Source organism: Bos indicus x Bos taurus, chromosome 10 (genome assembly GCF_003369695.1).
Source record: "Bos indicus x Bos taurus breed Angus x Brahman F1 hybrid chromosome 10, Bos_hybrid_MaternalHap_v2.0, whole genome shotgun sequence".
Taxonomy (NCBI): Eukaryota; Metazoa; Chordata; class Mammalia; order Artiodactyla; family Bovidae; genus Bos; species Bos indicus x Bos taurus.
In genome coordinates this window covers 99459328-99531416 of record NC_040085.1, presented here as the reverse complement: position 1 = coordinate 99531416, position 72089 = coordinate 99459328, and positions in this window count along the sequence as shown.

Below are 72089 nucleotides of genomic sequence, written 5' to 3'. Positions count from 1 at the left end.
GACTACAGTCCACAGGGTTGCAAAGAGTTGGATACATCTGAGCGTGCTCGCTGCCAGCAGCCAGCCCATAATTATGGAGGCTGAGAAATCCTGTGGCCTGTTGTCTGCAAGATGGAGATTTAGTCAAGGTCGGAAGGCCTAAGAACCAGGAGCAGCAAAGGCAGAAGTCCAGTGTCCCAGCTCAAACAGGCTGAGTGAATTCAAACCACCTTCCTCCACGTTTTTGTTCTGTTCAGACCCTCAACAGAGTGGGTGATGCCCACCCACCACTGGGGAGGGCCGTCTGCCTCAGGCAGTCCATCAGTTCAAACGCTAAGCTCTGAGAAACCCCTCACAGACACACCCCCAGATAATGCTTATCGGGGTTTCTGGGCATCTTGTGACCTCGTCAGCTTGCCACAAACAGTGTGTTCCTGGTGTGCCTGCTGGTAAGGAGCTCAAAGGAGGAGGCAACAAGTGGCCAGTATCACGGGGCTGGATGTTAGGAGCAGAGCTCTCCCACCTCCCAGTTTGTTGGCATCTTCAGTGAAGTATATGGTGCACACAAATGTGTGCCTTTTTAAAAGCGTTTGCATTTACTGACTTGTTTTTGGCTGTGCTGGGTCTTGGTTTCTGGGAGGGCTCTTTCTTTAGTTGTGATGAGTGTAGCTGTGGTGTGTGGGCCGGTGGGATCTTCTGGACCAGGGATCAAACCTGCGTCCCCTGCCTTGGTGGGCAGATTCCTTACCACTGAGCCACCAGGGAAGCCCCGTGACTTTTCTTAAGTGATGAGCTTGTGTGACTGTACGTGTGCATGTATTCACATGTGGACTGTATGTGTGCATGTATTCACACGTGTGCATGGTTGTGCGTATGCATGTATGATATATGTAAGCATGTGTGTGAGTAGGGTGTGTGTGTGTGAGAGAGAGAGAAACCGAGAGAGACAGGGACAGATTGGTTTGTGCAGATGGAGGAAACTGACGTGCCCCCAGGGAGGGTTCGTGCAGAGCAGAACCAGGACTAGATGAGAAGATAACTCAGAAATGTAGCAAATGCAGCAGAAGCAGTACCCTACTTCATCAGCAGAAAGGCATGAATCCCCAGACATCTCGTGGACTGTTGAAATGAAGTGGGAGTTACAGCCAATCTTGTCTGGATGAGAAGGGGCATGGTGATGCCAGTGATGAGTTCTCCATGTGTTATGAAAGTTCCATTAGCTTTTGGTAGAATATAAAGTGCCCACCTGGAGACCTCGATTTGATTCCTGGTCTGGAAGATCCACTGGAGAAGAGATAGGCTACCCATTCCAGTGTTCTTGGGCTTCCCTCATAGCTCAGCTGGTAAAGAATCCGCCTGCAATGCAGGAGACCTGGGTTTCGATCCATGAGTTGGGCAGATCCCCTGGAGAAGGGAAAGGCTGCCCACTCCAGTGTTCTGGCCTGGAGAATTCCATGGAGTGCATAGTCCTTGGAGCCACAAAGACTCAGACACGACTGAGCGGCTTTCACTTTGACAAAGTGCTCACTCACTCAGTTGTGTCCGACTCTGTGGCCTCATGGACTGCAGCTTGCCAGGTTCCTTCATCCATGGAATTTTCCAAAAAAGAATAATGGAGTTTTCCAAGCAAGAATAATTTCCTCCTCCAGGATATCTTCCCGACCCAGGGATCTAATTTGTATCTCTTGTGTCCTTCACTGGCAGGTGGCTTCTTTACCATTAGGGCCACCTGGGAAGCCCAGAATGTAACAGCCAGGGATTAAAAGACTGATAATCTAACCATAATTTCCCTCCGCTGTCAACAAAGCACATCATCTGGATTGTTTCTCTCTGCTTATCATCTTTATGACAACTTTCTGTCTCTTCCCTTATCAAAGGCATGTGTGCGTGTTCAGTCATGTCTGACTCTTTGCAACCCCATGGACTGTAGCCCGCCAGTCTCCTCTGTTCAAGGGATTCTTCAGATAAGAATACTGGGGTGGGTTGCCATTTCCTTCTCCAGGCTTGTCAAATGTACTTTAACCTAACTTTAGCAGACAGAATTGTTGGAAATGAGCGTATGGTCTTCGGTAGTGGCTTTCAATGCAGGGCCTTTCAATAGGATTTTTATTCAAGGGCTAAAAGATATAATTCAATAAAAGTAACTTGTTTTACTTGGAACATCTAGGGCACCAGTTGTGTGAGATGAATTATAATTTCATGCAAGGTTCTAAGTGGCTAACTGACAAAATATGAGTAGAGTGTTTTCTTGAAGTCTTCAGTGGCTCTGCAGATGGCTCTTTTCTCGTGGGTCACACTTCCCCTTCCCAACTCCACTGTTCTAGACAGAATCATTAGCTTGTGTCAGCTGCTGAACTTGAGTCATCAAGTACTAATCACATAAGAAATGGATTAGCAAGGAATCATATAAACTGCATTTTCAGAGTGGAAATAAAGGCAGTGCACATTCAAAATTCACAGCGAAGCTGTCACAGCTATTTAGGATGCAGTGAAAGTCCATTTTGATCTGAATCACATAGTTTACCTGTAGTCAGTTTGAGACAGTTTAGAGACAAGTGAAAAGTGAAATCTGCTTTTAAGCATTTTCCACTAATATAAATTACCCAAATGAAGTATTGGGGCATGTTCGCACTGCTAACCAGGGCAGAAAACTTGACCAAACTTTCATGTTAATATCTGTAGGTGCTTGGCCGTGTTAGGAATGGATCATGTGATGTTAGTGAACCTACCCCGCCCTTCCCCTACGCCAGGTTGGAAGGCAAACAAGTCTGACCTTGTGCATACCACTTCCCTTCTTGGGGCTGCAAGTCCCATATGTGTGAAACTGGGTTAATTAATCCTGTGAGTGTTGTTATCAGGTCAAATGAGAAGATGCTTGCACCACTGAGTTAGGCCTGGCATGTACTGAGTGCTTTGGAAATATAAATATTTTTGTGTCCGACTCTTTGTGACCTCATGGAGTAGCCCGCCAGGCTCCACTGTCCGTGGAATTCTCCAGGCCAGAAGAGTGCGGTGGGTAGCCTTTTCTTTCTCCAGGGGATCTTCCCGACACAGGGATGGAACCCCGGTCTCCCGCAGTGCATGCAGATTCTTTACCATCCGAGCCACCAGGGAAGCCCCAGAAACTTGTAGTATGTATATTTAATTCAACACTATTATTTTTAATGTTCTATTTACTTTAACCATTTAGGATGGAAATTTTAAATAAATTCTGCTCTTCCTGCCTGTTAGGTTAAATTTTATTTGATACAAGAACACATAACAATGAAAAGAACATTTTAAAAATTTAAAATAATTTACTCATCATACTTACATACTAAGAACAAAGCAATTTCCTCTTTCTGGATTCCCTTGCCCATGCACATTTTGAGCTCATCATAAGCAGTCTTCAAAGCGTTATTCTATGGTTTGCATTTTTGTTAAATGCACTGCGAATATTTTTTATAGGGCTTCATAAGGATAACGTTTTAATGGCCAAGTAGCATTCAGTTGAGGTTGCGGACCCTGATTTAACGGTTCCTGTTTTGGCGCCTTTTTACTGCCTCTGGTTTTCATATACACGGCAGAGGTAAGGATCTTCAGTCTAATGCTCTCCCAGCTGAGCTGTTTTTGCCCCTAAGATGAACACCTTCTGCAGAAGGGGTCTAGGGGTTGTAGATCTGGAGAACTGAGGCTCTGGGTCCTTCCGCTTGGGGCCAGACGGAGGCTTTGGAGAAGGCGGGTGGGGCTCCTGAGCTCTCCTGGACACAAGGGCTGGGGTGGGAAGCCCCGCGGAGCGGACCCCAGCAGGGCCACGCGAGGCTGCGCGGACTATGGAGGCGGGCAGGGGGCCTGGGGGCTGCCTCGGGGTGGGCCTACTCATCCCGGCGGGGAAGGGGAGGGCCCCAGGAACGGGGTGGAAGTCCCCTCCAGTGGGGAGAAGAGGGCTTGGCCTCTTGGAGACAGCCCCTGTTTCCACTCCGTTCTCATGGTGAGCGCGTTTAACCCTGGAAAGTTCTACCTGGAAAGGATGATACAGAGACGGCGCCAGCGTCCCCGGTCAAGGAGCTGGGGGCTTCCCTGCTGGCCCGTTGGTTAAGAATCCACCTGCCCACGCAGGGGACACGGGTTCAGGCCCGGGTCCAGGAAGATTTCACATGCCGTGGGGCATCTAAGCCCGCCCACCCGACTACAGAATCCTGCGCCCTAAAGCCCGTGCTCCGCACCAAGAAACGTCACCCCAACGAGAAGCCTCGGCTTCCGCAACTAGAGAAAGTCTGTGGGCAGCACCCAAGACCCAGCGCGGCAAAAATAAACAAACAAAACAAAACAAAAGAGACTAGCATCTTGGGGTGGTGGGAGGGGTGGGAGCTGGGAGCTGGGGACCCTCAGGGGCACACACCTGGGTGCCTCCGGGAGTCCTGCTAACCGCTTTAGACCATATCAGGGTCAGTTCCATATTGCAGTTAAAACCAAAAGCTCGCCCTTCCTGCCCAGTGAATGGGGACACAGAGCGGGGACAAGGTGGCCGCCAGCAGTTCAGCAGCAGCTGATCGTGTCCTCGAGAGCGGGGCCCTGGAAGGTGGGGCGTCTCCGAACGGAGCACCCCGAGGTGTGCAGTGCTTCCTCTGAAGCCTGCAGGAGGCACGGAGGACGGTCTTTGCAGCGGTTTGCGCTGAGCCAGCCACTGAGCCGCCGCTGCCAAGCAGGCATGGAGTCAACCACACTGCCTTGATGGTCACCACGTTGCGTTGCCGTTGTGCACAGGAGGTATCACGAAAATGTAGATTAATTAACATAATAAAAGAACGGCATTTTTTGGCTTATCGTTTCAGCAAATGCATGTGCATGCGTGCTCATTTGTGTCTGACTTTTTGCAACCGCGTGGACTGTAGCCCTCCAGGCTCTTCTGTCCACGGGATTCTCCAGGCAAGAAGACTGGACTGGGTTGCTGGTTTCCTCCTCCAGGGGATCTTCCCCACCCAGGTATCGAACCTGGGTCTCTTACATCTCCTGCATTGGCAAGCACATTCCTTACCACTGAGCTACCTGGGAAGCCAAAAGATCTATACATTATATGTTATTTTATGTACCGCAGGTAATACATAAAATAATACATTGTGTATGTTATGTATTTACTCATATTATACGTTTATATATATATGTTTGTAACCCTGGCACAGTACTTGCTTTGCTCATAGAGCAGTTAAGCCTACAGATGTAGATGTGCTTTTGAGAGAGCAGTTACTTGCATCATTTAATGCCCTTGCTTTTGGGGCAGAGGGAGAAACAGGCTTGGAGAGATGGAATGGCTCCTTCATCCGGCACAGCTGAGGAAGGAGCCCGCCTCTTTCCCGTTCACGTCCTCCTCCTCCCTGGGGTGACCTCAGCACTGCAGTCATGCCGGTAAAGGGGCTCCAGTGAAATGTCTTTCCAAACAGTAGCATGCTTGTCACACAGCAGTGTTCATCAATGTCTCAGGACAACAGCAAAAGGGGAAAGAAAAGAGGAAGTACTGGTGGCAGTTTTGGTTTGAGATCTAGTTCCTCAAAGACACGCCTTGGAGCTAAACCAAGGGCAGGCGATTGCCCCTCTAATGGCACTTCTTTCCAATGGACATATTTCCTCTTGTGAGAAGCATCTCATTTTTAGACAAAAACATAAACAGAAATTCTATTCTGGCTCACCAAGTGTCACTGGCATATTTCAAAATATCTTTCCACCAAGACAGGAGGTAGAAATAGTGTAAAAATTTTCTGATATACGCGGAAAGAAATCTATCAAGGAATTCTACAAATTAGCCTCCTAAAGGAAAAGAGGTATGTGACATGACCCTTAGGTCTTCAAATCCTTGCGTGCCAATTTCTAGGAGATGGAAGTTCTCAGTTCTAAGGGTTGTCCACTAGATGGCAGCATGACTATGGTTAAAGTCTCATATTTGCTTTCTCTGGCACAGAAGAGTGGATTTATTTCTTTGATCAGAGGTTGGAACCCAAAGGTTTTATGGATACGAATATTCTGTTAAAATATTATAAATGAAACTACATATTTAATATATAATTCTTACTGTTATTGTGTGAAGTATCATATTGGCTTTCTTTCCATAATTCTTCCTTTCATTACTCAGATCCATGTGTGATTTAGAGTGTGTGTTAGTCACGCAGTCGTCCGACTGTTTGCTCAGAAACCATGGCTTCTCTGTCCGTGGAATTTTCCAGGTTAAGAATTCTGGAGTAGTTAGTCATTCCCTTCTCCAGGGGATCTTCCTGACCCAGGGGTTGAACCCAAGTCTCCTGCATTGCAGGTGGATCCTTTCCCATCTGCGCCACCAGGAAAGCCCAAGTCCTTTGCTAGCTACCACCAGTCTTAGTTGACTAATCCCAACACTTGCTGTGGTTCTTCAAAGGGCAGGGAGTATGTACTTATTAAGTGGCTCAGTCTACATTAGCCTCACAGCTGTGATCCTGGTAATTACTGGTTGATCATGATTTTCACTCAGTTCTGTGAGGTAGTCAATCACTTCGTTTCCTACCAGATTAAACATGAACTACAATCTGATTTTTGATATTTCAATGACGCAATATGTTAGATCATTATGTTTTCACTGAGTGCCAGGCCATGTGTGAGCTGTTGGCGATGCTCACTGAGGTTTTCATGATGGTTACATGCTAATGAAATATACCACAAGTCATAGGGAAGAACATCCTTCAGGACTAAGTAAATTCCTTTTGATAAGTCCTCTTAAGATTTAGATACTGTGTTGGTTACGAAAAGTTCTTTCGGAAAGAGCTGGGTGATCAGGAAAGGAGTTAGGACCTGAGGGGATCAGAGGTGAGTTTCCAAATCTGGGGATTGTTGGGAGGAGGCTGAAGCCAGGCACGTTCTTTAGGACCGCGCCGCGGCCGTCTGCTGTCGTCACCGTCTGTCATCTTTAGGAGACAGCCACACGGACAAGGCAAAATGTTAGAAGTCTGTGGACAGTCTGGTTGGCGCAGTCGTCTAGATAAATGGACGCGCACACAGACTGTGGGGAGCAGAAGTCACTGTGCCAGGCGAAATGACTCTTCCCTGTCTTACAGCGCCTGATGGTTGACCAAGTGCGCTCAGATATATTACATGTGAGGCTACCAACGCGAGGCCCGGGACGTGCAGCGGTCAGCCCCCGTTGCCGCAGCTAGGCAGTGGCGAGAGAATTCAGAGGCGGGGGGATAAGACCTGTCACGTGCCCATCGGAGGTCCCCCATCATCACTGTTTTACTGTGGCCACTGTTTACTAGGAGTCAGGTCATTGGTTTCCAGGCACTGCACCCTGACATCAGGCTCTTTGTGGTCTAAGACTTAATGGTGAGATCTCCAGGTGATTCGCTAAGTTCCAGCGTTGACTCTGTGTGCATGAGTGTGTGTGTGTGTCTGATCGTCACACTCCATTTCTGGGGTCTCTGTGCCTTGGCTCCACTTGTGCTTTGGTGGGCTGTGGGAGGAGACGGTGCGGCTCGTGCTTCAGGGGCCGGCAGGACTGTAAACCCGAGCAGCACTGTTGCTGGGCAGAGGGTAAATTAAGCAACAGGCTTTTCCAGAGAAGAAATGTGGAAAGACTACCCTGCATGTGATTAGCAGGCTGAAAAAGGCTTTTTTATTTTTTTTTGCTGCCGCCAAGTGGGACTTGAGAGTGAAGCTTATTTATAACTCGGGGTAACGGGAGGGCTCAGCGGTGCAGTGGCTATTAAAGAATGCTGAAATGTTAGCGGGAAAAGCTGTTTGCCATAACCTTATAAAACGGGCTTTCTATTTCCAACAACAACAGGAACGAGCAAACAGAAAGAGAAAACTGCGAAAAAGTAGAAACAGCAAGATGACGGGAGAGTGAGAGTGAGGACTGAGAAAAGGCGCCAGGGTTTCCATAAAGAAACAAATATATTTAGAAAGCAGCAGCTCCGTGTGACATTTGCTAAGTGATTTTGATGATTGACTTTTCAATTGAGTTTCTGTAGTAAGAAGTGAAGGAGGGTGGGGGGTGAGGAAAAAGCAATTTTCCCAATGGGGGTATAAAACCCTTCAGCCTAATGAAATGTTTTCTCTGGTTTAGAGATAACAACCCACTTCTTTTGGGTTTTATGCCTAATATTGATTCTTTGTGTATTTTTTATGGAAGCCTTGATGAAATTCAGTTAATTGTATTTTATTGGAATGGGAGAGTGTCCTGTTTAATATTCTCCAATCTCCTCACCCATGGTTCTTCCTACCTTCCCCCCTTCTCCCTATCAATAGTTTAGCTTTGATGGATGGTTTGTGGTGATTTAAAAAAAAAACAACAAACTCTCGCTCTACCTTTCTTGATCCGCTTCCAGTTTGCACAGTTGCAAAAGCACTGAAAAAGCCAAGTTCTTTTAAGCGGTAAGATGCTGAAATATGGTCATTAAATCCTGATGGGTTTTTTTATTTTGCCTCTCATAATTTTAAGGAAAACCACTTTCTGAGATGGTTGGGTAAATGCAGGAAATATCATACGGGGGAAAGTGAGGTCCCAGGGCAGCTTTTAAACCTGCAGGGTGTTGAGTTTATTTACAAACACCAGCAGAACTAGCGAGTTACCAGGGTAGCTTCACCAAGCGGCCGGGACTCTGGAACACGAGACAGCAGGTACAGGGGCGTCAGCCGTTCAGGGGCTGGCTTGTGGGGGGCTGCCCTGTCTTCCATCTTTTTACATCTCGGTGTTTTATCTAGAGAAGGCCTTGTCTTGAGAGAACTGCTTTGCCACTGGGCAATAAGATGACTTACTTCTTGGGATGTCTCATAAAAGGATCAAGCAAGAACACTTAGTTGTTGAGAGAAACTGTAATCTTTCTTGACTGAATGGGGTGGACATGGGAAGCAGAATTAGATTTAGAATTGCTCAAAGGATAAAAGGGTTCGGATTTATTTAAGGCCCCAAAATAATGAAAACGAAAGGTAATAGAGACACAGGATATTATGCTACAAAGAGTCCTGCCTTAGTATTTAGAAGCCTTGGATTTTTTTTGAGTCCTGGTTTTGTGACTTAGAAGTCAAATGTCCTTAGGGAAATCACTTCTCTGAGCTTTGAGTTTTCCTAGATGTATGAAAGGGTTTTCTGGGGGCTTATTTTGGGCTGGAGGAAGAACTCCACAGGAGTTCTGCAATTTAATCGTCTCAAGAACCACATGAGGCAGGAACAATTATGGTCATTTATATCGCACGGATGAAGACACAGAGGAAGCAATATCAAAGGTGGGTAACTTTCCCGAGTCAGTGACTGGGCGGCGTTTGCACAGTCTAAGGCTCGTGTCTGAAACACAGAAGCTGCTATGGTAAAGCCACGCTGGACACATGGTCCTTGACTTGCTTACGTAAGTATGGGATGATCAGGAAAGTCTTTACTGGGGAGACGTGTGTATAAACTAAAAGCTGCATGTGCGCATAAGGTGGTATTGTTTTCAGTTTGTTAAGAATAATCTCCTTAGTGCTGGCTGTGGGGGGTGCGTCTCACTCAGACTGCAGGCTCAAGTGCTGTGAGGTTGCTGTTCATCAGGAGTGCGCTCTTTGCCTAGGGCTTTGAAACCAAGTACCATAAGCCAGGCGGCTTACAACACTTCCGTTTTAATGTCTCACAGTTCAGGAGGCTGGAAGCTCAAAACCACGGTGCTGGCAGGGCCATTTTCCCTCTGGAGGTGGCAGGACCATTCCGTCTCTGCCAGCTTCTGGAAGCCTCGGGCATCCCTTGGCTTGTAAACGGCTGTCTTCTTCCTGTGTCTCTTCTTCTCACGCTCCCTCGGTGCACATCTGTGGTCTGATTTCCTGCTTTTATAAGGACGTCAGTCCCTGGGATGAGTGCCCACCCTAATGACCTCAACTTAACTGGATCGTCTGCAAAGACTTTATTTGTAATTAAGGTCACATTGACAGACACTGAGGGTTAGGATTTCAACTTTTTATTCCCAGGGTGGGGAGGGTGGGGGACACTCAGCTAACAACAGTGAGAAAGCTCAGGGCTGTGGAGGCCAGCACACCAGGGCTCAAGTCCAGCCTCCATCATTTACTAATGTGTGCTGACTGTATTAGCTTCCCATTGCTGCTTAAACCAACACAATTTTTCTGTCTTAGAGTTCTGGAGGTCAGAGCTCCAAAAAGGGTCCACTGGGCTAATATCAAGGTGTCAGTAGGGCTGTGTTCCTGCTGGAGAGCCCACTTCCTGCCTTTTCCAGCCTCCAGGGGCTGCCTGGACGCCGTGGCTTGTGGCCCCTTCCTCCATCTTCAAAGCCGGCAATCTAATACCTTCAAATCTCTCTTTGAATTTGACTTTACCTTCTGTCTCCCTCTTCCATGCTTTAAGCATCCTTGTGATTCCATTGTGACTTCACGGATCCTTGTGATTACCACTTGGATCGTCTAGTATCATCTCCCCTTGTCAACACCCCAAGCTGAAGCTCATCAGGGGTCTTTTCGCCATGTCAGGTAGCTTACCCCTGGGTTCCGTACAGGGATGTGGGCATCTCCTGCGGGCGGGGGTGGGGGTGGTTTCTGCCTGCTCTGATCACTATCCTAAGCCCTCTCTGTAACTTGGGAACCCGAGTTTGCTCCAGAGTGTTGTTGAGAAGGTTTCTTGTGAAGCACTCAGGTCAGTGCCCAGCAAAGAGCAGCAGTGACTCATTCGCCACTAGCGGCTGACGCTGTTAACCTTTGCACCTATGCAATGGTTTAATTTCTTTTTAAATCCTTTCAAGGGGAGGGGAAACCTGTGCAAACATTTCTGATGCTTGTAAGAGTCCAAAGCAAAGCACAGGCCTTCCGTTTTCTGAGCAATTGGTGAGGCTCTGTGTACCTAATGGTGCATGTGTGTGTGGGGGGGGCATGTGACCATCATTTCTGTTGCTTACACGTCAGTTCGTTAGGGTCACTGTTCTATCAAGTGGCAATTACCAGAGCTCATGCTTGGGAAAGCAGCCAGTTTAACTTGGCGATGTTAATGTAGCTAAATATCCCATTTTTTGGAACCTTAATGTTTAAGACATTTTAATGGCCACTGTAACACTTACTGTATCACCTCCCAATCCCCAGCCTCAGTTTAAATTGCTTTGGAGTGTTGAATGTGCTTTATATTAGCAGCCCAAAGCCATACCAAATAGAATGGAATAATAAAAAGTATTGTTTTTCATAACTACAATAACAATATAAATAACTGAAGAATACTTGATCGTTTTACAGAAGGCTTTCTCATAGACTATCAAGTAAATGATGGATGTCACGGTTACACAAGCCTTCTAGTGTCTGACGAGGAGTCCGTTTGGGGCCCCGGCCTCAGAATCAGACTCCACAGCTTTGGAGTCCAACCGTCGTGCTTTATGGACTCTGTGATCCCAGTCAGGTCACCTGGTCCTCCCCGAGCCTCCGTTTCCTCATCTGTCAAGTGAGACGAGCATCACAGCTTCCTCATGGGTGGTGGTGAGGATTCAACGAGAGAGTACTCAGAATGCACTTGGCTCAGTGCCCAGCACTTTTTGAGGGAAGTGCTCAGTTGCTCACTCGTGTCCGATTCTAGGTGAACTCATGGATTATAGCCCGCCAGGCTCCTCTGTCCATGAAATTTTCCAGGCAAGAATAATGGAATGGGTGGCTCCTCCTGGGGATCTTCCTGACCCAGGGATCACACCCACGTCTCTTGCGTCTCCTGCAGTGGCGGCGGATTGTTTACCCCTGTACCATCTGGGAAGCCCATCCAGCACTTCCTAGTGACTTATCAGTGTTGGTGGCCTTTATTACTATTATTGTTAATAGAGGCTACCGTCCAAGGTGAGGTGCGAAACCACGGGCAAGACTGTGAACAAAACGTGGGTTCTGACTGCCTCCTGACCACTCACCTCCAGCCCCAAAGAAGTTGGAAAGATGGGCAGGAGGGTGGGAGATGAGGAAGAGAATCGAAGATGGAGTTGTTGGTGGGATGAGTTGGTCCCGAGAGGGGGCAGTGCAGGGTCTACCCAGGGAATGTACTGTGTCTCTGGCAGTTTGGTGGGAACCACAAACTGGTACCCGACTCATTTCTAGAATTCCCGAGAGCAAGAGAGACTCTCTGGCTGTGGAGAGGATGGTGTGATGGAGAGGCTGCTGCTGTCTCAGGGGTGGCTGTGCTCCACGTGTTTCTCTGGGCAGAGGAGGTGTGTCCTGGGAGCAGCCAGGGTCGGGCTTGGGGGCAGCGGGGCTGAATTAGATCCTGACCAGGGTGGCTGGCAGCAAGGGCGAGGTGGAACCCACCAGAGGGGAGTTGGAGGGCTTTCCTGGATTTCCAGGGGCTAAAGTAGGATGCGTAAGTGTCAGCTGGGAGAGAGGCATCCATCCAAGTGAACAGAACTGCAAGATACTAACCCCCAGCAGTGGGCGAGGGAGGGCATGTGTTAGAGGTTCGGGGGTTGGGGAGTCTTGGAGGGAAGCTGGGGACCACACGGGTCATCCTGGGATGATCTTCCTTTCTCCCTCCCCCATGCTCTGATCCACAAGGGTCAAGAACCAGGATTAACAGGTTTGAGGAGAAGGGCTGGATGTGCAGGATGGGAAAGAGAAGACAGACACCACCTCCTCCCAGGCGGGCAACCCACCTGCTTGCCCGCTGTGTACACGGAAAGGCTGTAAGAGAACAAAGCAGTGGGAAGTTTTATTTATTCATTCAGACCTGAAGATGTGAATTACCCAACCGAGACTTGTTAGATTAAAGTGTCTGGAAGAATCATGAGACTTGCCTTCAGTCTGACACAGGGGTAAGGAAAAGCCAGTTCTGGGAGAGGAACCCATAGCGCTGTCGAGAGCTGAAGCTGCCCCGTGACCCACCCCGTGAGTGACGCTCCTTGAACGCGGTACTTCCCTCGTTGTCTCTCACAACAGCCCGGGAGGCAGGTGTTGCTGCAGGAAGTAACATGACTCCACAGACAAGGTCATCAAACCTCAGGAGCCTGAGGGGTTTGTGCAAAAATCCCAGAATGAAAACAAGCAGAGGTGGGACTTGAACCTTGCAATCACAATTCTTTTTTTTTGTTTGTTTGTTTTTAGTTTTCTTTTTTTTTTTTTTATTTTATTTTATTTTTAAACTTTACAATATTGAATTAGTTTTGCCAAACATCGAAATGAATCCGCCACAGGTATACCCGCGTTCCCCATCCTGAACCCTCCTCCCTCCTCCCTCCCCTACCCTCCCTCTGGATCGTCCCAGTGCACCAGCCCCAAGCATCCAGTACCGTGCATTGAACCTGGACTGGCAACTCGTTTCATACATGATATTATACATGTTTCAATGCTATTCTCCCAAATGTCCCCACCCTCTCCCTCTCCCACAGAGTCCATAAGACTGATCTATACATCGGTGTCTCTTTTGCTGTCTCGTACACAGGGTTATTGTTATCATCTTTCTAAATTCCATATATATGCGTTAGTATACTGTATTGGTGTTTTTCTTTCTGGCTTACTTCACTCTGTATAATAGGCTCCAGTTTCATCCACCTCATTAGAACTGGTTCAAATGTATTCTTTTTAATGGCTGGGTAATACTCCATTGTGTATATGTACCACAGCTTTCTTATCCATTCATCTGCTGATGGACATCTAGGTTGCTTCCATGTCCTGGCTATTATAAACAGTGCCGCAATGAACATTGGGGTACACCTGTCTCTTTCCCTTCTGGTTTCCTCAGTGTGTATGCCCAGCAGTGGGATTGCTGGATCATAAGGCAGTTCTATTTCCAGTTTTTTAAGGAATCTCCACACTGTTCTCCATAGTGGCTGTCCTAGTTTGCATTCCCACCAAGAGTGTAAGAGAGTTCCCTTTTCTCCACACCCTCTCCAGCATTTATTGCTTGTAGACTTATGGGCAATCACAATTCTTGACCCACAGACCACAGGGCTCCCACATCCTGGTGGAAATGGTATTGGAACCCAAGTCGGAGCCCAAAGTGCATGGTCGGGAAGTCAGGATGGAGCCTTGTCTGGTTTGCAATGCGGGAGCATCACCCTAGGTTAATATATGGTTTAAACAGGTTGTTTTGCTGTAGAATCCAGATCAAGTCCACACTCTTTATTTTAGTACAAACACGTTTAGGGGATTTTGGCTGATAGGAGGTGGTGAGGTCTTTCTGCTGTGCCATCTTTCTTAGAGAAGAATGCTCCTTCAGCCATTTGTGGTAAACCCCAATGAACTTTCTGGCCAATCAGATAGCTCTTAAACACCTCCATTTCTTGGTGAATGAATCACCCTAAATGGAATTATCTACAGGAAATCCAAGACGGTGAAAGTGGAAACTGCCACAAGATATCATGGGTCAGACTCCCTCCAGGGGGGCCTGGAGGCCCCAGCGAGGCTCAGCTGGAAGGAAGAAGGTGCCTTTTTCATGAGAACAGCTCGGTGTAACCAAGGGTGGCCCCGTCCCTGTGCTCAGGGCCCTTTCCCTGGGGTACTTACGGCGTCTCCTGGGACAAGAAGCTCTGTCTCTGGAAGCTGTGCTTGCTTGTGCTTTGGCCATGGAGAGGGACGTCTGCCTTGGATGAGACCAGAACATTTCTGGCCTGGGGGCAAACCAAAGGGACCCCCACCCCAGCCGCTGGAACAGGCTGCTGATCGTGCTTGGGGTTGGCGGCAGGGTGTGGGCCAGCCTGGGGCCCGCCCCGCGTGTTTCCGTGTGCAGTGCCAGCTTGGGGGGCCATAGCTGCCCTTCACTCGAGTCATCACTCCCTTGGCCAAGGGCTGGAAGCAGCGAAAGAAGTGCTGAATGTTGTGTTGCGCTGTCTTGAGTAGTAACTGAAGGAAAAGAAACACAAACTCCCAGTCCGTGACCAGTCTCTCTGTGTGTGTCCTGAGGGGTCTGTGTTGCTGAGATGACAGGATGCAAGTCAAGGGAGCAGTCAGCTGGGGAGTCACCTCTGAGTCTGACAGATCCTAACACAGAAAACCTGCTCTCATCAAGGGAGGATGAAGAAGAGGAATGTGTCTAGCTCAGAGACAAATAAAAACAGGAGACGAGCTTCATCAGCCAGAGGGGAACGTAGGCTTATTCTCTGGGGTCCCAGAGGTGAGATAGAGGGAAGGGGCTGAGGTCTCCTGCAAACAGACTTGGGTTCGAGAGACGAATGCTTTCCCAGCGCCGGGGGTTTCATACCTAGAAGCTACCATGTTCTTTGCAGAGCAGCGCAGAGCGATGCGCTGAGCAGTTCTCGCTGAGCCTCCGGTTCCCACCCCTTCTCCTCACCAGAGTTAGCTGTTACACGGCCCCCAGATTGAGTCATAAGGGGTCGAAGATGGGCTTAGGTGCTCTTCCAGATGATGCTTTTTGAGGGGAAGGCAGATACAGTCTGATAGTTTTCTCCGCTCTCAGTGGGTTTGCAGAGAAGAACGTGGATTTTGGAAGTAGACTGCCGTTGGTTCCAGTCTGGCTTGTCACTCACATGCTGGGCAACTTTAGGCAAGTTACTTAAGCTCTGCAAGCCTTAGTTTCACCATTTGTAAAATGAGGAAAATAAAAGTCTCCAGTATAATAGTGTAGTTGTTACAACTAAATTTTTATCATGGCCTGGTGCCTTCTATACACACGAAAGTGGCAACCTTAAAAAACACCCTGTATTTTTTAAAATTTGGTTTTAGAAAATTTTATTGACGTACAGTTGATTGAATGTTATGTTAATTTCTGCTATGTAGCAAAACGATTCAATTATACATGTGTGTATTCTTTTCCCTATTCCTTTCCAATATGGTTCACCACAGGATATTGAGTATTGTGCCCTGTGCCGTACAGGGGGCCCTGCTGTCTGCCCATCCTCTGTACGGTAGCTCGTCTCTGCTCATCCCGCACATCCAGTCCTGCCCCCATCTTCCTCCTCTTTAGCAGCCACGAGTCTGTTCTCTGTGTCTGGGAGTCTGTTTCTCTGTTATAGAGAAGTTCATTTGTGTTGCATTTTATATGTCACATATAAATTACTTCACATGGTATTTTTCTTTCTCTTTCTGAATTACTACACTTATATGATAATCTCTAGGTTCATCCGTGTTGCTGCAAATGCCATTATTTTCCTTTTTTATGGCTGAGTAGTATTCCATTGCATATGTATATATGTCTGTGTGTGTATATATGTATGTGTGTATATGTATGTGTGTTTGTGTATGTGTGTGTGTGTGTGTGTGTGTGTGTGTATTTCGCATCTTCTTTTTCCATCCATTTGTTGATGGACATTTAGGTTGTTTTCATGTCTCGGCTATTGTAAATAGTGCTGTTATGAACATAGGGGTTCATATATGTCTTCAAATTACCAATTAGAGTTTGTCTGCATTTATGTTCAGTAATGGGATTGTAGACTAATATGGTAGTTCTATTTTTAGTTTTTGAGGACCCTCCATACTGTTTTCTATAATGGCCACACCAATTTCAGGTCAGTTCAGTTGCTCTGTCGTGTCTGACTCTTTGTGACCCCATGGACAGCAGCATGCCAGGCCTCCCTGTCCATCACCAACTCCCAGAACTTGCTCAAAGTCATGTCCATCGAGTCAGTGATGCCATCCAACCATCTTATCTTCTGTCATTTCCTTCACCTCCTGCCCTCAATCTCTCCCAGCATCAGGGTCTTTTCCAGTGAGTCACTTCTTTGCATCAGGTGGCCAAAGTATTGGAATTTCAGCTTCAGGATCAGTCCTTCCAATGAACACCTGGGACTGATCTCCTTTAGGATGGACTGGTTGGATCTCCTTGCAGTCCAAGGGACTCTCAAGAGTCTTCTCCAACACCACAGTTCAAAAGCATCAATTCTTTGGTGCTCAGCTTTCTTTATGGTCCAATTCTCACATCCACACATGACTACTGGAAAAACCATAGCTTTGACTAGATGGACCTTTGTTGGCAAAGTAATGTCTCTGCTTTTTCATATGCTGTCTAGGTTTGTCATAGCTTTTCTTCCAAGGAGCAAGTGTCTTTTAACCTCATGGCTGCAGTCACCATCTGCAGTGATTTTGGAGCCCAGGAAAATAAAATCTGTCACTGTTTCCACGGTTTCCCCATCTATTTGCTATTTGCCATGAAGTGACTGGACCAGATGCCATGATCTTAGTTTTCTGAATGTCGAATTTTAAGCCAACTTTTTCAGTCTTTCACTTTCATCAAGAGGCTCTTTAGTTCTTCACTTTCTGCCATAAGGATGGTGTCATCTGCATATCTGAGGTTATTGATATTCCTCCCAGCAATCTTGATTCCATCTTGTGCTTCTTCCAGCCCAGCGTTTCTCATGATGTACTCTGCATAGAAGTTAAATAAGCAGGGCGACAGTATACAGCCTTGATGTACTCCTTTCCCAATATTGAACCAGACTGTTGTTCCATGTCTGGTTGTAACTGTTGCTTCTTGACCTGCATATAGGTTTCTCGAGGCATGTAAGGTGGTCTGGTATTCCCATCTCTTAAAGAATTTTCCACAATTTGTTGTGATCCACACAGTGAAAGGCTTTAATGTAGTCAATGAAGCAGAAGCGGATGTTTTTCTGGAATTCTCTAGCTTTTTTTTTTTGGCAATTTGACCTCTGGTTCCTCTGCCTTTTGTAAATCCAGATTGAACATTTCGAAGTTCTCAGTTCATGTACTGTTGAAGCCTGGCTTGGAGAATTTTGAGCATTACTTTGCTAGTGTGTAAGATGAGTGCAGTTGTGTGGTAATTTGAACATTCTTTGACACTGCCTTTCTTTTGGATTGGAATGAAAACTGACCTTTTCCAGTCCTGTGGCCACTGCTGAGTTTTCCAAATTCGCTGGCATATTGAGTGCAGCACTTTAGCAGCATCATCTTTTAGGATTTGAAATCGCTAAATTGGAATTCCATCACTGGAGACTCCTGGACACTCCAGTATGCAACCATTTATAATCCCACCAATGGTGTAAAAAGGTTCCACTTTCTCACGTCATCTTCAGCATTTATTATTCATAGACTTTTTAGTGACAGCCATTCTGACTGTTTGAGGTGGTACCTCATTGGAGTTTTGATTTGTTGTTATTTATTCGCTAAATTGTTTCTGACTCTTTGCAACTCCATGAACTGCAGCATCCCAGGCTTCCCTGTCCTTCACTATCCCTTGGATTTAGCTCAGACTTGTGTCCATTGAGTCAGTGATGCCATCCAACCATCCCATCCTCTGCATTTCTCTAATAATTAGCCATGATGAGCATGTAAGACACCCCTTATTTGTTTTCTGTTTGCAATGCTTCAGTTCAGTTCAGTTCAGTTGGTCAGTCGTGTCCGACTCTTTGCGACCCCATGAATCGCAGCACCCCAGGCCTCCCTGTCCATCACCAACTCCCGAAGTTCACTCAGACTCACGTCCATTGAGTCAGTGATGCCATCCTGCCATCTCATCCTCTGTCGTCCCCTTCTCCTCCTGCCCCCAATCCCTCCCAGCATCAGTCTTTTCCAATGAGTCAACTCTTCACATCAGGTGGCCAAAGTACTAGAGTTTCAGCTTTAGCATCATTCCTTCCAAAGAAATCCCAGGGCTGATCTCCTTCAGAATGGACTGGTTGGATCTCCTTGGTCCAAGGGACTCTCAAGAGTCTTCTCCAACACCACAGTTCAAAAGCATCAATTCTTCAGCGCTCACCTTTCTTTATAGTCCATCTCTCACATCCATACATGACTACTGGAAAAACCATAGCTTTGACTAGACGGACTTTGTTGGCAAAGTAATGTCTCTGCTTTTTAATATGCTGTCTGTGTTGGTCATAGCTTTTCTTCAAATGAGCAAGTGTCTTGGCTGCAGTAACAACCTGCAGTGATTTTGGAGCCCAAGAAAATAAAGTCAGCCACTGTTTCCTTTATTTCCCCATCTATTTTCCATGAAGTGATGGGACCAGATGCCATGATCTTAGTTTTCTGAATGTTGAATTTTAAGCCACCTTTTCACTCTCCTCTTTCACTTTCATCAAGAGTCTCTTTAGTTCTTCTTCACTTTCTGCCATAAGGGTGATGTCATCTGCATATCTGAGGTTATTGATATTTCTCCTGGCAATCTTGATTCCAATTTGTGTTACATCCAGCCCAGCGTTTCGCATGAGGTACTCTGCATATGAGTTAAATAAGCAGGGTGACAATATATAGCCTTGATGTATTTCTTTCCCTATTTGGAATCAGTCAGTTGTTCCATGTCCAGTTCTAACTGTTGCTTCTTGATCTGCATACAGATTTCTCAGGAAGCAGGTCAGGTGGTCTGGTATTCCTATCTCTAAGAATTTTCCACAGTTTGTTGTGATCCACACAGTCAAAGGCTTTGGCATAGTCAATAAAGCAGAAGTAGATGTTTTTCTCGAACTCTCTTGCTTTTTCTATGATCCAGTGGATGTTGGCAATTTGATCTCTGGTTTCTCTGCCTTTTCTCAATCCAGCCTGAACATCTGGGAGTTCTCAGTTCATGTACTATTGAAGCCTGACTTGGAGAATTTTGAGCATTACTTTGTTAGTGTGTGAGATGAGTGCAATTGTGGTAGTTTGAACATTCTTTGGCATTGCCTTTCCCTGGGATTGGAATGAAAACTGACCTTTTCCAGTCTTGTGGCCATTGTTGAGTTTTCCAAATTTGCTGGCATATTGAGTACAGCACTTTCATAGCATAATTTTTTAGAATTTGAAATAGCTCAACTATTCAACCATCACCTCCATTAGCTTTGTTTGTAGTGATACTTCCTAAGGCCCACTTGACTTCACATTCCAGGATGTCTGGCTCTAGGTGAGTGATCACATCCTCGTGGTTATCTGGGTCATGAAGATTTTTTTTTCTGTATAGTTCTTTTGTGTATTCTTGCCACTTCTTCTTAATATCTTCTGCTTCTGTTAGGTCCATACCATTTCTGTCCTTTATTGAGCCCATCTTTGCATGAAATGTTCCCTTGGTATCTCTAATTTTCTTGAAGAGATCTCTAGTCTTTCCCATTCTATTGTTTTCCTCTGTTTCTTTGCATTGATCACTGAGGAAGGCTTTCTTATCTCTCCTTGCTATTCTTTGGAACTCTGCATTCAGATGGGTATAACTTTCTTTTTCTCCTTTGCCTTTAGCTTCTGTTCTTTTCTCAGCTATTTGTAAGGCCTCCTCAGACAGCCATTTTGCCTTTTTGCATTTCTTTTTCTTGGATATGTTCTTGATCACTGCCTCCTGTACAATGTCACAAACCTCTGCCTATAGTTCTTCAGGCATTCTGTCTATCACATGTAGTCCCTTAAATCTATTTCTCACTGCCACTGAATAATCGTAAGGGATTTGATTTAGGTCATACCTGAATGGTCTAGGGGTTTTCCCTACCTTTTTTCAATTTACATCTGAATTTGGCAATAAAGAGTTTGTGATCTGAACCACAGTCAGCTCCCAGTCTTGTTTTTGCTGACTGTATAGAGATTCTCCAATTTTGGCTGCAAAGAATATAATCAATCTGATTTCGCTGTTGGCCATCTGGTGATGTCCATATGTAGACTCTTCTCTTGTGTTGTTGGAAGAGGGTGTTTGCTATGACCAGTGCGTTCTCTTGGCAAAACTCTCTTAGCCTTTGCTCTGCTTCATTCTGTACTCCAAGGCCAAATTGGCCTGTTACTCCAAGTATCTCTTGACTTCCTACTTTTGCATTCCAGTCCCCTATAATGAAAAAGATATCTTCTTTGGGTGTTAGTTCTAGAAGGTCTTGTAGGTCTTCATAGAACCATTCAACTTCAGCTTCTTCAGCATTACTTGTCAGGGAATAGACTTGGTTACTATAATATTGAATGGTTTGCCTTCAGATGAACAGAGATCATTCTGTCATTTTTAAGATTGCATCCAAGTACCGCATTTCGGACTCTTTTGTTGACCATGATGGCTACTCCGTTTCTTCTAACGGATTCCTGCCCACAGTAGTAGATATAATGTTCGTCTGAGTTAAATTCACCCATTCCAGTCCATTTTAGTTCTCTGATTCCTAAAATGTCCATGTTTACTCTTGCCATCTCCTGTTCGACCACTTCTAATTTGCCTTGATTCATGGACCTAACATTCCAGGTTCCTATTTTGCAATATTGCTCTTTACAGCATTGGACTTTACTTTTATCACCAGTCACATCCACAACTGGGTATTGTTTTTTCTTTGGCTCTGTCTCTTCATTCTTTCTGGAGTTATTTCTCCACTGATCTCCAGTAGCATACTGGGCACCTACCAACCTGGGGAGTTTGTGTAGTTCTCAAGGCAAGAATACTGAAGTGATTTGCCATTCCCTTCTCCAGTGGACCACATTTTGTCAGAACTCTCCGCTATGACCCGTCCCTCTTGGGTGGCCCTACATGGCATGACTTATAGTTTCATTGAGTTAGACAAGGCTGTGGTCCATGTGATCAGATTGGTTAGTTTTCTGGGATTGTGGTTTTCAGTCTGTTTGCCCTCTGATGGAGAAGGATAAGAGGCTTATGGAAGCTTCGTGATGGGAGAGCCTGACTGAGGGGACACTGGGCCTTGTTCTGATGGGTGGGGCCATGCTCAGTAAATCTTTAATCCAACTTTCTGTTGATGGGCGGGGCTGTGTTCCCTCCCTGTTGTTTGACCTGAGACCAAACTATGGTGGAGGTGATGAAGATAATGGCATGCCTGGCCCCACTCAGTGCCCCCAGCCCTGCAGCAGCCACCACCCACCCACACCTCTGCTGGAGACTGCTGACACTCCCGGGGAGGTCTGGGTCAGTCTCTGGTGGGGTCGCTGCTCCTTTCTCCTGGTCCTGGTGCACACAGGTTGTCTGTGCCTCCAAGAGCCTGTTTCCCAGTCCTGTGTCAGCTCTGGTGGCTCTCTGGTGGGGCTAATGGTGACCTCCTCCTAGAGGGCTTATGCCATACCCAAGTCTGCTGCACCCAGAGCCCTGTCCCTGCGGCAGTCCACTGCTGACCCGGACCTCCGCAGGAGATGCTCAAACACGGTTCTGTCTCAGCCTCTGTGGGGTCTCTGGGTCCTGGTGCGCACAAGGTTTGTTTGAATCTTCCGAGGGTCTCTGGTGAGTATGCGGTTTGATTCTAAATGTGATTTTTCCCCTCCTCCCATCTTGCTGGGGCTTCTCTTTTGCCCTTGGACGTGGGGTATCTCTTTTTGGTGGGAGCCAACATTCTCCTGTTGCTGGCTATTCAGCAGCGAGTTGTAATAATTCTCTCCAAAAGGCCCACCTCCGAATATTAATACTCTCAAACTGAGAGTTTAGGGTTTCAACATAAACATTTGGGAGACCTCTAACATTCAGTCCACACTATTAACAAACAGAAAATTTAAGAGATAGTTTCAGAGTGTGGTCAATGTCAGGAAGAGAATGGTTCATAAGAATGGGTTTGTGCCTGGGATTGGGTGGGACAGAGACCTACTCCAGCTGGGTGAGCAGGGGTGGGCTCTCCGGACTGGGATCTGAGTCAGAGCAGGGATCTGGGAGGAGGATTCAGGCTGTGGGAGTGGGAGCGTGAAGACCCTGAGGTGGGGAATAGCCTGGGGCATTGGGGAAGCAACAGATAAAGAGCCCATTGTGACCCCAGGAAATGCACAGAGAAGGGAGAGGGGATAGAGGGGAGGGGAAGGAGAGGGTGTTTGGGGCAGGGGCTGGAAGGGAGTGAGTGGGTTTCACCCTGAGTGCCACGAGAGTCCGCTGTAGGTTTTAGCCAAGTGGGGATTGGCCAGTGTGTCCCGACTGTGTTTCACACCTGGTGTTATTGTGCTTTTCATGTGCTGTGAGGTATGATTTGCATTATTACTATGGATAGGTGCATGTATTAAGTACTGTATGCTAAGCATCTGCTAACAACTCTGCACACATGTGGTAGGAAGTAGACTAAAAATTACAACAAAGGACTCAGGACACTGTAGATGTGTAATTACATTATAGATGTGTAATTCCAAAGTGAGATGCCAGACAAGATGCATATTTTCAAGGCAGCAGGGGCTGTGTGGTATGAACACCTGCCTGTAGGATGTAAAAAGCAGGAAGAGTGGATTTGTGAAGAGGATTTCTTTGGAGACAGCTGATGCCAAAGTCTGTCCCCTCCTCCCTGATAACGGGGGGCTTCAGTGGGGTTACTTGGAGAGTGGATTGTCAGTGCTGACAGTTTGGGGACAACCTGCCTGCAATACAGAAGACCCTGGTTCGATTCCTGGGTTGGGAAGATCCGCTGGATAAGGGAAAGGCTACCCACTCCAGTATTCTTGGGCTTCCCTTGTAGCTCAGCTGGTAAAGAATCCACCTGCAATGTGGGAGACTTGGGTTCCATCCCCGGGTTGAGAAGATCCCCTGGAGAAGGGAAAGACCACCCACTCCAGTATTCTGGCCTGGAGAATTCCATGGACCATGGGGTTGCAAATTGGGTGGGTCTCATATGAGAGGAGGTAGACGAAGGGCAGGGAGAGGGGATGGAGGAAGAAATAAGGAAGCAGGTCAAAGGGACGTGAAAGGTTGGCCAGAGGCGCAGATGGTGGGAATACTGAGCCAAGATCATTTGGAATGAGACAGCCCAAGAGGCCCCCCTAGAGGTCTGAGTTCCCTGCAGAATAGACCCTTTGAGGGAGGAGAAGATTTGAAGCCAAGTCACGTGTGACAATTGCCTTGAGTTGGACTTTCCCGTCTGAATTAAGACTGTGTTTGAAAGTGACTGGAGGTTTTTTTTTTTTTAATCATCTAAGTTTCATTGGTTGTGGGCAGGGTTCAGACAGACTTCCACCAACTGCAAAGAAAAAGCCTGCCTGACCAAATACATTCGAAAGAGAAATGTCGAGTTTGGATTATAACCCTTGAGCTACTCTTGTTCCAACAATACTGGTTCTAAATGGTATTTCCTTTAACCTTCTCTGAGGTGGGTGATCTTATCTGCACTGAAAGATGAAGTTAAGGCTTAGAGTTTCTGCTAAACAGCGTGAGGTCACAAAACTGGCTGGGAGGCTCACGGGTTTGAAGCCCGAGCTTCAGTGACCACACTGCCATGCTGCTGAGGAAGCAAAGAGCCCACCAGTTGGACAGAAAACTGCTGGGAATAGCTCACGGGTGGTGGGTTTTGGATTGTTTAAGAAGGGTGTCAGCCAATGTACCAAGCCTGATCTACCACCTCGCAGCTGAGGATAGCCTGAAAGGTTCCCTGGAATGAAGTGGGACTTTGTCGCCGTGGGTGGCATTTTCTCTTGCACACTCCATGAGAGCAGAGCTGGGTCTTTAGGGAGATGGGGAAGAAGGGGTGCTGCCTTCTGCCCCCATCCTGGGCCCTCTTCCCCTGCTGTGTATGCTCCTCACTGGTAGCTTAGGGAGGATCCAGAACTGTAAGTGCAGGGCTAGGGCCGTGACTGTTCACCCGGTCTTCATCTCGTGTCCAGTTTGCTGAGCTTTGGGGGGCTCGGGCAGCTCTAAAGTCACAGAGCCCTCATGCTGGAGACACGAGGAATTATGTTTTTCAAAGGGGCTCTCAAGGACCCCTCTCTGCTGCTGTTACCTTTCTCAGGGAGCAGCCTGGAACCAGCTGGTGTGTGCCACCATTCCTGGTACAAAGCCATTGTTGAACACCCATTGTTAGGATCATGGCTAACAGATAAATAAAATACTGCTGTATATTCAAGCATGGCCTTTACAGCATTATATTAAAACAATAAATCAAGTATCACAGGCTCAGCGTTTGAGCCAGCTTTTATTGCATTATTCCATCCTCTCCATTATCCAGCTTTAAAAATCCCTCCTTCTGCATTTATGATTTTGAAACATTACATCAGTTACGTTCCCCTGGCACTTTAATCTAATCCAACACTTTAAAGGGGTAGGTAAGTGTTTCGGACACTGGGCCAGGTTCTGATCATTTTATGAAACTGTTGTTTTATCGAAGAACATTACCTTTATTACCAGATTCTACGGCGTACTTGTGGGGGACTATCTGGTTACAATTACAAATAGCATTTCTTAGGAGCTGCAGTAGAAAGCTGAGCCGTTTGAAGATGAGCTGTGGCGTCCACGATGGGCTGGAGCATGTTGCTGTGAGATGTCAAAGGGAAGCATGTCAGTGGCTTGGCCTGGTGCTTCTCCCGGGGGTGTTAGGTTAGCCATTGGTGCAGGCCGTTCCGGTGGAAAACCTTGACCCTGGGCCCTAAAGTGATATTAGTTATTCTTAGGGCAGTTGTCACCTCTAGGAAGGGAGGGCCTTTATGTAGTGGCTAATGCAGTTCGTTAAACTCACCCCAAGTGAAGTGGATGCCGTTAAACTTTGAGTGACAGGGCTCTTTCTTACAAGGTGGAGGTCAGACTCCTGGAGGAGGGATCACCATCTACAGGGCTGCCTCTCCATCTCTCGGGAAGAAATGGGTGTCTGTCCCCATCGGCCTTTAAGCAGCTGCCAGTATCTGTCTGTGTCATTCCTCAATACTCGTTTATTTCGCTTATACTTGGGGGAGAGTCCGTAGATAAGCCATTTTTCAACAATAATCCAAATGATGTCACTAAGATACTGTTTAACATTCAAGGGGCCCATCTTTCATATCCCATGAGCCTCTGGGAAGCCAGTAAATGTCAAAGAAATGTCAAATTATGTGTGCATTAGCTGGGGCCGCCGTGCATTTCTGAGGAAGCCTTGTGATGTTTGGCCATCTCATTCTGTGAAGGCAACGAGCAGAATAGGAGCCACGAATACATCAAATTTCAGCATCTTGTTCTTTAGTTGCTGAGTCATGTCTGATTCTTTTGCAACCCCATGGACTGTCACCTGCCAGGCTCCTCTGTCCATGGGATTTTCCAGGCAAAGGATACTGGAGTGGGTATCCTCCAGGGGATCTTCCTGACCCAGGGAACGAACCCGCGTCTCCTGTGTCTCCTGCACTGGCAGGGGGGGATCTTACTGCTGAGCCACCAGGAAAGCCCATTTCATCATCTGCTCCTGCAATCGGTTGTCTAGCATTGGGAGCATGCAGGGCTCTTCCCTCTGGGGAGTTGCCTTTGCTGGATGATTCTTTTAGCTCTGCTGTTGAAGGTAAGTGGGCAGACATGTCCTGACCATCAGTGAGGAAGGTCCAAGTTAGGATCGCCTTTGATGTTCTGAGCCCTTATGGCAGACGCTTTTAAATGTTCCATGGAATTAGGCTTCCCAGGCGACTTGAGCAGTCACCTGCTGGGTCAGAGGAAGGTGGTGCCATGAAGAAAAGTGGGCTGAGCGTGGCGTTGGCGCAAGTGTCAGCAAGGTCTTCTCCGAGACCACGGTGGCATAGCCGTCTGAGGACACGGGCATCTTCCTCTCTGCTCACTGTACAGAAAGACGTCTCAGGTGCTGGGTCTTTCTGAATCAGATGGTCTTCAGGGACAGAGCTGAGTTGAGCTGAACCCCAGGAGCCAGTTTAATGTCTTTCTTCTCTTTGTTAAGACCAAAAGTGAATTTGTCAAACTTCTTGTAAAAATGCTTGCATCAATATAAAGAATAAATTACTTATTTTCTTTTTGGTGTATCTCTTCCCACAGTCATTCCCTCAAACTACTTGAATTCTATAGCCAAATTTTTCCTTTTCGATGACTGAGGATTCAATGTTTATGGAGTACCTACTTCCTGCCAGGCACTGGACTCCAGCGTTTATGTTTATATTAGCTCTAGTTAAGTCTGCAAGACATGAGGGATTGTCATTTTAGAAGGGATAAAACAGGCTCTGATTTACCAACTTCACCTAACCTCTCAGTGCCCAAGCAAGTGTTTGGATCAAGGTTTTCCTGGCCCCCAGTCTAATTTCTGGGAGGTACCCAGGAAACCCCTACTTCTGAACAGGTGTGTGTGGGGGGGTTTGAAAAAATATATTCAAAGCTGTTCAGCTCTGAACTGTGTCCAGAAGCAGACTCATTGCAGAGGGCCTCAAACCACACCCGTGCTTACTCGGCAATTTTTCATAGGAAATGGAATCTCAGTCCTTTGCCAACATGCTATGGGGAAGATGTGAGGTTTATCATCATCAGTCAGTGCAGTTTAAGGCAACAAGGATGAAGAATGGGATAAACTGGAATCAAGAAACGTGTGGCCAACTCTAGTGACTATGTTATTTATTTGAAGCTTTAAAATAATAGAGTCTTGAATAGACAGTGATTGGCTGTCAAGGAAAAGCATGAAGTGTCGTGATGCAAAGGCATAAGACTGGACACGTCCTGTACATACAGTGTGCTAAGAGATTTCAAAGAGTTTTTCATTTGACTCAGTTCAGTTCAGTTCAGTCGCTCAGTCGTGTCCGACTCTTTGCAACCCCATGAATCGCAGCTCGCCAGGCCTCCCTGTCCATCACCAACTCCCGGAGTTCACTCAGACTCACGTCCATCGAGTCAGTGATGCCATCCAGCCATCTCATCCTCTGTCGTCCCCTTCTCCTCCTGCCCCCAATCCCTCCCAGCATCAGTCTTTTCCAATGAGTCAGCTGTTCACATGAGGTGGCCAAAGTACTGGAGTTTCAGCTTCAGCATCATTCCTTCCAAAGAAATCCCAGGGCTGATCTTCTTCAGAATGGACTGGTTGGATCTCCTTGCAGTCCAAGGGACTCTCAAGAGTCTTCTCCAACACCACAGTTCAAAAGCATCAATTCTTCAGCACTCAGCCTTCTTCACAGTCCAACTCTCACATCCATACATGACCACAGGAAAAACCACAGCCTTGACTAGATGGACCTTTGTTGGCAAAGTAATGTCTCTGCTTTTGAATATGCTATCTAGGTTGGTCATAACTTTCCTTCCAAGGAGTAAGCGTCTTTTAATTTCATTGCTGCAGTCACCATCTGCAGTGATTTTGGAGCCCCCCAAAATAAAGTCTGACACTGTTTCCACTGTTTCCCCATCTATTTCCCATGAAGTGATGGGATCGGATGCCATAATCTTCGTTTTCTGAATGTTGAGCTTTAAGCCAACTTTTTCACCCTCCACTTTGACTACTTCTTTGCTATTAGAATGAGGACCACAGACTCCATGTGAACAAAGTCACATTTGTGAAAGAGCTTTGGAATTTTAGAAAGAAAACTTCTTTGGAGAAGACTCCATCAATCTAGTTTTATTGTTAGAATAACCCTTCACTCCTGATTTGATAAACTGCCTTAATTTACTCTGTCTCCCTTGAACCTATCATGAAACCATTTTCCACTTGAATCAATCTGCAAATGATTCCTCAGCCTTGTCGGAGACTCAGGTTCTGATCCGGCAGGCACTTATTCAGGTCCGGCATGAAACTTTTGCTCCTGTGTCCTTTTGAGAGATTCCTCCCCGCAAGAATTTCAGGACTTCCCTGGTGGTTAAGAATCTGCCTACCGATGGACATGGGTTCAATCCCTGGTATGGGAAGTAAGACCTCACATGCTGAGGGGCAACTAAGCCCAAGCACCTCAGCTACTGAGCCCAGCACCCTAAAGCCTGGGCTCTGCAATAAGAGACGCCACCACAGTGAGAAGACCGAGCGCTGCAACTAGAGAAAGCCAGCTCGAAGCAGTGAAGACCCAGAGCGACCAAACGTAAATAAATAAATAGAAACTCCACTGACCACACCAGCAGGAGCATCCCTCTCAGTGGAAGACAAGGGGCATTTTCTGGCTGTTTCTCTGCATTTGCACTAAGGGAAAGGATTATGTCTTTAAAAAACGTTCAGATACCCAGTGAAATTGTTAGACAAACCCTACTTGTTCTCTGCTTAAAAGAAACACGAACAATTTGGACTTCACTGATGTAGAACTTATTTCAAGTTAGACATAAGCTTGAAAAATTGCATTTATTAATAACCAAAACTAAGCTGCAGGGCATGTGGTTCACCTCTGCTAAGAATACTTTATTTGAAAGTCCATTCAGCACCTATTTCCATATCAGTAATTGATGTGCTATTTACTGATCATTTAAATCTGATTATTAAAGCAGATCCTGGAAGAAAATTGACTTGCTAATTTGTAGCAATCTTGTTTAGGCTAAAATATATAGTCATACTTAATAAGCCTGCATATCTTTGAATATCCAATATTCAGGATTATTTTCGCTGATGATCTTATGCAGAATCAATCTAATTAATGAGATTGCTCTATGCTTCATTGTTGACAACTTTCTTTTCATATGTTTAAATTTTATTTTCAAGAATTTTCATTCTTAGAAATATAAACAGATGACACAGGAGTTTTGAAAATATTAATAAATGGCAACAATAGAAGAGTTTTGTAAGGAAGGGGAGTTGGAGATGCTTTGACACTCATTTCTGAACATTGGCTGCCATCATCGGTGTGATGGTTGGTTCTGACTTTACTGGGCCACAGTGCCAGGCAGTTGGTCAAACATTGTGGAGTTCCTGAGATTAACATTAGTTGGAAGACTGTGGGTAAAGCAGATTACCATCCATGATGGCAGGGGTAGGGATAGGGAGGCTCATCAAATCAGCGGGAGACACAAACAGGGTAAAGGCTGGTCTCCCCTGGGCAAGAAGGAGTTCTGCAGCAAAAGGCCTCTGGACTGGACTGTAACTCTTCCCTGCGTTTCCAGCCTGCTGGCCTACTCTGCAGACTTCGGACTTGTACCTCCACACTTGTCTGAGCCAATTTCTTAAATTCAATCCCCACCCCCCTCTCTTTCTTTCTCTCTCAACTTATCCATACATCTTCTTGGTCCTGTTTTTCTGGAGGACCCTGACGAGTACAACAGGCTTCTCGGAATACTAACATTCTGAGGAAGTACCTAGTCCCGCTCTCGGCACATTTAAGAAAATGACTGTTCAAAGCTTTCTGAATGTGGGGCGTTGCTGGCTTTTAGGTCTGATGCCAAATGGCATTGAATATAGTTTCCTTGTCTCTATTATCAGTGTGATGTTTGTATAGTATTTAGCACGACCGTAATGGTTGGCAAACACACGCAAGAATTTTGTAGAACACCTGGACAAAAGAGGGCAAAGTAGTCCAATGGCAGAAAACCAGAGAGAAAATAAACTTTTATTTTTTTGGCAGGATTCCACTCCAGAAATGGTTTCAAGCAGTTTCTAAATGTCAGGGTTAAACTAGCACATGTGAATAGTGGAAGAGAATAGGTTGCTGAATTTAAATAGAAGAAAATGTTAATTTTAAGTGTGTTTAAGGGAACTTTGAAGTATTTAAACAAGCGCAATTGGCCTCCTCTATACAGTTCAGTGACCACAGCCACAAAATTAAAAGACGCTTGCTCCTTGGAAGAAAAGCTATGACCAACCTAGACAGTGTATTAAAAAGCATAGACAATACTTTGCTGACAAAAGTCTGTATAGTCAAAGCTATACTTTTTTCAGTAGTCATGTATGGATGTGAGATTTGAACCATAAAGAAGGCTGGGTGCTGAAGAATTGATGCTTTCAAACTGTGGTGCTGGAGAAGACTCTTGAGAGTCCCTTGGACTGCAAGGAGATCCAACCAGTCCATCCTAAAGGAGATCAGTCCTAAGTATTCATTGCAAGGACTGATCCTGAAGCTGAAACTCCAATACTTTGGCCACCTGACATGAAGAATTGACTGATTGGAAAAGACACTGATGCTGGGAAAGATTGAAGGCGGCAGGAGAAGGGGACAACAGAGGATGAGATGGCTGGATGGCATCACTGACTTGATGGATGTGAGTCTGAGTGGACTCCGGGAGTTGGTGATGGACAGGGAGGCCTGGCGTGCTGCGATTCATGGGGTCTCAGAGAGTCGGACACGACTTACTGACTGAACAACAACAATATAGTTCATGAGAGAAATGCTGGTTTTGTGCAATGAACTGGTAAAATGCATGATATTCATTTTATGAAATAATGTTTTTTCTTCATAAAAGTGCTGCATAGGAATGTATAGACAACTTGGAAAATATGGAAAGATAGAAATTAGGCATCTTTTAGAAGATGACCATTGTTAACATTTTGGAGTGTTTCTTTCCATCTTTTTATCCATGCTATTTTTATTTTAGAGTTTGGGTTTTTCATGGTTGTATTATATTTTATTTTATTAAAAAAAAACTTAAATATATTTATTTTAATTGGAGGCTAATTACTTTACAATATTGTATTGGTTTTGCCATACATCAACATGAATCCACCACGGGTGTACACGTGTTCCCCGTCCTGAACCCCCCTCTTACCTCCCTCCCTGTACCATTCCTCCAGGTCATCCCAGTGCACCAGCCCCAAGCATCCTGTATCCTGCATTGAACCTGGACTGGATGATTTGGGAGAATGGCATTGAAACATGTATAATATCCTATAAGAAACGGATCGCCAGTCCAGGTTCAATGCAGGTTGTATTACATTTTAATGTACACATTACTTTAGGAAGTGTGTGCCCAAAGAGTGGGCTCACCTTTCTGAAAATCAGAACCAATGACTATAAAAAATTTAAAAAGAAGACATGCTGTTGCTGTCAGAACATTTTTTCTCTGTCCTGTTGGTAGTCCGTGTCTCTATGAGTCTCTCTGGACTATAACCCACAGTGGTGTTTCCAAGGTGAGCAATCCAGACCGGTGCTCAAGCGCAGTTCTTGTTCAAACGCCAGCACTCACTTATGGATAAACTCAGCCAAGTTTCCTCCTCTGTAAAGTGGGGCTTATAAAACTGTCTGTTGTATGTTGCAAGGATAACATAAAAACATGGAAAAACTCCTAGAACTGTGCTTACAACATAGCGCCAGACTCTGTCTTTCCTGGACACTGCAGTTTTCATCAGCCAAGGGTCTGTGGCAGAGCCTGTGTTGACCAAGTCTTTCAGCGCCGTTTTCCCATAGTAGCTGCTCAGTTCATGTCTCTGTGTCATGGTTTGGTACTTCTTTGCAGTATTTCAAATCCTCCACCATCAGATGGTGGTTGGCAATCTTTGGCAATAAAGTATTTTTAAATGAAGGTATGTACATTTTTTTTTAGATAGTAAGTGTGTAAGTTATTACACACTTAATAGACTATAGTATAGTGTAAACATAATTTTTATATGCATTGGGAAACAAAAAATTCATGAGACTCACTTTTTAAAAAAAAGTTTATTTGCGTATTTATTTGAGTGCCGGGGCCTTAGCTGTGGCCTCAGGATCTTCCATCTTCGTTGTGACACGTGGGTTCTTTATTTGTGGCGTGTGGAGTCGTTTAGCTGCAGCAGGAGCACTCTCAATTGCAGCATAAGGGATCTAGGTCCCTGACCAGGGAGTGATCCCTGGGCCCCCGGCATTGGGAGAGTGGAATCTTAGCCACTGGACCACCAGGGAAGACCCCCATGTGACTCACTTTATTTTGATATTCCCTTTTTTGCAGTTGTCTGGAACTGAATGCACAATATCTCTGAGGTCTGCCGGTAGTAATCTCTCAATTGGTGAACACTATTGGGCTTCCCTTATAGCTTGGTTTGTAAAGAATCCGCCTGCAATGCAGGAGACCCCAGTTCAATTCCTGGGTCAGGAAGATCTGCTGGAGAAGGGATGGGCTACCCACTCAGTATTCTTCGGCTTCCCTTGTGGCTTGGCTGGTAAAGAATCTGCCTGCAATTCGGGAGACCTGGGTTCCATCCCTGGGTTGGGAAGACCCCCTGGGGAAGGGAATGGCTACGACTCCAGTATTCTGGCCTGGAGAATTCCATGGGCTGTGTATAGTCCATGGGGTTGCAGAGAGTCAGTACACAACTGAGCAACCTTCACTTTCACTTTCATTATTAGATAACAAGAAATTGCTTCAAATCACACCATTAACATAATTTTTAAACACAATAATAAGCCCCTAGTTAGTGAGTGCAATTTGTTAGCACTTCACACGTATACCTCATCAGCCTATCTGTTCATCATGACAGTTTGTGATATAGACACCAGTATGCCCATTTTGCAGATGAGAAAATGGGATTTACATAGCTGGGCTAGTTACATAGCTATCCCAAGGTCTCCCAGCTGGTAAGTGGGAAGACAGAGAGTTGAAAGTGAAAGTTGCTCAGTTGTGTCCGACTCTTTGCGACCCCATGTTCTATACAGTCCATGGAATTCTCCAGGCCAGAATACTGGAGTGGGTAGCTGTTCCCTTCTCCAGGGGATCTTCCCAACCCAGGGATCGAACTGGGAGTCTCTTGCATTGCACATGGATTCGTTACCAGCTGACCTACCAGGGAAGTGGGAAGATAAGCCACTAATTTTTCAGGTCCTCCCTTTAACCTCTAGAACTTGGGTACCTCTGGTCTTATCTGTACAGACGTGGGAGCAGCTGCAATTGGAGAAGGAACCGGAAAGGAGAAGGAAAGGCGGGTTTGCAGGAAGTTAGCTGTGATCTACAAGGGCTCTGGAAACTCACACAGAGAGTGGGAGCCACTGTGAAATATCCTTTAGTGCCTGAACTCATTCTTTCAGCCCTGCTCCTCTGAGACCAGACCATGCGAGTTACAAGTGTTTGATCATTGTGCTCAGAATCTTTCTGGTTGAAAGTAAAAAACACCACCAGAAAAGGAGAATGTCTGTTCTTTATGAGGAATTGCAGAAAAGGAAGGCACACTTTTCTTTCTTCAATTTTCCCTGGGAAGTAAGTCATTGCATCTGAGAAAGGTAGCGCAGAGCGCGAGTCAGTTCTCATGCATGCTTATGCCATCAGCAAACAGCTTTTGAAAGAAACACCCAGGGTAATTTATCAAGGAAACAGCTTTTGACTCTATTCTTCTCCCTGGGGTTTCTAAAACTTCAGCAGGTGGCATTTCGGTGTTTAGCATGACGAGCTTGTGGAACCGCGACAGCCTGCAAGGAGAGGGGCAAGTTGATTTGGCTCCTTTCAAATACCAAGGATAAGGGGGGAAAGAAACTAATATGGATTGAGCATCTTGAATAGGCTGAGCTCTAGACTAGGGGCTGTAACGTACATCTAATTTTTGTTTAATTTCACGTGCATCAGATTTAACCGTCACAGCATTCCTTTAGTCATTTGGCTAACATTTACTAAGTGCCTGCGCATAAGCGGATACTAGGTCAGAGGCTGAGTCTGCAAGGTGGTACTTGGGGCCACAGATGTAGCCCCATTTCTGCAAGATGCAGGGCTCCTCTGATGGGCACCATTGGCTTAGGGACTCCCTGATGGCCTGAAGGAACCTTCCTTAGGCTGTGTGGCAGGCAGAGTCTTCACCCATACAGTCTCCTGCCCCCTCTTCCTGGGCAGATCAGACCTGCATTGTGGTCCAATGGCCAGCCTCTACATGTTCCCTTCCCTTTTTCCCTCACTGGCATTTTCCCCAATAAATCTTTTTCTCATCATATCCCATTTTGGCATCTGCATCTTGGAGAACCCAAACTAATGAGACAGAAGTAATCACAGGGCCCTTGTTTATGCATGTGGCTAAGCAGGCAGTTCCCCAAATCTTGCTTTAATAGCCAGTGGCTCAAATCGCATGAGCCTCCCACCAGTATGAAGCAGCAGAGTGAAACGAACTCGTTCGCTGGCTGAGCGGCAGTCACGTAGGAGGGGACGCCACACTGATCCAGTGTCCTCTCAGGTATCTGCCTGATGGCGGCTGACTCAAGGATTTCAGCCTGCTCTGCAGCTACGTTGGTTTTCACCAAAGAAAGCATCTCAATATCTTGGACTATCAACTCCTCACTGGGGCACTTCTTTTTTTTTTTTTTTTTAATTTTATTTTATTTTTAAACTTTACAATATTGTATTAGTTTTGCCAAATATCGAAATGAATCCGCCACAGGTATACCTGTGTTCCCCGTCCTGAACCCTCCTCCCTCCTCCTTCCCCATACCCTCCCTCTGGGTCGTCCCAGTGCACCAGCCCCAAGCATCCTGTATCCTGCATTGAACCTGGACTGGCAACTCGTTTCATACATGATATTATACATGTTTCAATGCCATTCTCCCAAATCTCCCCACCCTCTCCCTCTCCCACAGAGTCCATAAGATTGATCTATACATCAGTGTCTCTTTTGCTGTCTCATACACAGGGTTATTGTTATCATCTTTCTAAATTCCATATATATGTGTTTCTTTTCCTGAAGACGCAACAAATTGCACACCTTCTCCAGGGACTCAGCTTTGATCTGTTTCCTTCTGAAGCAGTTTGCCATCCCTCCCTGCCCTGACCATGTAGCTTTAAGTGCAGAGTTCATAAACTAGTTTATAAAGTGATCAGCCCTATCCCTTGGCCAAAGTGATTTCTCCAGCTTGAGAACATAGAGCTATTACCACCTGGGCCACTAGCTTGGGCTTTATTTTACTACCTACTATTCTATCTTATGGGACATCCCAGGTGGCTCAGTGGTAAAGAATCCCCCTGCAAATCAGGAGACATGGGTTCTATCCCCAAGTCAGGGAAGATCCCCTGGAAGAGGAAAGGGCTACCTGCTCCAGTATTCTTGCTTGGAGAATCCCGTGAACAAGGGAGCCTGGTGGGCTACAGTCCATGGGGTCACAAGAGAGTCAGACTCAATTTGGAGACTAAATAACAGCAGCAACAACAGCATTCTGTGTTATGACGCCTATTGTACTAGTTTTTGTAGGTTTCTTAATGTTTAAAATGTTGTGGATTGTGGCTCAGATGGTGAAGAATCTGCCTGCAGTGCAGGAGACCTGAGTTCGATCCCTGGGTCGGGAAGATCCTCTGGAGAAGGAAATGGCAACCCACTCCAGTATTCTTGCCTGGAGAACCCCATGGACAGAGGAGCCTGGTAGGCTGAAGTCCATAGGATCACAAAGAGTCGGACACGACTGAGCGACTTCACTTTCTTTCTTTAATGTTTAAAAGAAGTCACAAAAGAAAAGCTTAAGGGATCTAAGAGGGAAGAGAGAGAGAGACAGTAGTTCTGATTCCAGCTCAGGTATTCATTAACCAGGCACCCTGAGTGAGTTTTGTAATGTTTATGTGTTTCGTTTTCTCATCTGGAAAAGGGAATTATAATGCTGCATGGCTTGGCGGGAAGTATCTCATATAAAAGATCCACTTATGAAGGAGCGTGAAATACTGGTGGAGAAGGAAATGGCAACCAACTCCTGCCTGAGTATTACTGCCTGAGAAATCCCATGGACAGAGGAGCCTGGAGAGCTGCATTTCACAGGGTTGCAGAAGTCGGACATGTCTTAGCTACTGAACAGCAACAGCAACCAGAGTAACGGGGTCACAGAGCAGGGCTTACCCACTAGCAACCAGGAGACCCAAAGGCGCCGGAGGCTGGCAAGGCCTGAAGGGCAGCCAAGGGGGCTTGAGCAGCAGGAGTTAAATAAATGTGGGCTGGTATTGAAACCCTGCATGAGCACTGTGAGCCGTCAGCGTAGAATTCTATTGCAGACTCTGAAGGGCAGGCCGCTGGGATCCATGGTGCCAAAGGGAGGCCTTGCCCCCGGCAAGCGCTTTGTACATACTCTATGGATGAGTCGGGAGCAAGGAAGCTGGAAGCGTAGGAGACCACCAGTACAAGAACACGTCTGTCATTCTTTCCCTGGAGTCTTCTCCCCAAAACAAGCCCCGAAGGAGGGAGAGTGTCTTCAGAGGAAACTAGTTGGATGTTCAATTGCTTCCTCATGTATCAGCATCTATTAAGCCTAGTCTGAGTGCTTGGCTCACAGTTCAAGGAGCTGTCAGATCAGTCATGGAGAGAGCTCACTGCAGGGCACTTTGAAATGCTACCCGGGGAGGGGCTGGCCCAGAAGTCTCCAGGGAGGAAGTGCCACCGGAGTTTAGTCTGTGAGGTGGCAGTGTCCCCTCACAGGTTCAAAGTTATAAAAGAGCCTGGTTGTAGGGGCTTCCTTGGTGGTCTAGTGGCTAAGACTTCACTTTCCAGTCTCAGGGTTGCAAGTTCAATCCCTGGGCAGGAAACTAAGACTCCACATACCTCATAGCCAAAACATAGAGAAAAAAAAAAGCAAACCAAAACATAGGAAAAAAAAAAATAGAAGCCATGTTGTATCAAATGCTATAAAGACTTAAAAAAAATGGTCCACAGTAAAAAAAAAGTCTTAAAAAAATAAGAGCCTGGTTGTTAAGGGCAACAGAGTATTCTTCACGAGCTATGCACCAGAAAAGTACAGAAAATAAAGTGTCTCCCAAGTGAAGGAGAGAGAAACGTTGCAAGGACTGTACTGGGGCATGATATTATTCTGTTCACCAACAAGATCTGAGACAAAATGCCAGAAGAGAGATATGTCCTGTGGAGGAAGAATTTGCAGAACCCTGTGTCTGCAGTAATAAACCCTTGGCAGGTTGGGATCGGTATCTCTGATGGGACTTTAGCAGACACTGTCTATCTCCAGAGAATCTCTTCTGCAACAGCCTTGGAGATGGACGGGAATATGCATAAAGGAAAAGCAAGATCTCAGCCCTTGCATAGTCAAAGCTATGGTCTTTCCAGTGGTCATGTATGGATGTGAGAGTTGGACCATAAAGAAGACTGAGTGCCAAAGAATTGATGCTTTTGAACTGTGGTGTTGGAGAAGACTCTTGAGAGTCCCTTGGACTGCAAGGAGATCCAACCTGTCCCTCCTAAAGGAAATCAGTCCTGGGAATTCATTGGAGGAACTGATGCTGAAGCTGAAACCCCAATACTTTGGCCACCTGATGCAAAGAGCTGACTCACTGGAAAAGACCCTGATTCTGAGAAAGATTGAGGGCAGGAGGAGAAGGAGACGACAGAGGATGAGATGGTTGGATGGCATCACCGACTCAATGGACATGAGTTTGAGCAAACTCTGGGAGTTGGTGAAGGACAGGGAAGCCTGGCGTGCTGCAGTCCATGGGGTCACAGAGTCGGACACGACTGAGGAACTAAACTGAACTGAACAACAACAGCCCTCGGAAGCGCTGACAGATGGTTGGGCTCCGTGGGGTTTGTGTCTTCACTCAGCTTATGCTCCACAGGTCCTAGAAGGCAGGTGTGTAAAAACCCCTTGAAGGAGCCGTTCAGTTTCTCCGCACGGTCTGCTTCTCGCCCTTTTCCAGCCCACCAGTAGATTGTTTCTCATAAAGGCATCCACCCCTTCATGTGCCACTCCTGGGCTGCTCAAAGTCTGATTTCCTCTTTATTTTGGCCCTGGGGCACGCGGGATCTTAGTTCCCCATGAGGGATGCAACCCACACCCCCCTGCAGTGGAAACACGGAATCTTCGCCACGGAGCCACCAAGGGGAGTCCCCGGGTTCTTGGTTTCTTGCCCTGCCCGCTGCCGTGTTGAGGGTTTTCACTCTGGGTCACGGCCCGCCGCCCCTGCCCCATCAGTGACAGCTCACCCTCCCGCCTCCTTCTGCGCATCCTCTTTGGCTGAACGATCCCTCTTCCTGCATATCCCCTCACCTCTGTTTCCCCAGGTCGTTTTTATTTACTCTCTAATCATTTTCTCCATGGGTTAATAAACTTTGCTTTATTTATTTCCACCCCCCCCCCCACCATTCACCTGGTAATGAGGCTTCAATACGCTTTCTGTCTTTCGTCTAAAAATGTTATTATGCTTTTAGCAACAGGGCGTTTCATCCACCAAGGTTCCAGCTGGTTCCCGGGGTGGGGGCTCCCTGTCTCCATCTCCCTGTCCGCTCACTCGCAGTAAGTGACATGCTTCAGACTCTCAAGTCCGGCGGACTCCAGCCTGACACCATCTTCCCGCCAGACAGGCCCCTGCTGCCTCCCTTCTTGTCTTTGTCCCACAAGCAATTACTTGAAGCCATTGCTGTCTGCGGAGTTCGAGTGGCTGTGGACTTTATTTCCCAGCCCGTCTTCAGGGTGGTGCCTTGGGTGAAATTGTCAAGGCGGCTGACCGAGGAATAAAATGTGTTTCTTTGTTGCTGCTGCACTTTGCCTGGAGCTGAATCACGCAGGCGCAGAGGCCCCCACGGACCATACTGTGGGCTCATCACTCTGACCTAAGACTTGGTACATCTATTCATCCCTGAGAGTTTGCTTTTTTTCAAAATAAAAAGTATTTTTTTCCTAATATTCAAAGCAATGCAGGCATAAAAATTATAAAATGTAGATAGTGAAACAGTAAGAAAATATAAAACTAAATTAATATAAACAATACATTTAAGTAAAAAGATAATTAAAAATAAAATAAAATGCCCCTCATCCCACAATCCAGAAATATCTGTGTTGGTATTTTATCATATCTACAGTTATAACTCAGGCTTCCCGGTGTCTCAGTGGTAAAGAATCTGCCTGCCAATGCAGGAGATACAGGAGGTGTGGGTTTCATCCAGGGTTGGGAAGAGCCCCTGGAGGAGGAAATGACAACCTACTCTAGTATTCTTGCCTGGAGAAGCCCATGGACAGAGGAGCCTGGCGGGCTACAGTCCATGGGGTCTCAAAGAGTCAGACACGACTGAGGGACTGAGCACACACAGTTATAAGCACATACACACAAAGACACAGAATAGTGTGTGTGTGTGTGTGTTAGACTCACTTTAAAAGAGTGAAATTAGGATCATATCATACAGAAAATTATGTAGAATGCTTAATATAATGTGTCATAAACATCTTTTCCCGTCAATGCTTATTAATCTGTTTCCGTTTTGATAGTTAAATAGTATTAATATATCATTTCAATGTAACGTAATTTTCTTAACTGATTTCCTGTTCTGGGTTTCTTATGTTGCTTCAAATTTTTCATTATGCATACAAAAATAGACATTGCTGAATCTTTAGGCATGGTCTTTTTCCTTAGCATAAGTTCTTCCAAATATAATTACTGAGTTGAAGAGGGCATATTTTGCAGTTTTGATATCAAAAAATTTGATAATTTTTTGCCTCTCTACACCTTCCCCATTAGCGGGAGTGTGCTCAGTTTTGCTCACCTTGAGATTTCTGAGTGGATAGGAATTTTTGTGTCCTGGACAGGCTCCCTGAAGGTGTCTGGGACCCGGAAGTCTGGGTCCAGCTTTCTGTGACCGCAGATAGACAATGCAGGGTCCGGAAGCGCCCAGACAGTGCCTGGACTCCCACCAGCAGAGCACTGAACGTTCGTCCAAGCCTGCCCAGACCTGCCCTGCCCACGATGCTTTTCCCCGTCACCTCACTTCTTTCCTGGCTGTCTTTCTTCCTACTGCAGTGGGCCCCCTCTGTGTGAGCAAGTTCCGTGCTGAGAATGCGTTAAGTCCACGGCGTTCCTGAGTCCAACACAGTTAGCCTAGATACCCAACGAACACGATTGTATGTAGCACTGTATTGTAATAGTTCGTAATGCTTTTCATACAAATAATACACAACAAACACAAAAAATGAAGAAAACACTTCTAATCGTACACCACAGTCCTTTGAAAAGCACACTGGTACCGTACAGCCAGCCGTTTCTCAGCAGCACCAGCTACATCACCAGTGCTTTCATGCGTGATTCTGGACAGCCTGGGCTTGGACTAAAGATCCTGGACCACTGCGTTCATACACTGCTGTGAAGCACACAAAAGCACAACCCCTTACAGAGGACACATACGTGTGGCAATATGCACTAGATGCGTGAGCTCGCTTATGTGATTGCACATGCGAACGCACGTTTGCATCTTCGAAAGTTTGCAGCTTGAATGTTGGCACATGGGGCCTTACTGAAACATACCCCTTGTGGGATCCCCTGTACTGGATTCTGTATGCTTTTCTTTCAGACTCTGTGTAGACACGTGTAGGTGCTCTTTGCCTCCCTGACTTAACTTCTCCGGGGAGAAGAATGTTTGAGTTCCTTCCCTAAGTTACACGTCGCCTGGCACCTGACACTGCATGCAGTACGTGACACATGCCTGCCGACTCAGCCGGCTTTTGGACAGGATCCAGTACTCTTGCCTGGAAAATCCCATGGATGGAGGAGCCTGGTAGGCTGCAGTCCATGGGGTCACTAAGAGTCGGACACGACTGAGCGACTTCACTTTCACTTTTCACTTTCATGCACTGGAGAAGGAAATGGCAACCCACTCCAGTGTTCTTGCCTGGAGAATCCCAGGGATGGGGGAACCTGGTGGGCTGTCATCTCTGGGGTCGTACAGAGTTGGACATGACTGAAGTGACTTAGCAGCAGCAGCAGCAGCAGCAGCAGCACAGCCCTATCCTGTAGCTATTGCTTTGTCGTTCAGTTGCTAATTCTTGTCCAGCTCGTTGCAGCCCCATGGACTGCAGGGCGTCAGCCTCCTCCGTCTCCCACTATCTCCCAGAGTTTCTCAGATTCATGTCCATCGAGTCCGTGAAGCTCTCTAACCATCCTCTGCACCTTTCTCCTCCCGCCTTCAATCTTTCCCAGCATCAGGGTCTTTTCCAATGAGTCAGTTCTTTGCATCAGGTGGCCAAAGGATTAGAGCTTCAGCTTCAGCATCAGTCCTTCCAACTCTTCTGCTTAGTTGGCATTTCTAGCAAGTGGAATAAGTTGTAGAAAAATAGCAGCGTGGATGAGAAGGGTGTTCTCTTGACAATTTCTTGAAAAACAAACCATACACTGTGCTTGGGAGCCCTTTTCTAAAGCCTTCAGAGAAATGCCTCATGTCCTTTATTATCCCCTCGAGGAGTCAGAGAGCTTGCTATTTTCAAGCTCTGTTATATGGAAAATCGAAGCTTAAGTCAAGTGGGCCTCTTGTTGTCCCTCAGTCCAGTCTCTGGGTTTTATTTCCTGAGCTGGAATTTGCAGGAGGAAGGGCGCGTTCTCAGACTGAGTGGAGTCAACAGGCTGTTTACCCGGGTACCTGATGCCCACCGAGCCTCCGTTTCTCCTCCCAGTTTCGAGAACTCGCCCACAGCTTTTGGGCAAACCGTGGCAGAAGCAGTTTCCCTCACCTTTACCGCTAATCGTCGGATCTCCTGGCCTTCTGCTCAAACGGCCTCCCCAGCCTCCTCTCACGGTGAACCACCTTCTGGTTTCCTGGAGTCTTGACATGACGGGGTTGCACCGAGAGGGCTGAGTTGGGCATGATAGTAACAGGCTTTGCTATTAATGCGTATGTGGAGTCTAGAAAAGTGGTAGAGAGGATCTTATGTGCAGAGCAGAAATAGGCACAGGCACAGAGAACAGGTGTGTGCACGCCAAGGGGATGGCACGGTCGGATTGGGAGACAGGGGCCAACACATACATATTACTGATGCCGCGCGTGAAACAGACGCCTGATGGGAACAGACCGCGTGGCCCGGGCTCGGCTTAATGCCCGCTGGCGACCGGAACGGGAAGGAAGTCCACAGGGAGGGGACATGTGAGTGTACGGCGGACTCACTTTGCTGAACAGCAGAAACGAACACAGCATTGTAAAGCAATTACTCTCCAATAAAATTTTTATAAATAAGATTAACACTGGAAAAAGGCATTGCTAAATCAGAAGGATGGTTATAATTTGGGAGTAATTTGATATAACCATAGTGCCATGAGTCATGAGTCATTTTATATCCATTTATACATGGGTATTCATTGGAAGGTCTGTGGCTAAAGCTTAAGCTCCAATACTTAGGCCACCTGATGTGAAGAATCAGTTCACTGGAAAAGACCCTGATGCTGGGAAAGATTGAAAGTGAAGGAGAAGGGTGCTACAGAGGATGAGATGGTTGGATCGGCTCACCAGCTCTGTGGACATGAATGTGAGCAAGCTCCAGGAATCAGACGAGGACAGAGGAGCCTGGTGAGCTTCAGTCCATGAGGTGGCAAAGAGTCAGACACGACTTAGTGACTGAGCAGCAACACTATATGGAGGAGGGCGCTTGGGGCCTGGGGGCCACCGTGGCAATTGCCTGTGAGGCCTGGGCCTGTGCGGAAAGGTGGGAACAGAGTAGGTAGGGGAGGAACAGGGCACTCTCTCAGGCCAGGCTTTGGGATCAACAGATTGACAAAGGCTTGTGATTTATGAGTTGGGAATAGCCACACTCAAGCTCTCAGATTGATGGATATTTTTCTCATTACATTTCAAACATAGAAAATGCTCCTTTCTGAATGAGAAATCTGGGGCCATTTTAGTCATTAGTCATTTGAAACTTTCTCTCCTGGTGTTACTGAGAAAAAAGTGACGTGAAGTAAAGCACGTTCTTTGCTCTGAATTGCTTATATAGAACAGAATGAAAGGCTTAAGTTCAGTAACTCTATTAGCCTGGTGCTTTTCTTCTTTTTCTATTTTCTATTTCTGTTTTAGTGGCTTTGTTGTATTCAAATCTTTTACTATGTGGGAACGGTGAGTAATTGAACACGTACTGTGCTGGGAACATATGCGTCTATATTAACTCTCCAATGGGTCCCTGTGGCACCTGTCATAAAACCTAACTCCCTTGTACAATTCAAGGGAGGCACTCAACTCACATTTGATTATTGAACCGAGTGGGCTGAAACAATGACACCTCCACTCCACACGCATGAAAGCATGTATTTGGGAAATTCTGGGAAAGGCTCTTGGTTTATCTTCAGCTATGCTGGTGTCAGACGGATAAACCTGCCAGGAGGCTTGGTTGCAACCTCTTTGGGGTTTCTGGACCCTGTTTCAATGTGTGCTTGTATGTGTGTGTGTGTGTGTGTGTGTGTGTGTGTAGTTCCCATACGTGCTGCAAGTGGTGTTCTGATCAGCTGTGTGTGAGGGTGTGTGTGTTCTGTTTCTGTCCACCTGTGATACCATGGGATTGTGTTCGGGCATGACAGGACAGATCCACAGAAAGTCTCAAGTGAGTCTCCCTCATCCTGGTACACAGCTTGTCTGAGACAAACTGCTTTCTGAGAAAGGGATTTGGATTCATTAAAATCTCAGAGAATATCCACAGATGAAAATACCTTTGAAATACACACAGATACACACGCAACATACCTCTCGCTTCTTAAATACACAACACAAAGCAAGCAGCTTAAGTATCAAACTTATGTTAGCCATTTTTGACAGAAATGCCTAAATTACAAAATGAGGTGAGACTTATTCTGCCTCCTTAAACAGATCACTTGAAATTAGTCTTAAACTTCGTGAGGGGAGGAATTGTGACTGTTTTGTTCATGTTACATCCTTAGGACCTACTCTGGATCTAGAGCAGAGTAGATGTTACATAAACATTTGTTGAATGAGTCAATGAATGCATCAAAAGTACAATTAAATATGACATAATGAACTTTAATTTTTTCTCCCTTTTTTTTTTATCAGAGTGTATTTGCTTTGGGATTTCCCTGGAGGCTCAGTGGTAAAGAATCTGCCTGCCTATGCAGGAGAAGCAGGTTTGACCCCTGGGTCTGGGCGGTCTCCTAAAGAAGGGAATGGCAACCCCCTCCAGTCTTCCTGCCTGGAGAGTCCCATGGACAGAGGAGCCTGGTGGGCTACAGTCCACGGGGTCGCACAGAGTCAGACACGACTGAGCGACTGAACATCAACAAGAGCACAGTTGCTTCACAATGGCGTGTGAGTTTCTGCTGTACAACAAAGCGACTCAGCTGTGTGTGCGCACACACCCACTCCCAACTCCCTCCCTGCCGTCCCGTCCCTCCAGGTCATCACAGAGCACCGGGCTGAGCTCCCTGAGCCGGACATAATGACTTGTAAAGAAGTTAGCGTGTTTTGGGGTGATTAATTTCAAGTCAGTGCAGACCTTCACGTGTTTGTGGTCCAATCTGCACCTTAATTTTATTAAAAAACCAAAACCAAAAAAACCAGCAGCTCATCACTTTGCTCTGGGCCTGTTGGAAGCACTTAGCCACAAGCCCACAGCTGCCACTCAGCAGGACCAGGTCAGGCTTCACCTCAGCCCCATCGGATTTGTGTGAGCTAGTGCACCTTGGACTATTTTCCTAAGTAAAAGGAAACCATTTGCTTGCTGACAAGGCACTAATGTAAATATACCTTCAGGTATGGATTTTCCATAAACCTGGTAACCAGCTCAGCCCATTTGGCTTTTAATTCTGAAATTTATTAGCTCTTCCTAGCCATTTGCAGATACAAGCTCATTCTTAATTGTTCATTCTTATTCTTACCCTAAACATAGTAAATCTTAATGGCTATGCTTCCAACATTAAGAGGCAATGTGGTAGCTATAGGAAAAAAAAGTATTCAAAACACATTAAATTAGGAGCAGGATAATAACATTTCCAAGCTGTTCATAGAAACTTATATTGGCTTTCAAAGAGTAATTGTGCTGATAGGTTTTTTTAGAGGGATCCTCCAGATGGGTGAATTCTTTCCACCTCAAGTTTTTGTCATAATATGCTTTCTCTTCATCTCTGAGTCACTCAGAACTGTGAAAATTCTATTTTCCACTTTAATTACAGGACTGGTTGAGAATGTGTTCTGTTGTTTGGCAGTATTACTAACGCACACTATTTGTTTATGGCTCTTTGAGAAAGCCATTTTAATAAGGTCAGATTTGCAATTTAAATGAACTTTAGTATTTCTTGCAAAGGCTGGGGCTGCTTATTTATGTGAGGGGTGAATGTGGTAGAAATTTATGGTTTAAAAATACGTTCTCCTATTTTCTTTTCCAAACGATGCATCTCAGGTGATAAACGCTTTCAGCTGTATTTATAATTTTTTTCCAGAAAAGGGCTGAAAATCCAAATCAGTGAAATAAATCATGACTCTAAATGGGCTTGTTATACTGTATTTTTCTGCTTTTCCCACTAAAACATCTACCCCAAACCCTTATTGTATTTATGAAAAAATACTAGTCACAATCGGATGGGGTGAACACTTTTATAAGCATTCTGTCACTTTTATAACACAAATAAGCAAAAACAAACAAAAGAATTAAAACTGTTCCCTGAACTTTAAGGTGTCATCTTTTATTGAATTGATGGAAAGACTGAGGTATACAAGGAAGGGAGCCCTTACATTTGCCTATTTAAAGAATCCGTAACTGATCATCAGATAAGTCACTTTATATTATATCCTTACAATTCAATTACCCCCAGGATGGTGAACTTTAGCAAAATTCATTTAATCCATTGAGGAATTGTTTCTCGTTTGGAATGACAACAGAGGAACACCACGGTCCTTTCCCTGGCTTGAATTCTGCTGCGCACTTCATGTTTCCAAGATACACTGTTGAAAACACAATGAAAGATTTGAAGATCTGAATGAAGCTTAAGTAATAGATGCTTGCAGGCACCCACACTGAAAATACCTGAATACATTGAAATAGGAGGATTCCCATTTCATTTTTGAAACCAAGGTAAGAATGAGAATGAGAGTTGTATGATACAAGTTTTCTGAAAGATACAAATTCATCTGCAGAAACAAAATTCTACCAGGACCTAAATCTCAGTGAAACGAGCCTCCCTCCCACTCTCCCTCCATTCCTTCTTTCCGACAAATCACTATATTGTCTCACCTATTTGAAAGGCTTGGTGTCCTTTGGAGTCAGGTAACTTCGGCTACAGCCTTGTCTCTCTCCTTCTCTGCAGAGCTGAGCTTCATGGGAGAGTGGCCTCAATTATCGGTACATTTCCTTACCTTCCACACACTCCTGAACCCACACCCTTCCCACGACCACTCCTGACGTTCTGCCAAGTTCAACAAGATCCCCACAATGGGAAATTCAATGGACGCACTCTCCTTAGGTTGCCTGACTTCCCTTGACAATCGTCCCTGCTTCACACCTGTTCTTTCCTCTTGTGAAATCTTGCTTTTACTCATGAATCTATGGAGATTCCTTTGCAGTCTCTTGTAAGAATGCTGGGACTGTGAGTGTTGGCGTTTGTCTGTGCCCTTCCTCCATGTGCTTTCTCAGGTAATCTCATCAGAAAAAAAGTAAAGAAAAAGAAAAAAGAAGAAGTAAAACTACCAGGAAATCTCATCTGAACTCACGAGTTTACTTACCACTTACATAACATATGAGAGTTAGTATCTGCAGTGTTCTGAGCTGGGGTTCAACAGTGGTTCTCACTGGTTTTGTGGTTGCTAAACTCAGTAAAGAATCTGCCTGCAGTACAGGAGACCCAGGTTCAATCTATGGGTTGGGAAGATGCCCTGGAGAAGGGAATGGCAACCCACCCCAGTACTCTTGCCTGGAGAATTTCATGGACAGAGGAGCTTGGTGGGCTACAGTCCATGGGGTTGCAAAGAGTCAGACATGACTGAATGACTAACACTTTTACTTGACTTTCACTTTTCACCTCCATGAAAGACCACCAAATCCATTTAACCAATCAGAAGTCTGAGCTGCAGATCCTTTCCCTCCCCAACCACATATCCAATCATTAAGTCATCAATTTCTGACTCCTTAAAATGCCTCTATGCACCCCTCTCTCTCCACACCTTCTTTGCCTGTCTTGGTCCTAGCTATTTATTCTCATTACATCACTCCTATTTCCAATCAGTGGAGAAGGAAATGGCAACCACTCCAGTATTCTTGCCTGGAGAACCCCACTGACAGAGGAGCCTGGCGGGCTACAGTCCATGAGGTTGCAAAGAGTTGGACATGGCTTAGCGACTAAACTACCACCACTTCCAATCAGACTTCCATTCTCAGAGTCATCCCCATGCTACAGATGAAGAATACTTTCTAAAATATGATATTTGGTTATATTACTTTCCAGTTTCATACCTCCCATGACTGTCCAAACTTTTGGCACAAATTCTTAATCCCTCAACTATCTCTTTGCCATTACTTTCTGTTTAAATACTATTGCCAAAGAGCATACAAAGAGTTTGGTTGTATGATGTTGAGTTTTTGGAATTTGTCAAGATGAGGAAAGATTGAAGGCAGGAGGAGAAGGGGATGACAGAGGATGAGATGGTTGGATGGCATTGCTGACTCAATGGACATGAGTTTGAGCAAGCTCCAGGAGTTAATGATGGGCAGGGAGGCCTGGCGTGCTGCAATCCATGGGGTCACAAAGAGTCGGACATGACTGAGCGACTAAACTGAACTGAACTTTTGTGGCCTTGTACACAGTGATTTTTAAAAATTATTAGATCAATGTATTCTTTAAAAGAATCATTTTCTCTAATTGTTTTTATTTGTGAAGATTAGAAATCAATTTGATCTTTCAACCTGGGAACTTAAATTTTTCTTTAATTCTTGGAAATTCAAATGTTGCTATTTTCCTATATTTTCTTCTTCTGTAAATTCTATTGGACATATGTTACTAATGTCTCATTCTTTTCACTATCATTTGAATGTCTTATTGATATTATTCATCTCTATATGCCTGTGCACATTCTGGATGTTTCTGTAGTTATGTTTTCTGTTCTATTAATCTGTTATTTAATTTGTCCATTGCATCTCTTATTTCAGTTCCTGTGTTTTTCATTTTTTCAGTCTTATTTAGTTCTTTTTAAAATTCATTTTAAAAATCCTAGTATCCTATCTTACCATCAGTGTTTCTCTGCTTTCTCTGGTTCCCTTTAACTATTTTTAAAAAGAATACCAAATTTTAGTATTTAGATATTGTAGGTGTTTCTAGTTCTTGGAATGCTAATTCTACTGTTGGTCACAACTGCTGATTCTCCTTAGGATAGTATGTGTCTCCCTGTGATTTAAAAATTTTGATTGTGAATTTATTTCAGGAGGACTGTGGGAGTCTTAAGTGTTTGAGTTGTGGGCATATCTTCTGTAGAACAGGTTTGGAGGTTTTTGTATGTAACTCAGGAGATCCACTGTTCTGTGGCCAGTTTTGATGTTAATTTTCCAGCTGATATTCTTGCATCATGTATCTAAAGGGGATTTGGATTCCATACCTGGTATCACACCAGGCTTTACTGGAGCCCTGGCTGCAACAGGGGTGAATGTGAACAAACAGCAGGTTCCCTTGCTGCCGGGGACCAGCCCCGGCTGATCCAGGGTACTCGAAGGAGAGACGGCGTCGGCGAGGGTCAGGATACGATAGCTTCTATTAGATATTAATTAGAGATATAAAGAGTAATAGAATAAGGATAGCTCAGTAGGAAAATTCAGTGGAGAAAAGAGGCTGAGTAGCTTGGTTTACGCGGGGGACCAATAAAACTTCAAGACAAGAAGCTTGCACCACTTACGTAGGCCGCAGGCGTCCTTCCGTTCTCCCGAAGGAGAGGAGACACTGAGGCCTCCCCGGTCGGATCTTAGAAGCCCAGGCAAAATTAGTAAGCTTGGTGGGTTCTGCGCTCCAGATGGAGACTCAGCCAGAGGGAGAGAGAGACATGGGGAGACCAGTATTTCGAGAAACTGATCCCAATTCTTTATTTTCCATGGTCTACTTTTAAACACTGAGATGTTATGCAAAAGTCACGCGGGGTCAGCAGTCCTGACTTTTATCAAAGTCAGGTGCTTCATACAAATGTATACAGAGGTCTTAGGGGTGTTACATCATCTTCTGGCCAGGGGGGCCTGCTGACAATTTACGACCCTCTCCTTGTGACAGCGGACAGTCAATCAGGACACTTATTTCTCCAGGGCTGATTATTCTCAAAACAGACGCCACCCAAATAGTTACATTCCTACAGGGTGAGGGTGTAGTGGGTTTTAGTTAAGGAAAGAATTTACTTAGCCTAAGGTCTAACGTGATTAATATCAAAGGTTAATACTTATTCCTTCTATATATTCATTAATGTGTGTAAGGGCAGGGGATATGGAGACTTAGCAACAAACATTGGCTCAACAAATGAAAAACCCTTCACCAACACAATTTCTAATCAGCCCATTATACTTATACTAATAGTTTTCTAACTTTTCTAAGGAATCTGTTTTTAGAAGGTTTAAAGCATCTCGTGCCTCTCACGGTTGGGAGGCTGTGAGCAATCACATGTGGCTGGACGAGCCTGTCAGGCAGGCTAGAGAACCTTCAGAGGAGTTTGTAGGTTAAAACACTCTTGTCACACCCAAGAGTTTTTATTGATTGGAGCTCTAGGTTAACTCCTTCTCTGAAAGAGGTGGTGGGGGACAGCCCCCTGTAAAGTCAGAAATGTAGGTGAGAGCACAAAGTAGTAAAGTAGGCAGGCTCTGGTTATGGGGGTAGATGCTCGAGGAGTTCCAGAGGGACTCCTGAGGCTCAATCCCGCCTTTGCGTATGTCGAGCCTCCTTCCTCATGACCTTTGTCACGGGCGGAGTACCTCACTCTGGCCCCCAATACCTTGCTTGCTTGCTCCCCGTGGGGTGGTAAGCTTGCTCCTCGTATGGGGTGAGGGTGGGCGTGTGTCCACAGGTCAGGCAGGAGGGATGACTCAGGTGGCTTGCCCACCCCTTTGGTGGTGTTGAGTGCAGGGTGTATACTTGGTAACCCGCTTTTGTTCCCAACAACCTGTTTTCGCTCCTGGCTCTTCAGAAGTGGCAGCTAAGTTTTTTGGTCTCTGTGTCTTTTGTCCAGAATTTGCCCAACTGCGAATAAGCGCAGCAGTTTTTAGCCCCACACAGTTCCCTTGTATCCTGCTGTTTGAGGAGTGTGTGACCAGGTTCAGGCCTTCCGGCCAAGGGTCTCAGGTGCCAGCCTGTCTCAAAAGTGTCTTGGGACATAGAAACCTTTGCTACGTAGCTGACGCGTGAATACATGGAGGAAAATGAGGTGGTTTAATCTCTTGGTGGGGTTTGGGGTCGAAGCAGCTCATGTGTGAGGTGCGCCAGCTGGTCTGAGAGAGGGTCCAATAACTCCCGCTCCGTGAAGTGGCCACACATGTCCTGCAAGGACAGCCACCGTGAGGGCACAGACTTGTGCCTGGGAAAGAGGCAGCCTTGAGGTTGTGCTTTAAAGTGAAAGCCACATGCTTTAGGTACCAGAATGAGGGAGGCTCATGTCTGTGTATCTGCCCTGGTAGAAGGTCAGCTGCCATGAACCTAATCGCACTCTATCAGTGATAGACAGAGGTAGAGGAACCACACACACACATGTGCACACTCACACATACAGTCGTGGGGCCGTATATTTAATTTTTGAAAGACACACTTGACTCATCTCACCGTCTCCCGGTGCTGGCTGAGGCCCCGTGGCTCTAAATCATGTATGAGAGGGAGGCCAGCCTTACTCAGAAAATCACTTAGCGCAGCTTTTACCAAGTGCCTGCAGAGCCTGGTCTCAGCAGTAAACACCGTACAAATTGGAAACTTTGTCTCTTGTATCTACCAGGGTGAGTCAGCAGCAAAATGGTCATGTAACACTCGGGAGATACAGCCTGGATCATTTAACTGAAAATTATTGAAGCCCTACCTGAGCCTGCTTGAATTTTGATGTAATTCATTGTAAACTCACAGGAGTATTTGACCAATGGTCCCCTTTTCCTTTCTTTTGTAAGCTTTCCCGACTCGTATTTTCTTCTTTTTTATTTTGAGAGAAAAGGGACATTTGGATAGAAATTGTTAATGTTCATTCTTAGCTCTTGTTGTCTGTCAATTACCTTTGTCAATGAACGTGAAGGTGGGAGTCACATTTAGGAACAAATGAGAAAGAAGTACAATGAAGATGATGTTCTTGGTGCCAAAACTCACTCGGATTCAGCTTTATGATACATTCTGATTTGTAAAGATTTATACTCCTAATTGTTTACTTTTGAATTTATGTCTCCAAAGCCCTCAGCATCTGGGGAGTACTGGTTGGCAGTGGGGTATATTTCAAAGTCTACTAAGAGTTAGTTGCTCAGTCATGTCTGACTCTGTGTCCATGGACTGTAGCCCACCAGGCTCCTCTGTCCATGGACTTCTCCAGGCAAAAGTACTGGAGTGGGTTGCCATTTCCTTCTCCAGGGGATCTTCCCAACCCAGGGATCAAACCCTGGTCTTCTGCATTGCAGGCAGATCCTTTACCATCTGAGCTACCAAGGGTGTATTTCATGCTGCAGATTATTTGCACCCAGGGCTAAGTGAATGAATACATTCCAGAATGGAGACACAGGTGGACCTCAAGGAGCCCCTGGAGCCGTGATGTTTTTCTCCATGAGCAATAACACGTGCTCATCGCCTTAGCTGGTGACACCTAACACCAGCCTAACGGGGTGATAGCTCAGTCCTAGTGGAGACACCTAGCTACTTCATAAAACTGCCAGATGAGGAAAAAAGGAATTGCTTTTTAAACCACTTGATATATTTGCAGAGATCACAGGAGTTCAGGCCAGCAACAAATGTGTTTGCCTATCTTTTCAAAAGAGGAATGATCCCTGAGATTACCTCTAGGAAGTTTAAATGTATGGAGAAAAATGGTCCAGAACATCCAAGAAGTAATGGAATCATGAGTGAATAAGCAGCTTGGTGTCGCCACAAATAAATCATCCAGGACTCATCTGAAAGCTGTTTAAAATTCACAGTGGAGGGGAAAAAAGTTACCACAATTCATCTTGATTTTGGTAATGTATTTGATACCACGTCACAAAATTTTACTTATGAAATTAATTGACACTGGCTTGGATGTGAATGCTGTCATCGGGATTGATAATTTTCAGGAGGTCTGTAAACAAGGCGTGGTGATGAATAGTGTGACATCCAGCCAGAGGTAGTTGATTAGTAGGGGTGCCAAAGAGACTGGTGTTAAGCCTGATCATATGCAACAAGGTTATTAGTGGTTTCCAGGAGCAAGTAAAGAGAATGGTAATGAAATTTGCAAATTATCCAAACTGAGGTGGCACTGGAATAAATCCAGTAAGAATGATGGATAGAATTTATTCCGAGAGATATAGACAGGTTCAATATATGGGTAATAAACAGCAAAATGAGATTCATTTTCAAAAAATGCAAACTAGGATAGATTGGGGTGGGGGGAAATAAAAGAAAAAAATGATTCCTAGAAGGCCACTATGAACTTAATTTGCAAGATGCTTCAGAGTTCTTTGTAGTTGGGCACCAACCTCCGTCCCTCCCTCTCTGGAGTCATAGAGTCTTCCTCTCCTATTTGCTGTCTGCCCTCAACAGCACTCCCAGACCCATCCCCAGGAATCTCCTTGAGTGGTCTATGGTCTTTTACGCCTCCATGATTTTGCAAACACTGTCCCCTTTGACCAAATGCCTTTTCCTTTTATGTGTATTTGTAAAAGTGGATGCATTCGTCAACATTCCACTCACTGTTCATCTTTTTTGTCATAGGGTTTTCTCCTCCCCAGAGAGCCACTTTCTCCTCTGAATGACCGTCCTGTTACCTACCAGGGTTCTTGGCCTTCCCCAATCAATAGAGATTGACTAGAGGAGAGACAAGAAATTCAGCCACGGCTTTACTGGGGCTCCTGTTGCAGTGGTGGGCGGGGGTGGGGGGCAGTGAGAGCAAACAGCGTATTTTCTTGCTCTCTCCCTGAGGGGTGTAAGCTTGTTCCTTGTATAAATAAGGGTAGGGGTGTGTGCAGTCGGAGGGGTGGGTTGGGTGTCTTGCCCATTTCTTAAGTGGTGTTGTGTGCAGTGGGCATCACATTGGGGAATATAGTTTCATCATATGAATTTGCAGGGGACACAGCCATTCGGTCCATAGCAGGTTTTTTGCAATGATTCAATAACATACTCTTTATAAAAATGGGCTTGGCCAGTTTCCTGTCAATTACTGTCTTTCTTAATAGTAGCATTGGCTTAAATCTTTTTAGTGTAGTGTTAGTTTCTCAGTGGTGTCTGACTCTTCACGATCCTGTGGACTGTAGCCCACCAGGCTTCTCTGTTCATGGGGTTCTCCAGGCAAGAATACTGGTTGCCATTCTCTTCTCCAGGGAATCTTCCAAACCCAGGGATCAAACCTGGGTATCCTGCATTGCAGGCAGATTTTTTTTTTTTTTTTAACTGCTTGAGCTACAGGGAAGCTAAAAAATCCATAAACTCTTTGAGGGCATAAAATTATGACCGAATTCATTCATCTCCTCCTAGTGCCTTGCAGAGTGTCTGGTGACTGGTGGGACTTTTAGACAACCAGTGGGCAACACATTACTGTGAGCTCTTTTGAAGCTCTCAGAGTCATTTCTTTTACTATTTGTACTTTGGGTTCAGTCGGGAAATGGAGGATCTGGTTAATTTAAGTGATTTCCTGGTTCCCTTCACAGGTGTTTCAAAGGAAAGCGTGGGACATTTTCATCTCCGAGTTGTGTGCTATTGCAAACATCCAGCGGAGACTTTCTGGTGTCTTTCTGGTGAGATCATGTCTGAAAGAGTATGGTGAAGCGTGGGCCAAATGTAGCCAGATGGGTGGAGTGGGGAACAAAAACCATGCGAATGGCCAAAGGGAGGGCCGGTCTGGTTTATTTAAGAGAGGCTCTGGGGGTGGGGTGGGAAGGGAAAGGCATTGAGGGGGAAGACAGACCGGCAATTATCTAATACGTGGGAACCCCAAGGAGGGAACAGGATCTTGGCACATCTTATGGCTTGGAATTAACACTTCGGACAACAAAGAAGAGAGAAACATGACTCCAGGGTTCTGACCGATGCCAGTAGAATCCCTCTGGCTCTGGAATAGTCATTTTGGTTGAAGTGCAATGTTTTTATACACACAAACTTGCTGAAAATAGATGAAGCCCCAGGAAGGATGTAGCCAATCGGTTTTTGAGATAATAGTCTGTGTTGCCTGCCATGCAGACATGCTAGAAACCACCCCAGCCTGCCCATATTTGTTCCCTGGCCCCAGTCTCTGCCCCTACACATTTGCTGGAAATCTAGTATCAGTCAATATATTGCTGTTGTTCAGTCGCTCAGTCGTGTCCGACTCTTTGTGACCCCGTGGACTGCAGCACTCACACATTCCCTGTCCTTCACTATCTCCTGAAGTTTGCTCAAACTCACGAGTTGATGATGCCATCCAACCGTCTCATCCTCTGTCACCCCCTTTCTCCTCTTGCTCTCAATCTTTCCCAGCATCAGGGTCTTATCCAATGAGCCGGCTGTTCATAATAGGTGGTCAAAGTATTGGCGCTCCAGCATCAGTCCTTCTGATGAATATTCAGAGTTGATTTCCTTTAGGATTGACTGGTTTAATCTCTTTGCTGTCCACGGAATTCTCAAGAGTCTCCTCCAGCACCACAATTCACTTTGTGTGATAAACAGCAATCTGCAGGTCAATTGCAGTTTGCTTGATGTAGGCTGAATTTGGCTGAGCCAGGCTGGACTCCAGCCAAGTGCAAGTCTACTCATGTGGAATCTTGGGGCATGCTCTTTTCAGGGGCGATCACAGGGTTACAGGAAATCAAGCCAAGTCGCACATGCATTTGAGCTCTGCTACCATTATATCTGCTAATACTCCACAGACGAAAGCAAATCACATGGTTAAGTGTAACATCAGAGATGCAGAGTAGTGTCCTCAGCCTCCGCTATTGAAGGATGCCTGTTAAGTTACACGACAAAGACCACAGGTGTGTAATTCTATAACAGGAGGAAAGGAAGAATCGGGAAATACTCCAGCATTTGTTATTACCATTCCACTGCTTATCTATTGCTCAGTTGGCTCAGATACAGTTTTCTTTACCCAATTTGTATCCTTAGCCAACTACTTCCACCGCTTCCACTCTAACCTCTAGATGTGACTGCTTTTCTGAGTCTTTCTACAGTGGCTCCAGCTACTGTACCCCTGGTCTGTGCTCACGGCCTGTCTGTGCCACCAGGGGAGACACCTGGAATTCGAGGGGCCCTCTGCTACTGCTCATACCACCTCTATCAGGGAGCATTCGGGGCTTCAGATGGTAGGGCTGTCACTAACTCTGAACCTCTACTCTGGTTGCCACTGAAGGAGGAGGGGGCATACTTAAATCAGCCTTCTCTGGACTGTTTTTTCATCACAACATGGTATTGCTTAAGATACCTATCCTTCCCTGGAGTCGGCTCAGTCAGCACTGGACATAGATTGGAGGGGAAGAATCAGTATTTCAGATGAATGGAATGTTATTCAAAAATAGAAATTTTAGGAGGTTTTCTAAGGTTTTAACTTTATAGTAAGTTCAAATATTCAGCTTCTACTAGTTGGGAGGCCAAAGCCCAAGGACTGGCACTCAGTGTGTTGGAAGGAACATCTCTCTGCTTTGGCCTAGGGCCCAGGTAGGTCATGGGGCTTACCTGACAGCCCCTCTAAACTCCTTATGCTCCACCTCCCCCCACTTCACCCACTGCAGTCCTGTTCCACATTCTCTCTGTCCCTTGAGCCACTGAGCTTTCATTCCTCAGGGCCTTTGCACATGCTCTCACTTGTGCCTTGACTATCCTTCTGTAACTTGGCTTGGTTAGTTCCTTTCCAATCTGTTTTCCTCCACATATGGGTCCCCTTCTTAGAGAAGCATTTCTTGATTGCTTATGTTGGCTATTTCTGATTGCCCCTTAGATGTACTTTCTCCCTTTCTCTACCCAGCCCTGTGTTCTGAGATGCACTGACAGGCTTCCAAGCCCCCTGGTTTACTACTGGGATCAGACGATCAGAGGCTGGAGAGAGGTTGGGGATTTACCCCTTGAGCTCCTTCTGGGATGAGTCACATGGTTGGGCTGTGTCCATCAGCTGAGACCTTCTGCCAAAGAGATGCTTCCTGTGACCGTGGACAGCTTCCTCTGTGCCCTTTAGGGTTGATGAAGATAAGCTGACAGCTTTCCTTTTCCTTCCCCACCCAGGAGCTTCTCCGTTCTGTGATAGCTTCTCTCCTTTCCCCTCAGACTTTTTTACTCTGTAGTCTTTTCCTAAACTTTCCTCAATTACTCTCCTTGAGTTTCTTCTTGAGTTTCTCATCTGCCAGGACTCTGACTGAAATAGTGCTCTATCTAAATAGATCTCCCTCCCCCATTAGTTTCCTTTACTTAATGTTATTTTATCTTCATATATTACAGTTATATGTAATTTTGAAGTTTGCTTACTGTTTCATGCACATATCCTCTCCTGATGGTGAGTTCCATGAATATAGGGATAATTCTTATTTAATAAGACGTAGTCACTCCCTGGCACTTTGCATTTGGCTTGAAAACTTATTTGTTCAGTGAGTGAACAAACAAATGAATGGATAACACCTTTCCAGTGAGGTTGCCAGAGGAGAAGCAACCTCCTCTGTTGAGCGATTGCTGTTTGCCAGATACTATGTTAAGTGCTATCTGTGCATTGCTTCATCTGCACAACCCATAGGTAGATGTGGTGAATGTCACTGTCACATACAAGAGGATACTAGAAGTCTGGGAGGTTATGTGACTTTTCAAAGGATACAGAACGAGTAGGCCGTGGCCCCAGGATTCAAAGCTGGCTCTGTCTGACTCCAGGCGCTGTGATTTTTATCATGCGCTACAGTGGTTGGGCCCTGGAAGGTAATACAGGTCCCAGGAACCACTCACAAGCTTCATTTTGGCTGATAGAATCGTCCATCATGTTTTCCTCTCATCCATGAAGAACCCAGCCTGGCGCAAGGCCGTAGCAGGGGCGTTCTCTTTGCTGCGTAGTGGGTTCTTTGTGTGTACCAAGGGAATTTAATGATTTGCTCTTATGTATGTATAAGATGTGAAGAGAGGTTAATTCCATACCAAACGGAACACCTGTCAAAAAATTAGTGCCTTAGTTTTATAAATCCCCAGCCTGCCTTTGATTATTGCTGTAACTCACGCAGACAGAAAATAATCTCTAAATTATACAGAGCTTCATGATTAAAATATTTTGCCCCTTTTTAATAGCTGGAGAAGAAAGAAGATGTAGCTTTGGAGGCTCGGTGTCAAATTAAGCAATAACAGAGCTATAGAAGAACATAATAAATATGCATAAAGAGACTAAAAAAAGCATTCCTAATAGGTCCATACTGCAGGAATTTGCTATGTGTGAAATTGAAAGACTTCCCAGGGAAAATTCTTGGCCCATTTGCTTTTAAATTCACTTTTTATGCTCTTTTGTTAAAAAAAAAATGTTTTAAGCTCCATTATTCCCTTGCAGAGGAATTGGATCAAAGGAACATTCTCTGAGCTCTGGAGTTTCCCAAATGCCAGCTTAGAGAAAAACTTTGCCGAGGGCAGGTAGCTTCTGAGCCTGCTGCCAGCCAACAATTAGGGTAGGAAATATCCTTGTCATGTTTTTGTTCTCCAAAGACCACAGCAATAACCCCGGGAATAATCAATCAATGAAAAGGGCCCAGAAATATTTACTAAGACCATCTGGGCAAGAGTTAGCTGGTGAGAGAATTGAAAGACAGTCAACATGCCTGAGGGAGCTTATCTGGGCCACTGGACATCTGCTTTAGCGGGTGGTACTGCAGACGGGTTTGAAGAGTGAGATGTAGGATGGTCCAAGACTGGGAGTTGAGTTCCCATGGGAGCGCCTTTTGGGTGGAGGAGGGGCTTACGTGGCCTTGTAAGCTGACGTCACTTCCGGAAGTCTGGACTTGGGTCTGCAATGAAGAAAGCTTCTTGCTGAAGTGAAGGCAGCACAGAGACTCTGAGGAGAGTGTTCTCAGAACAGATCTAAATTCCAGTGCCACGCTTGCTGCTTACAAGTTATGTGTCCTTCGCTTTTCCTTCAACTCTCAGTTTTCCTTTTTCCAAAAGATTAAGAGGAGGAAATGGCTGGAAGAAACAGTGGAGAATGAGAAGTCTTTCATTTTTCAGAATATTCTATCTGTTCTACAAAAGCCTGCAGATTTGCATATGGTTCAACTTCCTTGCCCAAGATTTATAGCCATAGTGAGATTATGCCCTTGGAGAGGCATATCTTCCAGACCTTTCCTGTGTATTATGCAGGTATTTGTTAACTTTGTACCATTTATACATTTAGGAGGTGTTGTGGATTTATTTAATGCTTTCTCCATCGTGATTCAAATATAAAAGTTTTGGGAACGTGCCTTAGACTATGTAAATATCTACAAAATTGTTGTATGGGTTTTGTTGGTATCTGAGAATTTGGGGTACGTGATAGACAACAACAAAGTTGACTGTCAGATAAATATGTCTTCATTTTGTTTGAGATCTTTTATGAGCAGGTAGATTTTTTAGCTGTTGGGAGTCAGATCACATTTATATAGCAACAAAGAAAACAAATGAGCTAATACAGCCCCTATATTTTTCATCTTACATAACTGAGCTGAACTCTTATAGCTAATGTGTTACTGAAGTTTGCCCATTTTCTTTTTATCTAGAGGCAAAGGAATGAGAAAATAATGATGAATTGAGCAACTGCTGCATGCTCTGTGCTGGGGGGTTTACAATGATTTCTCACTTCATTCTTGGAGTGCCAGTCAAGGCAGGTATCACTTGTATCATTATAAAATGGTGTAATAACAATGCCTAAGTCTCCAAGATACCATTAGGATATAATAAGATAGTGTGTACATAGTATTTAGCTGAATGTCTTCCTCATAGCTATAATCATTATCATTATCATTTTTATTTACCCCACCAGTGTTATCCAGTCAGTAGGAGCTGTGATTGAAGGCCTCTTATAAAAAGGCCAGAACTGATTCATATTTGGAAATAAAACAAGGAAGTTAGTTTTCCTATTGATTATCCCCCATGTGTAAGAAATAAGCTTATGTTCAAAGGTTCCTTAAAAATTCAACTGGATCTGGATTCATCCAAATGTAGTTGGCCCATAGTGTTGTGTTAGGCACCTAGTCGCCTCTTTGCAACCCCATGGACTGTAGCCACCAAGCTTCTCTGTCCATGGAATGCTCGAGGCAAGGCTACTGGGTGGGTAGCTGTTCCTTTCTTCAGGAGATCTTCCCAACCCAGGGACTGAACCTGGGCCTCTTGCACTGCAGGTGGGTTCTTTACCATCTGAGTCACCAGGGAAGCCCCAGCTGGCATATATCTAGTGTCCAAATCTTTCTTCTAATATTATTCTTCAATAAAAGGATTCAGGGCTTTTTTGGAGGAATGGCTGATTCTAGGTCTGGGGAGGAAACACACAGGGTGAGCCTGGACCTTTTTGTAGTACTTGAAAATAAGGAATTGCTCATAAAACAAACAAACAAACAACAAATGCCATAATAAGGGGTGTATGTTAAAGAGACATAAAGAGTTCTTGACGGCCAGAACTGGAGCAATGTGAATAAGGTAATAAAATAGTATTGCTTTCTAACTCAAAGTATACAATAAATACCCATGAGTCCATACTGACATAACTAAATTATTAAATAATCGAATAACTGGGAGGAAGAGACAACTCATACAGAAGAATTAAAAAGAATTTATGTAGGTTCTGTTTTCAAGATCATGGGTGTGACTCTCCATTCTTAAGAGGGGGCTGTGCAGAGTGACTGTCTTCCAAAGAGCATGGCAAGAAAGTAGGGGGAGAGAGTCATTTTATAGTGAGAAACTGCCTTTAAAAATTAACTTTTATTGGTGTATAGTTGAATTACAATGTTGTCTTAGTTTCTGCAGTACAACAAGGTGAATCAGTTATATGTATACATATGTCCACTCCTTTTTAGATTCTTTTTTCATATAGGACATTACAGAGCATTGAGTTGAGTTCCCTGTGCTATTCTGTAGATTCTTTTGAGTTATTTCATACATTTCATTTCCTCTGGCTTCCCTTGTAACTCAGTCAGTAAAGAATCTGCCTCTATGCAGGAGACCTGGCTTCGATCCCTGGGTCAGGAAGATCCTCTGGAGAAGGAAATGGAAACCCACTCCAGCAGTCTTGCCTGGAGAATCCCATGGACAGAGGAGCCTGGCAGGCTACAGTCCATGGGGTCACGAGAATTGGACACGGCTTAGCAACTAAATCACCACCGCCATTTTATATATAATAGGGTGTACATGTCAGTCCCAACCCTTCAGTTTATCCCTCCCCTCCCCCTTTCCCCCTCGGTAACCATAAGTTTGTGTCTACATCTGTGACTCTCTCTCTGTTTTGTAAATAAGTTCATTTGTACCATTGTTTAGATTCCACGTATGAGCAACATCGTATGATTTTTGTCTTTCTCTGTCTGACTTACTTTAGGGAAGAAACTTGACAAAGGCTATCTCAGCCAAGTAATCAATGTCCAGGGGTGAGTCAGGCCAGTAGCAAGGACGCAAGAAAACGGTTACTTTGCCTCTTTGGTCTTCTTCCTAAAAACCCATAACTCCCATGTAATCGTGAAAAAAAAAAAGCATCAGACAAACTCCAGTTGAAATACGTTTTATGAAATACTGATTAGCACTCCTCAGCCTCAACTGTCAAGGTTGTCAGAAACAAGGAGACTCGGAGAAGCCAGCACAGTCACGAGGAGCCGAACTGTGATCGAATGTATTGTGGTATCCCAGACTGTATCCTGGCACAGAAAAAAATATAGCAGGAAGACACTAAGGAAATCTGAACTAGGAATAGGTTTACTTAATAATAATTTATGTTGTTTCATTACTTATAACTAATTGTGTGATGCCAATAATCGGGGAAGTTGGGTGTGGGAACTCTGTATCATGGTTGCAGTTTTCTGTAAATCTAAAACTGTTTAAAGACATTAGTTAGTTTTACATAGACTTGCTGCAATTCATGTGCCCACATGTGGTCCTGGACTAAATAATCAGAAGACATTGTGGGTGTTTTGGAAACATACTTTGAGGCTGGAGAAGCTATAGATATATGGGGCCAAGGAAGCAGGCAGCAATTTCTCTTATTTTTACGTTATGGTTGCTAAATGGTGCATCTTATATACTTAATGCTGGTACCATGTCAACGAAGAGCTAATTATTTCTGCCGCATGGTTGATGGGAGCTATGCTGAGAAGGACAAGGGACTCGGGAGTCCTGCTGGAATCTCCTGTCCTCATAGCTACCAAGATCACGGCTGGGAAAGTGATTTGTAAACTGCAGCACCCTCAATACAAGTCATTGCCCTTCTGCCGTCAGGATGGAAGTTTTAAGAATTCCAACCAAAGGAGAGCTGGGGGGTGGTTACGGTGGATCTTGGCTCCCTGAATGAAGCCCCGGAACTTTGCTTTATGAACAAGTGGGGCTCATGGGTGAACTTTTAGAGCAGGAAGGGGTCACGGTCAGACAGAGCTTCAGACCTACAAGTCAGGGAATGAGAAGGTCATGAGAGGGTAGCAGGAGGCCCAAGGAGATGGAGCCATTTGTGATGAGAGAGAGACAGCATGCATGTATGAGAACTCACTGAAGAGAAGTTGTGGAGGAATGCATGGGGTGACAGGTAGGAGGAGAGGGGACTCTATGAGGAGAGGAAATGAAAGCAGACGCCACTTTAGAACAGCAGCAGTTCAGAGGGAAGGAGTGCTGTGGGAGAAGATGCGCTCAGTCACGGGTGTGGTGGGGTGTGCAGCGTAGGCGATCTCTTCCAGGGAAGCGCCCTTGGTGGAGGGTCTGGGGAGCCGCACTGGACTCGGGGTTAGGGGAGATGGCTCGGAACGGTGCAGAGAGAAGCATCTCAGGCAGTGTGGACGGGGAGCGCTCTGGAGGAGGCAGAGAGGCCAGTGGCGAGGCAGAGCCTCGGGAGGACGCGCACCCTGCGAAGGCGGGGAGGAGGAGCTCGGGAACCCCCGCCAGAGGCTGCACGGGGCTAAAGTCTGTCTCGGCAGTCTGGCCAAGACCAACCCAGCCCGTGAACGGCTGGAAAGGGCAGCCATCTAAGCAGATTCCCCAAATTATCCTTTTGTTTGAGGCGCCATTACAAGGTCACATCAATAGGACCACCCAAATTTTATCATCCAAATCAAGGCACATTTTGGGAGTGAAATGAAGTCCTCGTAATAATTACAAAGGGAAATGATGAGTCAGCCAGGCCTCTTCCGGGCAAACCTAAGGCAGGGTCAACCTACGCACCAAGATGTTCATAAACCAGGAGAAAGTTTTGCCCAAACCACCCTATTTCTTTTGAGATCCTTTGGGTGAGCTTAGGGACTCCTCAGGGCTTCCCTTGTGGCTCAGCTGGTAAGGAATCTGCCTGCAATGCAGGAAACCTGGGTTCTATCCCTGGATTGTGAAGATCCCCTGGAGAAGGGAAAGGCCACCCACTCCAGTATTCTGGTCTGGAGAATTCCACGGACTGTATAGTCCATGGAGTTCAAACAGTCGGACACGACTGAGCGTCTTTCACTCACTCACTGTGGACTCCTCAACCACTCTTTCTCTGTCTCTCAAAGAGTTCTGTATATAGTGATCCCTGCCTGTATTTGGCTGACAGTTATTTTAAATGATCTTGCCTTTCCCCAGGTATTTCTGTATGGGATAGAGTTATGGTGCTGAATATGAGAACAAAATGGACATTTCTAACAACCGATCATTGTCTTATTTCCTCAAGAGGTTTCAAAGGCATGTTGAGGATGAAATGGTAAGTAGTTTGATGTGTGGGGAGGAAAGAAGTTCAGGATGCTTCGCGCATGGAAGATAATGAATCCAGGAGTGGATGCCTGGTCTTTCTTTTCCCATGTTGCTAAACTTTCTGGCATTTTCAGTTTGTAAACCACTGGTGTAATAGTTTTCTGATAATTCACAAAGTTCTTAGCCAAGGCTTTTTTTAATCCAGCCTCTCATATTATACCCAGTTAGCCACATTTCATGAGCTGCGATTGATAATTTGCTGTTACCCAAATACATACTGAAGGAAGCTGATTGTCAAAAATAAGTGGACAAGAGTGCTGACCAACCACAGGGACAAGTGGAATGGAGAATTGCTTTGCTGATTCTCAGTGAGGCAGACACCACGCTGCTGATGAGGATTTTAATATGAAATCTCCACTTATTCCTCACAAGAGACAACTAGATTCAAGGGAAAAGAGGGAAAGGTGTCTTAAAGAGTGACGTTCCCCTTGCATGAGGGCTCTCTGCTCACAGGTTTGTGACCTCTGATGCATCCTGATGGGATCAGAATCAAAAATTTAAGTTTTTGGTGGACTGGACAATTTCTCTTGGAACTTTATGTAATTTGGTGGCTTAATTTACAGGTTGTGGTGGTATCAGGTGACTTTACACTCTAAGCAACTATCTAATGTACGGTTGAGCTTTGACCAATATGAGTTTCAATAGCATGGATCACTTCAGTTGAGCCTTGAACAATATGAGTTTGAATACCATGGATCCACTTGTACATGGATTTTTTTTTTTCAGTAAATACTACAGTACTACCTAATCTGTGGTTGGTTGCATCTGTGGATACACACCCATAGATATGGAGGGCTAGCTACAGTTATACATGGATTTTCGATTGCTTAGAGGGTGGGTGCCTCAACCCCTGTGTTGACAAGCATCAACTGTACTTATAAACAACTTGAATGGAACTTGGTTGCAATAATTTGGGACATTCGGTGGCTAGATTAAGTTACATATTTCATTTTATAAGATGGCATGATGGTTTTATATGTCAATTTAACTAGAGCATGGGTGTTCAGATACTTGGTCAAACATTATTTTAGGTGTGTCTTTAAGGGTGTTTCTGAATGAGATTAACATTTAAATGGGTAGACTGAGTAAAGCCCATTGTTCTCCCAAAGGGATGATCTCATCCATTGACGGGAAAACCTGAAGACCAGAGTGTGATCTTGTCCAAGCAAGAGAAATCCTGCCTAGCTTCCTTTAGGCTGGGACCCTATTTCCCTGCCTTTCACTTGAACTGAAACATCAGCTTCTCTTGGGTCTTGAGCCTCTGGGCATCCACAACATTGGCTCTCCTGGATCTCCAGCTTCTGACTGCAGATCAGAAGACAAGACTTGTCAGCTTCCAGAATTACATGAGCCATCTCCATAATCCCATTGATCTATCATCTGTCCATCCCATCCTTCCAGCCTTCCAGCCATCTATCTATTATATATCTATCCATCTAAGTATCTGTCTATCCGTCCACCCTTCCACCTTTCTATCTTTCCTGTTGGTTTGGTTTCTCTGGAGAACACTGGCTAATAGAGATGGTATTAGTTTTCCAGGACTGCTATAACAAACTACTCCAGATGGACTGGCTTAAGCAACAGAAATTTCTTTTCTCACAATTCTGGAGGCTCAAGGACTGAGATGAAGATGCTGACAGAGGTGGCTTCCACCGAGGCCTCTCTCCTTGGCTTGCAGATGTTTACCTTCTCCCTGCCTTCACACCATCTTCCTTCTGTACACTTCTGCCCTGGTTTCCTCTTCTCATAATGCCACCAGTCATACTGGATGACAGGCCCACACCATGACCTCATTGTAACTTAATTACCTCTTTAAAGACTCTACCTCCAAATATACACACATTAATAGGAAGTAACAGGGGGTTAAGTCATAAACATATGAATTTGGGGAGGGGAAACAATTCAGCCCCAAACAATGACCCTCTGTAAACGAGTCAGGAGCTTCCAAGTCAGAACTTGATGCTTTAAAAGCAAATGCTGGAAATGACCTATACAGAAAAAAAAAAAAAAAAAAAAAAGGAAAAGAAAAAACGATTTTTAGTCAGGGGGATTATGAGGCCAAACACCCTTTTCTTTAAAAGTGTCTTCTATTTCCCTTAATGGAAACAGTTGAAAGGATAACCATGGTTGAATGACTCTAGAGATACAGAAAGTGAGGAGAGGATATAAAGAATTGTGTTTGGATTCCTAAATAGTAAGCAGAGAGACTGCAGCGATGGCCCAAGGGCATCTCAGTCAAAAAGTAAAGGCTTTTAACCGTGGAGCTTCTCTGTGAACGTCTTGCCATAAGAAACTTCTTAAATGGGGCACATACATTAACCTCTTGTACTAGTTAGGACTCCTTGATCAAAGGTGACAGAAAGCAAACTCATTCTATTGACAGAAAAGGGTCATTTAATGACAGAATCTGAGTATTTTGTGAAGATCAAAACAACCAGAGGACAGGAGGCAGCTAGGCTCAGGAATGACTAGAAGCAGGTGCTCAGGTGTCATCAGGGCTTTTTCCTTTGTCTCCACTGTTTAGCTTTTTGCTGTCTTTGGCTTCATTCTCTTCTCTTTTCCTGTCCTTTCTCTCTCTCTTTCTTCACCAGGTCAGACCACAGCCACAGCAGTCCATCACGGAGCTTTAGCTACCCAGAAAATCATAGACTCTCTTAGAGCTCCAAGGGCTCCCCAGGTGGCTCAGATGGTATAGAATCTGCCCACAGTACAGGAGACATGGGTTGGATCCCAGGATCAGGCAGATCCCCTGGAGAAGGAAATGGCAACCCACTCCAGTATTCTTGCCTGGGAATTCCTATGGACAGAGGAACCTAGTGGGCTACAGTCCATGGGGTCACAAAGAGTCCAAAGTGACTAAGTGACTCACACTTTCACACTTTAGAGAGCCAATGAATACATTTCTGGGAAGACTCTGGTTGACTCTGATTGGCCCAGACTGGGTCAAGTATCTGCATCTGGACCAATCAACTGTGGCCAGTAGGCAGGACTTTGTTGTATAAAATAACTGCTTTCACAGCAAGAGTGGGAGGGAAGAAGTTGCCAGATAAAGAAGGCAAGCAAGCAGTCTTATTGCTATCCTCTGCACCTTGTGCTAGTAGTTTTTATACCTTTTATAAAAATGAAGTTGATTATCCAAGGCTTCAGTTAGGGACTATTAGACTTTTGAGTAAAGAACTGGAACAATGAAAAATTTGGTTTCTACAAATTAAGGAGCATCCTAGGATAGTTATGATCAAGACAATAGATAATCAAGACACCTAGAAAGTTTAAAACTTTGTTACAAAAAATATAAATCAAATAAGTAGCAGTATTCTCCAAGGAGCTTTCCGAAAGCAAAACTGCACTAAATGTTTTTAGAGATAAACATCTGTTAGGGTGACATATAAGCAGGATGACCATGAGTTTTGTTACCTAATCCAGAAAGGTTTGAAAGGCAAAAGGAGGCACTAAATAGTTAGGCAGGGAGGTCCTGAGAACATGTGTAGTCACTCTTGTTTACATAGCCCATCTCTTCTTGAAAGTTGTCCACTTTTTCCATTAGAGCCTTTCATATACAGTAATGATAGTTCTTTTAAATACTCTGTAAGATAATTCCAACATTTCTGTCACATTTGAATCTTGCTCGAATGCTTTGTCTCTTCAAGTTGTTTTTCTTTTCCTTTTAGCATACCATGTAATTATTTGCTGAAAGCCCAACACTTGGGTAATAGAAACTGAGGTGAACAGGCCTAGAGTGATATTTTGTGCTAATTGGGTGAGGAGTTGAGTTGTGTTTTTTGCTGTAGCTGCAGGTGTCTGAGGCTTCAGATTCCTATAGCTCCTTGTGTTTGTCTCTCCTGTTGCTTTTGGGCTTCTATAAGCACACCTCCTCAGTGAATGTCTGCATCTTGCTGTGATCAGCTCTTTATGTTGGAGCTCTTTGGGTTTGATGTTTCAGTTCAGTTGCACAGTCGTGTCCGACTCTTTGTGACCCCATGGACTGCAGCAGGGCATACTTCCCTGTCCATCACCAACTCCTGGAGCTTGCTCAAACTCATGCCCATCGAGTTGGTGATGCCATCCAACCATCTCATCCTCTGTCATCCCCTTCTTCTCCTGCCTTCAATCTTACTCAGCATCAAGGTCTTTTCCAGTGAGTCAGTTCTTTGCATCAGGTGGCCTAAGTATTGGAGTTTCAGCTTCAGCATCAGTCCTTCCAATGCATATTCAGGACCGATTTCCTTTATGATGGACTGGTTGGATCACCTTGCAGTCCAAGGGACTCTCAAGAGTTTTCTCCAACAAACACCACAGTTCAAAAGCATCAGTTCTTTGGCGCTCAGTTTTCTTTATGGTCCAACTCTTACATTCACACATGACTACTGGAAAAAACAATAGTTCTGACTACACAGACCTTTGTTGGCAAAGTAATGTCTCTCTTTTTTAATATGCTGTCTATGTTAGTCATAGCTTTTCTTCCAAGAAGCAAGTGTCTTTTAATTTCATGACTGCACTCACCATCTGCAGTGATTTTGGAGCCTAAAATAATAAAGTCTGTCACTGTTTCCATTGTTTCCCCAGCTATTTTCCATGAAGTGATGGGACCAGATGCCATGATCTTAGTTTTCTGAATGCTGAGTTTTAAGCCAGCTTTTTCACTCTCCACTTTCACTTTCATCAAGAGGCTTTTTAGTTCCTCTTCACTTTCTGCCATAAGGGTGGTGTCATCTGCATATCTGAGGTTACTGATAATTCTCCTGGCAATCTTGATTCCAGCTTGTGCTTCATCCAGCTCAGCATTTCTCATGATGTACTCTGCATATAAGTTAAATAAGCAAGGTGACGATATACAACCTTGACGAACTCCTTTCTCAATTTTGAACCAGTCTGTTGTTCCATGTCCGGTTCTAACTGTTGCTTCTTGACCTGCATACAGATTTCTCAGGAGGCAGGTCAGGTGGTCTGGTATTCCCATATCTTGAAGAATTTCCCACAGTTTGTTGTGATCCACACAGTCAAAGGCTTTGGCATAGTCAATAAAGCAGAAGTAGATGTTTTTCTGAACTCTCTTGTTTTTTCGATAATCCAGAGGGTGTTGGCAATTTGATCTCTGGTTCCTCTGCCTTTTCTAAATCCAGCTTGAACATCTGGAAGTTCATGGTTCACATACTGTTGAAACCTGGCTGGGAGCATTTTGGGCATTACTTTGCTAGTGTGTGAGATGAGTGCAATTGTGCGGTAGTTTGAACATTCTTTGGCATTGCCTTTCTTTGGGATTGGAATGAAAACTGGCCTTTTCCAGTCCTGTGGCCACTGCTGAGTTTTCCAGATTTGCTGGCATATTGAGTGTAGCACTTTCACAGCATCATCTTTCAGGACTGGAATAGCTCAACTGGAATTCCATCACCTCCACTAGCTTTGTTCATAGTGATGCTTTCTAAGGCCCACTTGACTTCACATTCCAGGATGTGTGATTCTAGGTGAGTGATCACACCATCATGATTATCTGGGTCATGAAGATCTTTTTTGTATAGTTCTTCTGTGTATTCTTGCCATCTCTTCTTAATATCTTCTGCTTCTGTTAGGTCCATACCATTTCTGTCCTTTGTTGAGTCCATCTTTGCATGAAATATTCCCTTGGTATCTCTAATTTTCTTGAAGAGATCTCTAGTCTTTCCCATTCTATTGCTCTCCTCTGTTTCTTTGCATTCATCACTGAGGAAGGCTTTCTTATCTCTCCTTGCTATTTGGAACTCTGCATTCAAATGGGTATATCTTTCCTTTTCTCCTTTGCCTTTAGCTTCTCTTCTTTTCTCAGTTGTTTGTAAGGCCTCCTCAGACAACCATTTTGCCTTTTTGAATTTCTTTTTCTTGGGGAAGGTCTTGATCACTGCCTCCTGTACAATGTCATGAACCTCTCTCTGTCTATAGTTCTTCTGGACAGTGAGTTCTGTCTTCTGGACTATAGAGTTCCACACTCTATCTATTGGATCTAATCCATTGAATTGATTTGCCACTTCCAGTGTATAATCTTAAGGGATTTGATTTAAGTCATACCTGAATGGTCTAGTGGTTTTCCCTACTTATAATTATCACATAATCTTATGATTAAATCTCAGTTGGTTATAGTAGACTTGTGTCTCAGGGATGTGACTTTCACAAATTTCCTTAGCTTTCCTCCACTGCTTGGGTGAGACAAGATGGCTGGATTAGGAGAATATCCTTCCCTCAAGTGGGATAAGACTCTGATGAAGCCTTTTCTCCTGGCTTTTGTTACAGAGTACCTTGATAGTGGTAACTTTCCCCCTCTTCCTGTAAGAACAACTAGCTGATCTTTCTTGACTCTTCACCATGAGAACCTCTAAGCTCTAAGAGGTAAAACCCAAGAAATTTTGGGGACACCCCTGACTGTGGCCCCAAGACATTTCTCATTTTCATCTAGTACATCCAGCCTCCACCAATTCCTCAAAACTATATTATTGAAGTGTTTCTCTCAGTGTGTGGCTGCAGCGGCTTCTGGGTAAGCAGATCTCTGTTCTGACTTTCTGGATTCACCCATCTCCCCAGGTTTTAGGGTATGATTTTCCTTGAGACCTCAGTTCTCTGGTGGGTCCACAAGTCATCAAATTTCAGTTTTCCAAGCTTTTTACATTGTAAAGAGAGGTGACAGCTTTCAAGCTCTTTATATACTGGAGCTAAAACTGAAAATCCTTGAATCTAGAAGTCTTTTTCTTCTCATGATAAACTATGTATCTAGTAAGAGTAAAGCAGAGACATTTTTGACATGCAAGCATTCAAATATTTTACCACCTAGAGATATTATCTGCAGAAAAATATGGTCTAGTAAAAGTAAAAAGAAATGAAAACATCTGTTCCTCAGAAGATGAAGTAGGCATGCTTTTCTCTATTTCCCTTACTAAGTACAACTAAAAATCTTGATATATGTATATAAGAAAACTCTGAAAGCTGGAGAGAAGCAAGTGGACCTGCAAAAAAACCTTGAGACCTTTTCCCCCCTCCTATTTACCAGGACTTGAAGGAGACAACAATCCACCCAGCAACAGAAACAAGACAGACAAAAAAAAAAAAAAAAAAACACAAAACCCTAACCAAAGACTGCTCTCTTTAGCAAAAGGACACCAAAAGGGGAAGCCTAGCAAAGCAGAAGGTTTTAGACAGTAACTGCTCTTCCTGAGCTAACACAGAGATATTCCTAGGTCCCACCTCCAGCCACGCCAGCAACAATCAGCAGGAGGTGAGGTGTCTAGACGTCCTCCTTTGTCGTGCTAAAATGAGGCACCCCAGTAGCCCATCAGGACAGGGTCAGAGTAGGCCAGATGGAGAGCCAGGACTTCTACTGTCATCATACGGTGAGGAGGGCACTCCTGTTCCTTGTGTTAAGAGCACTGTGTGGTGACCAGTGGCAAGGCACTGCTACGGCCTGGCTGGGACAGGACCAGTGGAGGGAGGCTCGCGGGCGCTGGGGTCCCTTGCCCTGTCCAGCAGGGATGAGGGGCACCTCCCTCAGGTGTCACAGAAGACTGAGTGGAAAATCTAGACTTTCACCTCCAGTTGGCAAGAATAAGACGACGCTTCCCCTTTCTATGCCAATGGAGTCAGAAGAAGCCAGCTAATGTGGAACATTTAGACAAGATCCAGAGTCTCATGACATAATCAAACAAAAATTCCGAGGGACAGAGGGGAACATTTCATTGTGAAAGGGTCAGCCCACAAAGGCGTAAAAATCTGAAATGTATATGCACCAAAAAACTGAATTTCAAAATATGTAAAGTAAAAACTGATAGACCTAAAAGGAGAGATAGATAATTCATAAGTGCAGTTGGAAACATCATTTCTAAAAGCTTGATAAAAACAGCTAAATGGAAAATCAGCAAGGATAGAGAGCTTGACACCAGCAACCAACAGAACCTGACTGAAATTAACAAAACACTTATTTCATCAAACAGCAGAATACACATCCTTTTCAAGTGCCTATGAATCATATTCCAAGGGAGGTCATAGTCTGAGCCATAAAACAGCCCTCAACAAATTTAGCAGAATTAAAATCATTTGGAGTGTCTTCTCTGACCATAATGTAATCAAATGAGAATTCAATAGTGAACTGATACCAAACTCTCTAAACACTTGGAAACTAAGTGACATACTCATAAATAATCTATGAGTCACTAAATGACACTTATAAATAATCTGTGGGTCAAAGGGGAAGTCACAAAAGAAGTAAAAATTAGCCACATGGGAAACGACATGCATATAAATCTACAATTATCTTAAAATCAAATGTTTAATAATAATATAAAACAAATCCATGGAAATGGAAGACGTGGATGCAAGAAAAAGTGGATACAACCCAGAAAAACAAAAAGGAATCCTTGGATGACAGTAATGCAATCTTGAAGTCAGTTCACTTTAAAACAGGGCGTGAGGGCCTTTCTTTTGTATTCCAGGAGGTGATACGATGGGGCTTCCCAGGTGAAGCAGTGGGAAAGAATCCACCTGCCAGTGCAGGAGATGCAGGAGATGCAGGAGACACGAGTTTGATCCTTGGGTCAGGAAGATCCCCTGGAGTAGGAAACAGCAACCCACTCCCGTGTTCTTGCCTGGAAAATTCCATGGGTGGAGGAGCCTGAGCTACAGTCAGGAGGTCACCTAGATTTGGAGTGAGCAACTGAGCGTACGTAACACGGGTGATCCTACAGCACAAGATGTGGGATGTATACAACGGGATACTACTCAGCCGTAAGAGAGGATGAAGTCTTGCTATTTGCCACGCATGGATAGACCTTGGAGGTACTATGCTAAGTGAAACAAGTCAGAGAGAAAGACAGATACTGCATGATGTCAGTCATCTGTGGAACAAATGAAGCAAAGCAAACCTAATGAGCAAAGCAAACCGAGCATACAGGTGCAGAGAGCAGAGTAGTGATTACCAGAGGGGAGGGGCGGGGAAGGTGCAGAGAGCAGCGGGTAGGGGGAAGCAGCTCCATGGTGAGAAACAGAAACTAAGCGTTTGGCAGCGAGCATGCTGTAGTGTACACAAATGCTGAAATATGATACTGTACACCTGAAAACTATATCGTGTTTTAATCCATTAAAAAACTGAGGCAACGAAACGGAAACCACTTAAGGATTCAGAAGGATGCCAATATAAATACTATTTTTAAAGGCAAAATAAGAA